At 35.5% G+C, this 72,089-nt stretch overlaps 4 protein-coding genes and 1 pseudogene across 10 annotated transcripts; all 5 read left to right on the top strand.

Moving 5' to 3' along the window:
* The first annotated feature begins 6,425 nt into the window (after positions 1–6,425).
* Positions 6,426–10,689, top strand: LOC115952823 (serine carboxypeptidase-like 45). 2 transcript variants are annotated; one of them, XM_031070119.1, is made up of 11 exons: positions 6,426–6,978; positions 7,115–7,213; positions 7,631–7,717; positions 7,844–7,939; positions 8,300–8,392; positions 8,710–8,780; positions 8,886–9,137; positions 9,578–9,702; positions 9,971–10,069; positions 10,190–10,307; positions 10,387–10,689. In XM_031070119.1, the coding sequence occupies exons 1-11, from the start codon at positions 6,729–6,731 to the stop codon at positions 10,534–10,536; spliced, it is 1,440 nt and encodes a 479-aa protein (XP_030925979.1). In that variant the 5' UTR covers positions 6,426–6,728; the 3' UTR covers positions 10,537–10,689. The 2 variants fall into 2 exon arrangements, with proteins under 2 accessions (XP_030925979.1, XP_030925980.1); XM_031070120.1 differs by lacking the exon at positions 7,631–7,717 and having other exon boundaries at positions 6,431–6,978; positions 10,387–10,688.
* A 14,298-nt stretch (positions 10,690–24,987) lies between these two features.
* LOC115951584 lies at positions 24,988–26,809 on the top strand. Its single transcript, XM_031068759.1, has 3 exons — positions 24,988–25,692; positions 25,805–26,023; positions 26,231–26,809. Exons 1-3 carry the CDS (start codon positions 24,988–24,990, stop codon positions 26,807–26,809), a joined length of 1,503 nt encoding a protein of 500 aa, XP_030924619.1.
* Positions 26,810–40,376: 13,567 nt separating this feature from the next.
* LOC115951582 lies at positions 40,377–40,904 on the top strand. The gene has a single exon (XM_031068758.1). The coding sequence runs from the start codon at positions 40,377–40,379 to the stop codon at positions 40,902–40,904; it is 528 nt and encodes a 175-aa protein (XP_030924618.1).
* Positions 40,905–42,668: 1,764 nt separating this feature from the next.
* Positions 42,669–51,057, top strand: LOC115952822 (serine carboxypeptidase-like 46). 6 transcript variants are annotated; one of them, XM_031070117.1, is made up of 11 exons: positions 42,669–42,773; positions 47,440–47,795; positions 47,932–48,033; positions 48,252–48,347; positions 48,688–48,780; positions 49,147–49,217; positions 49,328–49,678; positions 49,808–49,932; positions 50,335–50,427; positions 50,548–50,665; positions 50,743–51,057. In XM_031070117.1, exons 2-11 carry the CDS (start codon positions 47,543–47,545, stop codon positions 50,890–50,892), a joined length of 1,452 nt encoding a protein of 483 aa, XP_030925977.1. In that variant the 5' UTR covers positions 42,669–42,773; positions 47,440–47,542; the 3' UTR covers positions 50,893–51,057. The 6 variants fall into 6 exon arrangements, 5 of the variants coding, with proteins under 5 accessions (XP_030925977.1, XP_030925976.1, XP_030925974.1 ...); XM_031070116.1 differs by lacking the exon at positions 42,669–42,773 and adding an exon at positions 43,165–43,197; XR_004083579.1 differs by lacking the exon at positions 42,669–42,773 and adding an exon at positions 46,451–46,805 and having other exon boundaries at positions 50,335–50,432; positions 50,743–50,834.
* Positions 51,058–57,473: 6,416 nt separating this feature from the next.
* Positions 57,474–61,434, top strand: LOC115953113 (annotated as a pseudogene).
* The last annotated feature ends 10,655 nt before the right edge of the window (positions 61,435–72,089 follow it).

Raw genomic sequence — 72,089 nt, 5'->3', positions numbered from 1 at the left:
AGGTAGACAGGATCATATATTTTTCAGTTGAATGATTGGTGCTAAATGGTATTCTTTTTCCTGATTTATTTTTCACTGCAGGTTGGTGGATGGACGCAAGTATATGGTGAAACCCAGCTATCTTTTGCCATCATAAGAGGAGCTTCACACACAGCTCCATCAACGCAACCAGCGAGATCATTTTCTTTGTTTAAGGCATTTCTTGCAGAAGAACCACTGCCTAATGCATGAAGCCATGAACTTATCAAAATCTTGAATAAAATAAGACTGTACCGCACTATATTATCATTGTGGACAGTTGTATTTGACTAGCAAAGGCATGTCTTCAAGCAATTGCTTTAAATAAAAATGCACTAGTATTATTAATCTGAAAGAAAATTATTACCTTACTTTGTACTATTAAGATAAGATTTACATTGTAACTTAAACAAATACCTATAATATTTTACTCCTTTTGTAAATTTGTACAAACAAATATGTACAATATTGTACACAAAGTCGACCTTATAATGAGAAAAATTTATAAATAACTAATAATAATTTATAATAGAAAATTATAATTTGATTTGAATAAAAATTTAAGGTATAGAACAATAGAATTTGGTTTATGAAAGGTAATTTTGCAATTTTACTAAACTAGTAGCAAAACCATGTGATGCATGGGAATAAATAATTATTTTTTATTGTAATATAATGTATAATTTTTTCTCTAAAATTTTTGGAAGATAATTTATTCTCCCTAAAAATTAAAAAAATCAAAAAATTATTCAGTCCAATTAGGTCTACTTCGATCCAATTTGGTCCACTTAGTCAATTTCAGTTTCCCTTGAATCCATTTTTAGACTAATTGGGTTTTAAATTGATTCTATTGTGGGTTTTTCTTTTCAAGTTTAGCTCAAAAAAAAAATTTTCCCTTAAATTTTGGGTTGAAAAGTTCGAAATTTTATTATATTTGAGCTAAACTCTTTAGGTTTGAGTTAAAAAATACAAAAAAATAAATAAATAAAATAGACAATAAAAATTAGAAATATGAGCCCAATGCAATAAAAATGATAAATATTCAAAAGTCTTATTCAGTCCAATTCGGTCCATTCAGTTCACATTGGCCCTATTCGGTCCACATTGGTCCTATTCTGTCCACTTCGGTCTTATTCTTCCATTCAATCTACTTTGGTTCAATTTGGTCCTATTCAGTCCATACTGTACACTTTGATCCACTTTAGTCCTATTCAGGTCATTCGGTCTACTTTGGTCTATTTTGTCCACTTTGTTTCTATTCGGTCCATTCAGTCCACTTTGGTCCTATTTAGTTCAAGTTGGTCTTATTCTGACCACTTTGGTCCTATTCTGTCCAATTGGTTTCGTTCGGTCCATTCTGTCCACTTCAGTCCTATTTGGTCTATCCGTTCTTATTCGATCCACCATGTTCCTATTCGGTCCTATTCTGTCCAATTGGTTTCGTTCGGTCCATTCTGTCCACTTCAGTCCTATTCGGTCTATCCGTTCTTATTCGATCCACCATGTTCCTATTCGGTCCTATTCTGTCCATTTAGTCCAATTTACTCTATTTGGTCCAATTCAGTCCATTTGAATCACTTCGGTTCATTTTGGTCCATCTTGATCTATTTTTGTGTGCTTACATAATGGGAATCGACATTTAAAATAATATTTATTGTTGCTACACTTTTATTGAGCCACATTAATGTAGCATTTTAGTTCACTTCGGCACAACTAAAGTTAAGTGAAAGTTTTTCTAAACATAGAGGTTATGAATATACAAACTTTAGGGTAGTCATTTATTTGTTTTAATGTCATTACTTTTAAATGAATTGCATAAGGTTGATTATACGTTTAAGTAAAATAAATAAATATATATATATACGTATACATATGTATGTATGTATAATTTTTATTTAAATAAATTATCCAAATTATTCATTCTTTAAAAAAAGATTATCATGATAATCAAAACTCATATCAAACTTATACTGAGTATGTATAATTTATTCTCTAAATTTATTCTAGAGAGGGAGAGAGAGATAGACTACTTGTGATGGGGAACTAAAAAATATAACACCAAAACATATGAACCCAAAATAGAATTTTAAAGATCACATTGATTCATCAATATAAAGTAGAGTTGCAAGAAAGAATAAAAAATCAAGAGAAAGATAATAACCACTTTTTCAAGAGAGAATGAAAAGATATTTATATAAATATGAGAAGAAAAAAGTTTTTAAAAAAAGTAATAAATACCAAATTATCCAAGTCATGTTATGTAATAAAATAACATTATATTCTTATATACTATCTTTATAATGCAATATGATAATATCTATGAAATCAAAGAGAATAAAAAAGATAACAACTTAAGAACACAAAACTTAATCACGTCAACCCAAAGTAGAGCTCCAAATAATACAAAAATTCATCAACCTAAGTAATGTTGGTCATCAATCTATAATAGGTCACTATATGTCCCAACTTGCTTAGCTCATTATTCAATCCAATGTGGAGATCAATTTGAAGGAGATAGTTGTGAGTAGTACATGGATATTTTTATGTCATGTCAAATAATATTGACCTAGAAAATTAACTTTGATTAACTACAACTATTTTAGGAAGCATGGGTGCGACTCCAAGGGTGCCGCACCTGCACGCAACACGCATGGACGTGCTGAGTGACCGTCGACGCGGTTGCATGTGCATCCATGGTGTTGAGGTACAAATTTTCAGGCCCTAATCTCATTAGCTCACTCACTAAAATTCACATACAAGCCCATAAACTATTTTGGGCCCACACAAAATATTTCTTAAATACTTCCCACATATCACCCAAATATTTCCCCATATTATTACCCAACTTGGGCCACAAAATTATACCATCTCTATAAAAAACCCAAACTCATTTGCCTTGTGGGCAAAATCCAAAAAGCCCAACAAAACTCTCTTTACAAAGCTCGTTGCTACACGGCACCTCTAAAGCCCGTTGCTACACGGCACCTCTAAATCCCATTGCTACACAACACCCTAAACTCCGTTGCAACACGGCACTCTTACAAAGCCCGTTACTACACGACACTCTTACTAAGTCCGTTGCTACACAGCAATATTTTTACAAAATCTCAAACTATTTACAAAAGCCCAAATATTATTTTGGCACCTATTTACAAAAGTCCAAATACTATTTTGGCACACATTTATAAAAGCCTAATAATATTTTGGCATCTATTTACAAAAGCCCAAATATTATTTTGGCATCTATTTACAAAAGTTCAATAATATTTTGGCAACTACTTACTAAAAGCCCAAATACTATTTTGACAACTATTAACAAAAGTCCAATATTATTTTGACAACTACTTACAAAAGCCCAATATTATCTTGGCGACTATTTACAAAAGCCCAATATTATTTTGGCAACTATTTACAAAATCCCAATATTATTTTGGCATCTTATCAAAATACCCAAAACTATTAGGCAAACTATTATTCTACTAAAGCCCAAATATTATTTGACAAAAATAATTACATTATGCTCAAAGCCCAAAACTATTCTTTGGCAAAATAATATTTTCATATGATATTGTAAGAGACCATATTAATTGGGGTGCCCTCAAAAAAGAGATTTGGGTGCTTTTAAGGGCACCTCTCTTTTTGGGTAAATGGTATGGAGTCACCACTTATTTTTTCTAAAAAAAATAAGAAAAAATAAATACAAATTACATGATATAGTAGGCTTTATGAATCCTTTTTTTCCTTCACAAACAAAGCAATATAGCATGGATGAACAGGAAAACGAATAAGAAGAATCTTGAGAGGGGTAACTTAGGTTCTAACCCAAAGACAACAGTATGCAAGGAAAGATTAAAAAACAAATTAAAAATCTCTATTAGCTACAAGGAATGTGACTCATTAGAAAATCTCAAAGTTTAAACTACAATCATTTAAAAGCCCCAATAAAAAAGCGAGAACAAGAGTGAATTGACAGAAATTAGTATGAGAAAAACTTCATGAGAGAAAAGCATTTCCCTTTTCTTATCAAAAATAAAATAAAATAAAGGCATAGCTGTTTTTGACATTACAAACAGTGAATATATTCTCACTTTGTTGCCACTTGCCATAGAATATATAAAACAACAAATTCCTTGAAGATGGAAATTGATCACAGCCTATAGCTTCTAGTTAAACATATATCATATGTGTCCCTGCTAATTCTTTCCTAGTGAAACTAAGAAAGAGAAATCAAGTCTCAATCTGCCTTTTCCTAGTGAAACATATATCATATATCACATTCTATCATCGCTAGCTTCTCAATCTGCCTTTCCTTCTCATTCCTTCTAAGCAAAAAGCAAAGTTTATACATATATATATATATATATATATATATATATATATATATTTATTTATATATATATATATATATATATAAATGCTATAGGTTCAAGTTATACCTGGTATAACTCTAAAGAGTTGCACCTTTTTTGAACCACTAGATTTAAGTAGATCCAACAGTTAAAAAAAAAAGCTATAATTATTACAAATATTTTGATTAGAATCTAATTAATTACCCTCATTTATTACCTTCTAAACTTATATCTAAACCCCAAAAAAAGTTTGACTTCTAACTCTCTCTCACATTTACATTTCTCTTTCTCTTTCTCCTCCACCACCTCCACAGGTTGCCAGCAAAAAAAAAATAAATAAATAAATAAATAGAACTTGTTGCTGTCTGATAGGGTACTCATAATTTCCACAACCAACAGAAATCCACATGAGCTGTGCATTTGTATGAGGTTAAAGTTAATGGAATCAAATTTATTCTCAGTGAATGGCAGGTTCACAGTTAGAATCTGAAAGTTGGACATGCATAGAGGAGGTTCAAAAAAAAAGTAACCTACCATTTCCATTGTTTAGTCAAGTTTAGCCTATCCATATACTTAATGGATAGCTAGAAATAGAAACTAATCAATTAAAATTTTAAATTGCCTTTCAGTGATAAAGGCACTTGCAGAGGGATTTAAGAAAGATGATGAATAAAGAATGGTTATGAAGTCAAGAAAAGAGCTTTACTTCTTTTCAATAGCTAATCAGTTGCAAGTCACAAATTGGGATTGGCAGAATTAGAACTGATTATATTAGGTGTTATATGTAGTTATTTACTGTTTTTGACAAAATACTCTCACTGTGCTGCACCATTTTAAATGACTGCATTTTTGTGCTATTATCTTCCCGGGAATTCACTTACTAGATAATAAGGTCTCTCGTGATTTCATTTTCTTGTTTTGTTTGCTGAATTTTGCTCATACTGTCGTTCTGCAGGTACTAATAATTTAGATTGCTGAGAAAACTAGAGCAAATGAGAGATTTGCTGTATATATTGTTATCCCAATGTGGCCAGAAGGTGCTCCAACTGGTGGTGCTGCTACTCAGAGGATTCTATATTGGCAGGTAGGTTCCAATTAGTGACTGAGAATTGAAACCTCTGTTCAGTCAGGGAAGGCTTTTGCTATTATACTTCAGCAGTCTGAATGACATAGACCCCTACTGGTATCCCTTTTTCATCTTTTCCCTCAAAAGGCTGCCTGCAAAAGAAACAGAGCACTCACAAACCTGAAAAGAAAGGAAAACTAGAAACAAAGCACCTCACGTACCACAGCTTGGGTTTTTTTATTTTTTATTTTATTTTTTTTTAGAGGTGGTGGAGAAAAACGGAGAGAGAGAAACGTAAATGAGAGAAAGTCAGAAGTCAAACAAAGAACAACCACAAAAATTAAACTTAAATATTTAACATATGACCCATCAATGAAAAAATAATATCTAACTTAAATATCTAACATAGGATGTGCCTGTATACCAACGGCAACACAACAATCAATAAAAAAATAATAATATAATTAACAATTTTGTCATATACAACTACTTTGTCCTAAGTTAATAGTATAATAGGTCAATATATTAACTTTAACAAACAAAAACTTAAATTAAACACATGAATACCTCAATAAAAGCAACCGGTGTAGGTGGAAGTGTGGCGGCTAGAGTCTGACTTCTAAGGCTGAGAGAGTGATAAGATTTTTATTTTTTATTTTTATTTTTACTAACAAAAGAACAACAGTGAGATATGATATGACTAGGGTATTAAATTATGAATATATTAACCTTTTGTCCTTATTTTATATATATATATATATATATAATATAAAATAAATAAATATATTAATATATATATAGAGGGTATAATATAGTGCGGTTTATGCGTTTTTCATATTATAAAACCGCAATCTTGTGGTGTGGTATACTGTAACTTGTGGTGCAATGCGATTCTGGCATTTTAAGGGTGATTTTGGTGTAATTTTGGTGGTTTAGTGAATACAGGGGCCTAAATAGCCTATGGGTTCAGCCGGCACTGTTGACTCAGTTTTTATCAGAAATCTTAGTTGAATTGAGTTGTGAGTTTTTATATTTGAATAAAGCCAAGAAGATTTGAGTTGAGTTGATTATAGTTCAAACGTGTCTTTTTTTCGTTTTTTTCCTTTTGTTTTTGCTAAGCACCATTAAACCTGTCTTATCATTTTCGGAGACAAGTCTTTTTTTTTAATCATTTTCGAAAGGCCTCTTTTTGCTCACATGACTGTTCCAACTCTATAAGAAGAAGCACCAATCAAGCAAGCCTTCTATCACAAACCAAAGAGCGCTTGTTCTCAATCTCTTCCTCTCAGTCAATCATGCAGTCTCATCAGGAATGGATGGTCATAGGCATAATATGTGCATCCTTGGTGCAGATTTTTATTACTGTGGAGTCTTTTCGCATAGATGATAAAATCACAAGTCTGCCAGGGCAACCACAAGTCAGTTTCCAACAATTTTCCGGCTACATCTCCGTTGATGAAAAACAAAACAGAGCTCTTTTCTACTACTTTGTTGAAGCTGAATCACAGCCAGGTTCAAAGCCTCTTGTTCTCTGGCTAAATGGAGGTAAAATTACAGTATCAGCTTTAATTATATCACCTAGATCACTGAATGAACTCTTAACTCTATTTTTTTTTTCTATTTATGGTATACATTTTTCTTCTTTTTGGTGTCTGACCATGTGGTGCTTCTCTTTTCTTAGGGCCTGGTTGTTCATCTGTTGCATCGGCTTTCCTTGAGCATGGCCCCTTTAAAGTGAGAGGAGACAATCTGGTTAGGAATGAGTACAACTGGAATAAAGGTATTCCTTTTCTCCAAGTCCATGAGAAACTCTTGTTTATCTTGTTTAATTTCCTTTTTAACTGGCTATGATTAATGTTTTACTTTGTTTATAGGTGCGTCTGACTATTCTCAGACTAAACCTGCTTATTTATTTATTTATTTATCAAGGATTAATGAAAAACTAGATTTAAGTGAATTTATAAAAATTATTTAAACCTCAAAGGGTTGGCTTAATAGATTTTAAGATCTCATGATATTTATGAAATTTTGAATTCGAAACCTCTTTCTCCATCTTGGGTCACCTCTAAAGGATCCCTCTTTATAATAACTTGGTAGGTGGACAGGGAACTACACACCTCTGAGGAAATAGTCAAATAGGTCAAGACACTCTTGTTTGGCAAAAAAAAAAACTTCTTCATTTAATCTTTTGTTTCAGAAGCAAATATGTTGTACCTCGAGTCACCGGTAGGAGTTGGTTTCTCTTATGAATCATTTTACACCCATGTGAATGATGAGATTACAGGTATATTTATAATAACCTGGTACGTGGACGGGGAACTATATACACCCCTCTGAGGAAATAGTCAAATAGGTCAAGATACTCTTGTTTGGCAAAAAAACTTACTTCTTCATTTAATCTTTGTTTCAGAAGCAAATATGTTGTACCTCGAGTCACCGGCAGGAGTTGGTTTCTCTTACTCGGCTAATGAATCATTTTACGCCCATGTGAACGACGAGATCACAGGTATATATTATTTGGCCTTGTTTCCTATTATTCAAAAACATACCAATCAGTCAAACTTTTTCCTAATTAATTGATTTTAAGTACTTCTGTTATATTATTCACAGTGAATACTATATGCTATAGTTTGTGCACTTGCCTTCTTGCCAATGATTTTAAAGACAAAATACAGATGTGACAACCGCGATTCGAGAACAAAGATAAACAAAACGCAACTTACATAAATTACAACTTACATTCAAAAGTCAATATCCTTTACATGTGGAATTTTTTTTCCACGCAAATTACTATAGGGATGTTTATATAACCAATCATTTTATATATGGAGATTTTGAAACTGACGACGTGTCTACTTTTGCTAAGCACGAGACAATCTTATATTTCTGCAACGCTGGTTTGCCAAATATCCAGAATACCGAGACAGAGATTTTTTTATCGCAGGAGCGAGCTATGCAGGTAATTTTTCCATTTTAAACGAAGGCTATCAGTTTTGGTTCAAATTAACAACAGTAAGGTTTTGTGTTCATGCCCCCATACACATGTTGCTGAGAGGTCTGATAGAGAGCATGGACTAGAATCCGATATTATGGCGTATATTGAATAAATAAGATTCATTTCAACATGATGAAAAGAAATTCTTATAGTGTTAATTAGTCTAGTATTCAAAAATAAATAAATTAATTAAATAAAAAATAGATTCATCCTTCTACAAATTCGAGAGAGATTTCTTATAAAAATCATGGTCTTCTTTTTTTTTTTTTTTTTGGTAATAGGTCACTATGTGCCTCAACTCGCCCACCTCATTATTCAGTCCAATTTGAAGATCAATTTGAAGGGGATAGCTGTGAGTAGAACATAGAAATATGACCTCTGAAATAGCTTGAAAAAATTTCCCGTGTCAGATAATATTGATCAATCAAAATTTTTATTAATTCGTACTATTTTGCAGGTAGGGAATCCTCTTCTGGATTTCAGCATTGATTTAAACTGGCCATACGAGTATTACTGGTCTCACGGCTTGATATCAGATGACATTTATCAACTTGTCACTAAAGTTTGTAATGGTTCAGCTCAGATCATGAGAGGAATCATAAACCAAGAAGGAAGTCAATCAGCTTGTATTGCTGTAACTTCACAAATCAAAGAACTTACTGACACCATCGACCCTTTCGATGTCACCGGTGACATTTGTCCATCACCTGTTAAGTCACATATGTACATGCCATATAAGGCCTTCTTGTCTAAATTTCGAACTTTGCCACCTCTCAATTCAAAACTAGATGCTCTCAGTCAGCAGTTAATGTTTTTACACGCCCTATCAAAACTCTTACATAATGCGACTTGTTTTTGTTAGAGATTATCACATTTTTATATTTCAAAAAGGGTAAAAATTAGATACCATTTCTTAGGAGCTATATGTTGGGTTTCTTAATTATGTTCAGATGCATAGTTTCATTGAATCTAATGGTCCTTCAATAGGATAATTCAATTTGTAATTTATTGGTCAATATAACCATGTGTTTGTATTTAATTGAACAACACTTAAAAAACTGTATATAAATTTTATGCTTCAAATTGCAACATTTTCTCCATGTAGATTTCAATTGAGAATTGCTTTATTCATCTTCCCTCTGCTTACAGCATGCTGAAAAGAAGGAACTTGTCTGTGGAGAAGGTATCACAGAAAAGTATTTAAACAGGAAAGACGTGCAGAAGGCTCTCCATGCCAAACTCGTTGGATTCAAAGAATGGGGTTTCTGCCAAGAGTAATGATCGATCAATAATCACTGTTTTTTAAAATCTTAGTAATTATATGCATCTTTAATTAAATTTAAGTAATTTCTTTCAAGAACAATTTAATATCATCAGCATGTGAAGACAATTAGGAAACAAAACTAATCATTAAACCATGAGGCTTTTCATAACAAGTCCCAATAGTGGTGCAAAGAAATCGAGTATTTGTTTTGTTTTAATAAATTATAATCCTTCCTCTTGCTGACATTGTAATTTTGGGGTTCTTTTTTACAATTTTAGTATCAAAGTTCTGCAATATGATATGACAAATTTAGAGATACCTACAATTGGTGTCTTAGGCTCACTTGTGAAGTCTGGCATCCGGGCCTTTGTTTACAGGTATAGTGATACAATCTCTTTAAGCTCTTTGCTATTTAATTACTTAATATCCTTTATCACATTTGAAGAACATAAAAAGGTCCTGCTTATAATTGATTTGATTTTGATGTAATTTGATAGTGGAGATCAAGATTCAAGAATTCCATTTACTGGGTCTCGAACACTTGTAGACAAATTAGCAAAAGAGCTGGGTCTGAAAACAACTGTGCCATACAGAGTATGGTTCGAGGGAAAACAGGTAGACATGCTCATATAGTTTTCAGTTGAATGGTTGGTGCTAAATGGTATTCTTTTTCCTGATTTATTTTTCACTGCAGGTTGGTGGATGGACGCAAGTATATGGTGAAACCCAGCTATCTTTTGCCATCATAAGAGGAGCTTCACACACAGCTCCAACAACGCAACCAGCGAGATCATTTTCTTTGTTTAAGGCATTTCTTGCAGGAGAACCACTGCCAAATGCATGAAGCCATGAACTTATCAAAATCATGAATAAAATAAGACTGTACCGTACTATATTGGCGATGTGGACAGTTGTATTTGACTAGCAAAGGCATGTCTTCAAGCAATTGCTTTAAATAAAAATGCACTAGTATTATTAATCTGAAAGAAAATTATTACCTTACTTTGTACTATTAAGATAAGATTTACATTTTAGCTTAAACAAATACCTATAATATTTTACTCCTTTTGCAAATTTGTACAAACAAATATGTACAATATTGTACACATAGTCAACCTTATAATGAGAAAAAATTTATAAATAACTAATAATAATTTATAATAGAAAATTATAATTTGATTTAAATAAAAATTTAAGGTATAGAACAATAGAATTTGGTTTATGAAAGGCAATTTTGTAATTTTACTAAACTAGTAGCAAAACCATATGATGCATGGGAATAAATAATTATTTTGTATTGTAATATAATGTACAATTTTTTCTCTAAAATTTTTTGAAGATAATTTATTCTCCCTAAAAATTAAAAAAAAAAAATTATTCAGTCCAATTAGGTTTACTCTGATCCAATTTGATCCAATTAGGTCTACTTCAATCCAATTCGGTCCACTCAGTCAATTTCAGTTTCCCTTCAATCCATTTTAGACTAATTGGGTTTTAAATTGATTCTGTTGTGGGTTTTTCTTTTCAAGTTTAGCTCAAAAATTCTTTTTTTTTTCTTAAATTTTGGGTTGAAAAGTACGAAATTTTATTATATTTGAGCTAAACTCTTTGGGTTTGAGTTAAAAAAAAAAACTAAAAAAAAAAAAAAAAACTAAAATAGACATTAAAAATTAGAAATATGAGCCCATTGCAACAAAAATGATAAATATTCAAAAGTCTTATTCAATCCAATTCGGTCCATTCAGTTCACATTGGCCCTATTCGGTCCACATTAGTCCTATTTTGTCCACTTCGGTCTTATTGGTCCATTCTATCTATTTTGGTTCAATTTGGTCCTATTCAGTCCATTCTGTACACTTTGATCCACTTAGTCCTACTCAGGTCATTTGGTCCACTTTGGTCCATTTTGTCCACTTTGGTTCTATTTGGTCCATTCAGTCCACTTTGGTCCTATTCAGTCCAAATTAGTCCTATTAGGTCCACTTTGGTTCTATTCAGTCCACTTTGGTCCTATTCTGTCCAATTTGGTTTCGTTCGGTCCATTCTGTCCACTTCAGTCCTATTCGGTCTATTCGTTCTTATTCAATCCACCATGTTGCTATTCGGTCCTATTCCGTCCATTTGGTCCACTTTATTCTATTTGGTCCAATTCAGTCCATTTGAATCACTTCGGTTCATTTTGGTCCATCTTGATCTATTTTTGTGTACTTACATAATGGGAATGGACATTTAAAATAACACTTATTATTACTATGCTTTTGTTGAGTCACATTAATGTGGCATTTCATTCCACTTCGGCACAACTAAAGTTAAGTGAAAGTCTTTTTAAACATAGAGGTTATGAATATACAAACTTTGGGGTAGTCATTTATTTTTTTTAATGTCATTACTTTTAAATGAATTGCATAAGGTTGATTATACATTTAAATAAAATAAATAAATATATACATATACGTATACGTATGTATGTACATATAATTTTTATTTAAATAAATTATCCAAATTATTCATTCTTTTAAAAAAGATTATCATGATAATAAAAACTCATATCAAAATTATACTGAATATGTATAATTTATTCTCTAAATTTATTCTATAGAGAGAGAGAGATAGACTACTTGTGATGGGGAACTAAAAAATATAACACCAAAACATATGAACCCAAAATAGAATTTTAAAGATCACAATGATTCATCAATATAAAGTAGAGTTGCAAGAAAGAATAAAAAATCAAGAGAAAGATAATAACCACTTTTTCAAGAGAGAATGAAAAGATATTTATATAAATCTGAGAAGAAAAAAGTTTTTTTAAAAAAAGTAATAAACACCAAATTATTCAAGTCATGTTATGTAATAAAATAACATTATATTCTTATATACTATCTTTATAATGCAATATGATAATATCTATGAAATCAAAGAGAATAAAAAAGATAACAACTTAAGAACACGAAACTTAAACACATCAACCCAAAGTAGAGTTCCAAATAATACAAAAATTCATCAACCTAAGTAATGTTGGTCATCAATCTATAATAGGTCACAATATGTCCCAACTTGCTTAGCTCATTATTCAATCCAATGTGGAGATCAATTTGAAGGAGATAGTTGTGAGTAGTACATGAATATTTTTATGTCATGTCAAATAATATTGACCCAAAAAATTAACTTTGATTAACTACAACTATTTTAGGAAGCATGGGTGCGACTCCAAGGGTGCCGCACCTGCACGCAACACGCATGGACGTGCTGAGTGACCGTTGACGCAGTTGCACGCGCATCCATGGTGTTGAGGTACAAATTGTCAGGCCCTAATCTCATTAGCCCACTCACTAAAATTCACATACAAGCCCATAAACTATTTTGGGCCCACACAAATATTTCCTAAATACTTCCCACATATTACCCAAATATTTCCCCATATTATTACCCAACTTGGGCCAGAAAATTATACCATCTCTACAAAAAGCCCAAACTTATTTGCCTTGTGGGCAAAATCCAAAAAGCCCAACAAAACTCTCTTTACAAAGCTCGTTACTACACGACACCTCTAAAGCTCGTTGCTACACGGCACCTCTAAAGCCTATTGCTACACGACACCCTAAACTCCTTTGCTACACGGCACTCTTACAAAGCCCGTTACTACACGGCACTCTTACTAAGTCCGTCGCTACACAGCAATATTTTTACAAAATCTGAAACTATTTACAAAAACCCAAAAATTATTTTGTCACCTCTTTACAAAAGCCCAAATACTATTTTGGCACACATTTATAAAAGCCTAATAATATTTTGGCACCTATTTACAAAAGCCCAAATACTATTTTGGCACCTATTTACAAAAGCTCAATAATATTTTGGCAACTACTTACCAAAAGCCAAAATACTATTTTGACAACTATTAACAAAAGCCCAATATTATTTTGGCAACTACTTACAAAAGCCCAATATTATCTTGGCAATATTTACAAAAGCCCAATATTATTTTGGCAACTACTTACAAAAACCCAATATTATCTTAGCATCTATTTACAAAAGCCCAATATTATTTTGGCATCTTATCAAAAAACCCAAAACTATTGGGCAAACAATTATTCTACTAAAGCCCAAATATTATTTGACAAAAATAATTACATTATGCTCAAAGCCCAAAACTATTCTTTGGCAAAAAAAATATTTTCATATGATATTGTGAGAGACCGCATTAATTGGGGTGCTCTCAAAAAAGAGATTTGGGTGCTTTTAAGGGCACCTCTCTTTTTGGGTAAGCAGTATGGAGTCGCCACTTATTTTTTCTACAAAAAAAATAAGAAAAAATAAATACAAATTACATGATCAAAAGCCTAATAATATTTTGGCACCTATTTACAAAAGCCCAAATACTATTTTGGCACCTATTTACAAAAGCTCAATAATATTTTGGCAACTACTTACCAAAAGCCCAAATACTATTTTGACAACTATTAACAAAAGCCCAATATTTTTTTGGCAACTACTTACAAAAGCCCAATATTATCTTGGCAATATTTACAAAAGCCCAATATTATTTTGGCAACTACTTACAAAAACCCAATATTATCTTGGCAACTATTTACAAAAGCCCAATATTATTTTGGCATCTTATCAAAAAACCCAAAACTATTGGGCAAAAAATTATTCTACTAAAGCCCAAATATTATTTGACAAAAATAATTGCATTATGCTCAAAGCCCAAAACTATTCTTTGGCAAAAACATATTTTCATATGATATTGTGAGAGACCACATTAATTGGGGTGCTCTCAAAAAAGAGATTTGGGTGCTTTTAAGGGCACCTCTCTTTCTGGGTAAGCGGTATGGAGTCGCCACTTATTTTTTCTACAAAAAAATAAGAAAAAATAAATACAAATTACATGATCAAAATACTTCATTGACATTGATTGAATAAAGAAAAGTACAACTTAGGTAAATTAATCTTACAAGGCTTTGGGTCCTAGTTACAATCTATGCAAAAGAATAAAAAACTTTGGTCCTAGTTTCAATCTACCAAAATTAAAGATAAAGCACTAATCTATCCATCCAAAAATCCTAAGCTCGGGGGCTAGGTTACGAAATGAGAAGGTGTTAAGTACCCATTCTGCCTAGAGAGAGTCTGGTCTTCTAAACTAATGACCGATATACTCTTTTTGCATGATGTTGAATGATATGTTGAACACACATGATAGACTCTTACAAAAATTAATTTAAGTAAATTTTCCTTATGAATGATGTCCACTTCTTGAAGAAAATTCAAATCTATCTTGGAAATTAAAAATAAATAAATAAATAAGACTTGGTTTATAAAAAAATCAGATCTGTTTTTATGTAAAAGAAATAATGAGATTTTTTTTATAAAAAAAGTATCATATCCGTTTTGTGTAAAGTTAAAAAAAGGTGATTTTGTCAAGAAAAATCAGATCCTTTTTTTATGTAAAAAAAAAAAAAAAAAAAATTAAAAAGGACTTTTTGAAAGAGGATTCACATTCATGATACAAATTCATTATGCATGCATCACAACATATAAAAATTCAACCTAACTTTCAATCCTTTCTTTCAAATTTCAAAATCTGCAATTTTGTAACAAAGAAAACTTTAAAAAAAAAAAAAAGATTTGTATTTAATGAAAATATAGATCAGTTTTGTGTTTTTTTTTTTTTTTAAATTAGATCTGTATTTAATGAAAATATAGATCAGTTTTGAATTTAGAAAAATTAAATATAAAAAATACAAATCAGTTTTGAATTAGAAAAAATCATATCTGAAAATATAGATCAGTTTTTTGAATTAGAAAAAATCAGATCTAAAAATACAGATCAATTTTATGTTAAAAAATTAGATGTGAAAAATATAGATCAGTTTTAAGTTTTTAAAGAAATTTTTGATAGACATTAGCAAATTTTGAAATTTAAGAAAGAGAACCACAAGAAACAATCATCTAAGAACATGTTAAAGAAAAATTCAAGCAGAACATGGTAATTATATATTAAGAACAAGAAATAATAAAACATGTTGAACATATTCATGCATCGTCAACAAAAATTAATGGAGAAGAAAAGAAAAAAAAATAGAATACCTCTTGCATGAGTGTGCTCTTCTAGTGAAAGAATATTTTAGGATTCAAAGAAATTTATTGAACTCTTTGAAGCCTAAAATCCTTTACTTACAAAAAAGAAGTTCCTAAGGCAAGAGCTTCCAGAACATCTTTAACGTAAGGTGATTTGAAAAATCAGAAGAAAAGAGCCAGAAATAGGGAGGTCAAAAAGTATGCTGAATTTTGAGAGACATCCCCTATTTATAGAGATTGGAATGCTTCAAAAAATTAGCTGAATGATCAGATACGAATTGGGATGCGTCCTTATCTCTAAAAAATCAAAAATGGTAAGGTTTATCTCAATCCAAGAGTCCTTAGGCCAAGCCAACGATTTAGGCCAATTGGCACTTTTCATGTGCCAATTGGCACTCCAAGAGTGCTAAATGGCCCTCCAAGAGTGCTAAATGGCCCTCTTGGGTACCGAACCAATGTTTGAATTTTGGTCCAATTTGGACTCCTTTTTTGAGAATTTTTAAGCCAAGAATTGCACTTAGACGCATTTTTAATCTGTATTCTAAAAATTAATCCCCTTTTTTGGATATTCAAGTTTCTAAAGTGATAATTATCTTGTAGATAAACACTCCAAAAAAGTCTTGACCATCCACAATTTCTTTGTTATCTGATTATCCACTTTATTCCCATGCAAGCAAGTCTATTTTTAACACTAACTAACAACCAATTACAAAATTATTTAATTAATTTTAATTGTCTAATTAGTCAGAATTAATTTAAATTAATCATGCATGGTTGGTTTCACCCAAACAAAATGCATGCAGATCATGCAAACTTAGTCATGTGATATCTTTCAATCTAACAATCCGATTTGAAAGTCTGACATACAATCGCGACCGTTAGAATCTTAAGATCATTTTTATGATATGCAATGAATGAATTAATGCATATAATGCAACTCTAAATTTTGGGTATATGAAGGGTCATTCTAGCCATTTTCCTTGATTGAATTATGGGTGCAAAATCGAGTGTCTACATATATATTACTCATCTTTTAAAACTACTTCTTCTACAAAATTTATGAGAACTATACTCACATTTTCCATAAGAAACTCTAACTATGAAAGCCCATGTATATTACCCATGGCAAAACTATTCATTTTGTAAGGATGAACAAGCCCAAAAAAGCCCAACAGCAAGGCCCAGCTGAGACAGCCTGGCCCATGTGCTAATCCCAGCAACCAAGGTTCACTTGAGTAACTAAAGTGATTAGACTAGGCACTAATCAAGTTTCAGCACAACTAAGCTGACAACTAGGGCCCAATGCCATCATTTTCAACTTGTCAAATCAAATCAAAAAAGGACACATGTCTAGCTGAGCTTACATGTCACGCCCCAAACCCCAAAGGGTCCAAAGCATGAGAAAGACGTCTCAAAGTACCTGTAGACTTTTCCTTTTTGACAATCCAATCCACATAAATCATATCAAGTACCAATATCAAGAATTATCATAATAATTCCATTTAATATACTCTCAAAATAAGTCAGAGCCCTAAGCAATAATTACAAGGACCATTGGCCACAAAAGAATAGAGGTCTGAATAAATAATTACGTAACATTAGCTTGTCCTATCAGTGGGAGTAAAGTCACAACCACTATAATATACAAAAGAATGAGTCAAGCCTATTCTAAGATGTACATCATCTAATATCTCAATTACAAAAGTTCAACCTCCATCAGTAGTTAGTCTAACTATTGTTAGCCACCAAAAAGTCATTCAAAAGATTGTTACCTACTTTGAAAATTTTATAAAAAAATGGAATGAGATAGAGCCCAGTAAGTAGCATAATTAATGGGAGTGGGGAAAATGCAAGTTCCATTTTCAATAATAGTAATATGATATGAAAAGAATGATTGAATAATGAAACACAAAATTTCTCAAAGTAAATACCTTGAAACTATATATCATAATCTGTGAGCACTAACAATATAGTTTCTAAAGCCGTAAAATTTAACAGACAGTAATTTATCACAAAGATACCACACTACCACATAAATCGATTAGGGTATCCACCCATTCATAATTGGCATGATATTGTCCTCTCTAGTGTGCAAACTCTTGGCCCCATGGACAGTAGCCTCACTCATACCTTCAAGGTTTTTCTCTCCCCCCATGGGCAGCAGAGAGAGCGCGTCAAATAGGATCTCTTTTGCATGTGGTCTTTTGGCCCCATGGATAGCAGCCTCACCCACACACAATCAAGGAACCTCTTCCCCCCATAGGCAGCAAGAAAGAACGCGTCATCCAAAGTGAAAGGGCACTGGCCTAGATTTGATTCCATTGTCACAAAGACTACGGAAATCAAATCGAGTGATCACTAGGAAATCACACATGGCATGGTGTTAAAACCATATAAAGCTCACAGGTTACATTACTTTGAAACACATAGTTTATGTTCAGGTAATTTCAGAAAAACCTTAAATAATCTAACCTCTACAAAGTTTGTAAGGTTTTCAACTTCATTCTTGTCAAGAGATTTTCTATCAATTTCCCACATAACAAGACAAGCATCTTTAAATTTTCTAATATACCATAAAATCCAAGATTTCCCTATCAAAAATTAAATAAAAGGTGCTCATTTTTCCATATCAACCATTCATGCATTTCCCCAAATGCAATACCAAATATGATGCATTTTCATATATATGATCATATATATATTAAGGTTACAACACAATAGTTTTTAGGAAAATATAGTTTACATAGGTAGTTTCCAAAAGTGTCTAACCCAAAAACAACATTTATGCAACACGGTTATTTTTCAAAAATCCCATTAAAAAGCTACTTACCTCGCAACCGCAAAAGTCTAATTCTCTAAGCTCCAAGGAGATTAGCTAGAACCTAAACAATATCAAGTAAACCTATCACAGTAAGCATAGAGCTTAAAATTGTATCTAGCTACAATTTAGGAATTACCAAATGAGCATTTAATTAGGCAGGCCTAGTATTTAACCTCATCAATACTAATATATTCCACTTCCAAAGTTTCTCAACAAATTGCTTCACAAGGCATAAACACCAATTTATAAAGTTAACCCATTTAATATCATCTCCAACATCATGACTAGCTTCCATAAAATTTACACTACATCATTAAGAGACCCATGAAAGCAAAATCAAAATATCCTCCAAGACAAGAAATTTAGAACTTCAACTAACTCCAAATAAACCTAATTGCAATGGAAAAATTAGATTTACCAACCATCACATGTTATAACTTAAAACCTCTAAATTTACCACCATACATAAATCTTAAGTAGTCATCATTAGCACAAACCATAAACCCACTCATCAAATAATTCCACCCATGCAAAAGTCATATATAAAAACACATAAATATCACTTCCAATGCTCATAAATTACATGGGTATCATTATTAAAGCTTAGATAAAAATATAACCTCAAGCAAAATATTAAACCCACCAAAAAGAATAGAAAATTTTACCTCAAATAAAGGTATGATGATGCTTAGGGATTCTTAAGGATTTTTCCTGTGGTCTTGCCGAAAAAATGATGGTGAAAATGGTGGTGGTGGTGGTGTGGAAGTGCCGGTGAGAGAGGATATGAGAAGAGAGGAGTGTGTTCAAGTGAAAAGAAATGAGTGGTGGGTAGTGGGGTTAGGTGGAGCATGTGGGAACCCAAAAAAAATTTGATCTTTACTTTTCTTTTTCTTTTTTTGGGGGGTCTAACTAGGATGTTACATTACACCCTTCCTTGCCAAGCTGATTTCCATGATTACTGATGTGACATAAAGCGTGATGACAAGACACAAGGCTGCGAAGCTGCAACCAACCATTCTTTCCCTCTTCTCCGACATAATTGGTCAAGGAAGAAAGAGCAGCCATGAATAGACCATGGAAGCTTCTGGAATTACTTGTAAATAGCTCATTACCATGCCAAAAACGTATACTTTTTGGTTCATGAACCAAGCACATGAACCCAAATGAGAAAACTTAAGGAACTGTGGTTTGGAGAGCACCAACGAGATCTCTAGTAAAGTTTCCAGTGGAGGGCTCCAAGATTGACACCTGGCTTGGGGTGACACAATATACCCTGAGAAGCTCTAATACTAGCAGCAGACAACCAAGAACATTAGCCTAAAACATGCTCTAATCTCATTGGCTGAGGACAATCAGCATTTAATGCTAAGTCGAACTCTAGCTTCTATTACCCAAAACATCAAGAACATTCTAAAGCTGAACTTAACACTCTTAGCCAAATCCTAGGAACGATTTTCTAAGGATTTTCTGAAGATTGAGACTGATTTTGGCAGAGATTATTTGCTAAAAACCCCCTTAAAATCAACTATAAATAGAGCTCTCTTCAACACACTCCAATAAAGAAGAACTCTTTAATAAACTTCTCTAATTTTCTCTCCCTAATTTTCTTTAAGCTCTTAATAAGGTTCTGAGCTTCTGAGTTCTTAGTTTCAAACCTAGAAACTAACCTCTTTAACCCCCTAGATCACAAATAAGCCTCACAACTCTACTTATAAACTCTTGTCCATTCCTAGTAAAAAGTCCCAGTAGCTCTACTAAACTCTCTCTCTCTCTCTCTCTCACACACACACACACAACTCATTATACCAAAATGATCCTCGCTACTCACTACATATACTATATCTATGAGCATACTCTAACATAATAATGATCTTGCTGCGCTAGCTGGAATCTCTCTCTCCCTTCATCTCACACTAAACTTTCTCCATTTCTTGTTATAATATAACCCATAGTGTGTTTATTCATTTACTATTGAAGGTTATAATGTAATTATTACTATAGAGTTTTTCCTTCGTGTTCTTATATTAGAGGACTTCTTCTCACTAGAACCTATGGATGATGATTTTAGAGATGTTGACACTTTCCTTAATCTGTGAAATAGATAACGGCTAGAGGTTTATTCTGTTCTGTCTCATTTTACTACTGGAATATTTTACCGCTGGAATATTTTACTGTTAGGCTATTTCTTTATTGCAGTATGCTTTTTTGTTTTGCTGACATGTTTGCTATAGGTAATGTTTTCGGGCCATCCCATAATCCTTGTTAGTTCCAACCTAGGCCCAAGGCATAAAATAAGGCAAATTCTCCAAATCTTCCCCAATAGCCTTTGGGTCGTGCTTCTAGCCTATCATCAAGTTTCGGTTTAGGCTCATAACCCAACATAAATCTCATTTGTCGAAAGGAAGACTTTTCTGCCCCCCGACATTTTGGCAACTCCAATAGGGAGCCTATTGAAGTCAAGAATTCACCATGCCTCCTAGGTTGCGAAATAGCTGGCAAGAAGGGACTCAAAACAACAACCCTCCAACAGCACAAAGCTGTTGCAACCCAACTACACAAGATGAACAAGCTGACCAATATGAAATTAATCAAGAGAATTCTGACCATCGATTCTCTTTTCTCTTGGAGATGCTACAAGGAATGCAACAAACCCAGTTTAAACTTGCTGAATCTATGAGAGTCATGAGAGAGACTCAAGAACCAGTACCCCAGCCATTACTTTGAGGTCTAGATCCCAGAACACAATAAGAGAAAGGATTAGCCACTGGAAATCCTCAATCTGGTGAGCAAAATGCCTTTCCTCCTTAGTTTGTTACATTATCTAACCTCACTGCTTTGCTAGAAAGGGAAAGAATTAGCCAGCTAAGGGAACCAAGGCACTTTGTTTAAAGGCTACCATACCTATATGAGTTACTAAGCAAGCCATACCCGAAAAAGTATGATAATCCCACCTTCACTCTTTATGATGGTTGGAAAAGGAATGCACTTGAGCATGTTAACAAGTTTCTTGATTCTATGGGTCCTTTTGCTGGAAATGGAGATCTTTGTCTAAAGGAGTTCTTAAAATCCCTTACAAATATTTCCATGGGGAGGAAAAAGTTACTATCCTCACACTTCACAACATCAAGCAAAGGTCCTCCAAAGGACTCCTTAACTTCATCTGATGATTTAGAGATGATGCTCTTGATTGTTATAGGCAGTAAAAAGAATAAGAGCTTGTTGAAATTTGCATTGACAAAATGTCTCATAAGTACCAGGCACATTTGGAGAATCTTGACATTGTTCAGTTTGTCTAGCTACTCCAGAAAGCTCATAAGACAGCAGTATTAGTCAAACCCTCCACTGCTAAAAAACCCAAGTCAGAAAAGAAGAGTGTTCCTCAAGCTCTCACGGTCTCTAACAGTGAACCAATGGTTGGAGTGAAGCGAAAAATAGAAGAGGAAGAACCAGAGGAGTGCCTTCCCATACCATGCACCGATGAAGAAATGAATGTTGTCATTGACAAGTGGATGGCTGACGGAGTGCTTATGCCTTTCAAGCCTAATTAAGAGCCTACTCCGGAGGACATGCAAAAGCCTTTTTATTGTTGGTATCCTTGATATATGAGTCATGGAACTAGAGATTGTAGAGCAATCCAAAGAATGTTTCACTAGAAGATTTCAGATGGCACCTTAAACCTCACACGTAAGCAGAAGGTCCAGCGGAACCTACTACCTCAACATCACAGAGAGAAAGCCACAGCAGTTGTACTCTTTCATATGGGGGTGATGAGGATGAAATGGCTAGTAGTACAAGTATGCCTCTAGCAACTATCTTCGCTCTTCAAAGGAGCCCTCTTTAAAGGAGCCCTACCTTTCGGACTTTGTTCAACTAATTGGGGCTCAAAAAGGAGTCAAGGAGACCAGTGACCGAAGCTCTTGTATCCATTGCTACCAACTCCAGAATACACTACCTCACAGCTGAAGCTTATGCCAGTCGAGCTTTCCTAGAGACTACCAATGTCATTACCTTCATCGACAAGGATATGGAGGTACAACACCCTGATCATAGTAGATCATTATATGTTGCTACTCAAATCAATGATGTTCACATAAGAAGGGCACTAGTCGACACTAATGCATCACTTAATCTTGTTCCAACCAGCACACTCAAAGCAGCTGTAATCCCACTCAGCAAAATCGCTGGGGCTCCTATTGAAGTTTCTGGCTTCATTAGAATTCATGAGTACATTATTAGAAGCATGCAACTAGTCCTCAAAGTGGGGCCCATTGTTGCTCTCACCAAATTTCACGTGATCGACTCACGTGTCTCTTACCATGCTCTACTTGGGAGGCCATGGCTCCACAGACATAAGCTTGTGCCATCCACTTACCACCAATGTGTCAAAGGAAGACTTAATGGTAAGCCTATATGCATCCCTGCTAATCCTACTCCATTTGATTTATCTGAGGCACATTACTTTAAGGCTAATTTCTATGATAAGCTCACCCTAAGTGGGGAAGATTCTACTTCAAGGCCTATTGAGATCCCATTACCTAGCTAGTAAGATATTGAGAATGATCTAGAAATAGACATGAGATCTCTCTTTGATCAAAAGAGAAAGAAAAGAGAACACAGGGAAACCTCCAACAACGTCTCACAGCCACGATGTGTGTAAGTCCAGCTGCTAGATGGACGTTTAGGGTATCATGTATGAAAGTACACAGGGTCTAGTTGTCTCAAACAAAAATGTCTCAAATTGAATGAAGCAAGCACTACACCAACATGTTGCTATAATAAAGAAACAGAACCCCAGCGATAGAAGAGAATCTACCCAGCAGTCAGAATCATTTGAAGAGCCTCTAGCAGTGACCAATTTTTCACCTGATGTGGAGCTAGAAACCATTAATCTCAGTGATGATCCAGTGTCCAGCGACCAATTTCAGTTAATGTAACTTTGCCACCATTGGAAAAAGCTCAACTCATTTCATTATTAAAGGAGTACATTGATTTCTTCGCTTAGGAGTACCATGAGATGCCCGGTTTGGATCCCAACCTAGTAGCACATGCTCTTAATGTGGAACCAAGGGCAAAGCCAGTAGTACAGCCCATGCGGACCTTCCATCTTGATGTTGAACCTCAAATCATTCAAGAAGTCTAGAAACTCCTCACAACTGGGTTCATCAAGCCCATCATGCATCCTAAGTGGCTTTCCAACATCGTACCGGTCAAGAAAAGAAAGGACAAATACGATGTTGTGTCGACTTCTGGAATCTTAATAAAGCATGCCCCAAAGATGAATTTCCACTTCCAAACATGGATATGCTCATTGATTCAGCTGCTGGACAAGCAATGTTTTCATTCATGGATGGTTTCAACAGATACAACTAGATCAAAATGTCATCCAAAGATACAGCCAAAACAGCCTTCAGAACTCTTATTTGCAACTTTAACTACACCGTCATGCCCTTCAATCTCAAAAATGCTAGAGCCACCTATCTAAGGGCTATGACTGCAATCTTTCATGATATGATGCACAAGGAAATTGAAGACTATGTGGAAGACATTGTTGTAAAGTCAAAGACAAGAGAAGATCATCTTGCTATCTTAAGAAAAGACTTTGAAAGGTGTCGGCTCTACAAGCTTCACATGAATCCACTCAAATATGCCTTTGGAGTTACGGCTAGAAAATTTCTGGGATTTCTTGTTCACCAAAGAGGCATAGATGTTGGTCCTAGCAAAGTGCAAGCCATTGCTACTATGAAGCCACCTATTACACTCATGCAGCTCAAAAGTTTTCTTGGTAGACTCTCATACATCCAGCAGTTCATTCCAGGTCTCGCTACCCTCACAGCTATCTTTACACCACTACTGAAAAATGGAAAACCCTTTCGCTGGACTTCCAAATGCCAGCAAACATTCTTCCAGCTGCAGCAACTTATGACTAGACTGCCAACTGTATGTGCACCCATACTAGGAAAACCACTCAAGCTGCATTTGGTTACCAATGAAGAAGCAATTAGGGCACTCATAGCCCAAGATGATCAAGAAAGGATTGAGCGACCAGCTTACTATATTAGTAGAAAGCTAAAGGATGCTGAAACCTGCTACCCCAGGGCTGAAAGGGCTTGTGTTGCTCTAATATATGCTGCCCAGCAATTGTGTCACTATCTACAAGCTCACATACTATAGCTCTTAACAAAATCTCATTCGATCCACTCACTCTTGAGGCGCCCAATTCTTTTCAGAAGGCTAGCACAATGGCTTTTACAATTATCTGAATTTGAGATCATCGCAATCACCCCAACAGCTATAAGAGGTCAAGCCATTGCTGATTTGCTGTCAAACTTTCCTAAAGAAGACAGCTAGAACATTACTGATGATGTACTTGGTAAGCTGCCAGAAATTGCAGTAATGGAAATAGTTGGAGCTATTTGGACTTTACGTTTTGATGGATCCTTTACCACTTCTGAAGGAGGAGCTAGAATAGTCCTATTCAAGAATATCGGAGAATCAGTGGCTATGTCATTCAAGCTTGATTTTCCATGCACCAACAATATGGTTGAATATAAAGCGTACCTCATGGGCCTAGCGGTGGCTCGTGAAATGGGTATTAAACATCTTCAACTAATTGGAGAATCAACTCTGGTTGTTTGCCAAGCTAAAGGAGATTTTGCACTCAAGGAACCATCTTTAGCTCCATATAGAGCTATGGCTCAAAGGTTGGAGGACTCTTTTGAAGAGTTCAATATTGAACACTCTCTAAGGTTTGACAATCGCTTCATCGATGCTTTAGCTACCTTGGGATCAAAAGTCAGTTTTGAGGGTGCAACAACAGATGTCACTATTGTAAAAAGGCCCATTCCAGTCATACAAATGCTGAAAAAAGAGTTCTTTGATCAACTGTTGGAACAAACAGATTGGCAATCATCCCTTAAAGAAGCATTGTTATCACTTGATGAGAAAGATCATTTGAAGGTGCTTAAAGATTACACTCTAATGGCAGGAGAGCTATACAAAAATCATCCTGGAGGAGTTCTAGCTAGATGCTTAAGCCCTGATGAGTCCACTAAGCAATTAAAAGAAGTTCATGAAAAATATTGTGGCTCTAGCTGTTCTGTCAGTCTTTACAAACGCCTTCTAGCAGTCAGGATATTACTGGCCAAAAATGAGAAAATAAGCTGCCACTATCAAAGAATAATTTACTAGTTGCCAATACACTTTTGATCAGATAGAATCATATGCAGTCTTTGCCATAGGTGATTGGCGTATACCCTTTCTTGAGTATCTCATAGATGGCATCCTGCCTGACAACCATGAGAAGGCCTACTGCTTGAGAAAATTGGCTACTCATTACTTTGTGGAAGGTGGTATTCTTTTTCGAAAAGGATTTAATGGGGAACCCTTGAGATGCCTAGGGACCCCCGAAGCACAATCAATCATGCAAGAGGTACATGCGAAAGAGTGTGGTGACCATCAAGGCAAAAAGCAATTTCTCTAGGAATTGCTCAATCTTGGGTATTTCTGGCCCACCATGAAATAAGATGCAACTGAATGTGTGACGACATGCCATACTTGCCAAGTACATGAGAATCTCATACACACTCACCCCACCAACCCCCAAAACATGATGACTCCTTGGCCATTCCATACTTAGGGGCTTGATCTAGTAGGCCCAATCAATCCCGCATCCAAAGGCCATATTTGGATACTAGTGGCTACCAAGTACTTTACAAAATGGGTTGAAGCCACTCCCCTAAAGAAGGCTATAGGCCTAGTTGTTGCAAATTTCATCCGAGAGCACATAATCTGCAAATTTGACATCCCTCATAAGATTGTTACTGATAATGGCACTCCTTTTGCCAACAAGGATGTTCGAAAGTTACTCGACCATCGTCACATCAAGCACCGCAAGTCCACTACCTATTATCCACAAGGCAATGGTCAAGCGGAAGCTACCAACCGAGTGCTATTAAGAATTCTTAGAAAAATGGTGCATGAATATGAGGGTGGCTGGATTGAACACCTGCTGGAAACCCTGTGGGCATACCAAAGCTCAAGAAAAATAGCCACCAGATTATTACCATTTTCTCTTGTATATGGTACCGAGGCTATATCTCTAGTTAAGCTATTGGTTCCCACCCCAAGGGTTGTTCATGGACAAGAAACAGACATGGATGCTGCCACTTGTGCAGAAATTAGAACTACAAACCTTGAAACCTTGAAGGAGACATGAAATCTTGCCTATAACAGTGCCCAGTGGTACTAGCAACAGATGACCAATGCTTACAACAAGGCCATGAAATCCAGGATTTTTGTCAAATGACAAATGGTTCTAAGGCAATGGATCATGTAAACAGGAATCTCTCAAAACCATCTAAGTTCACCCCAAGTTGGGAGGAGCCCTATCTCATAAGGGAAGCCAGTGACAACTGTTATTATCGTCTAGCTATAGCGGAAGGTGAAAGTCTCACAGAACCTATTAATGGCAAATGGCTTAAGTTGTACTATGCTTAACTCAACTTTCAAGTATGTACCAAGTAATTCTCCTTGTACAATCCTAAATTACTACTACGTGAATAAGAAATAAGCATTGCCTTTTGCCTCAAATATGAATTTCTTATGTTTACAAGCACTTTAATATTACTTTCCATAGATAATCATGCACATTCTGAACTATGAATAAAGTTACAGCTTTAACAGGTGGGTGTTTTGAACCTAAAATAGTCATGAGTACAATAAATATTTTTAAAACTATGTATATGATTTCCATAACTATATTTTAGCTTGAACATACTATTCTTTGATAAATAAAATATTTTTCACAAAACAAATCCATATACCTGTAAATAAACAAAACACAGCTTGTACTGCTAGAGAAATATCAAACTACCACATAAAGTTCACATGGCTGATGCACCTTTGCACAAAACGTAGCCTACATAGCTGAATAAATCCAAAGTACATAACATGTTTCATTACATTATAACTTAAAGACAGATTGTTCAAAATACTAAGCTACTAATAAAAGCTAGTCTAATAGGCCATCGCCAAAGGTTTCCACGTAGGAAGAAGCACTTCCAGCAGACGATGACTGTATCATTTCATCCCTTTGGCTCACTAGAAGAGAAAGCTCAACTATCTTTGTTGCAATTTCCTTCTCAAGATCAGCAATCTTTACTGCAAGCTCATTCAATACCTTCTCATTATCTCGAGCAATACAAGATTCAGCAGTAGTCCGAATCTTATCAAGGATAAATTAGACTCCAAAGTTCATGAACAACAAATCCTTAAGAGCATTCTTCCACTCAAGTGCCTTCTTCAAATTTGTATTTTCAAGCTTTGTACTCTGCATATCCAGGAATACTTCAAAGAAGCACCTAGCTTGCATCTAGTCATGAAGTGAGGGTATTCTTATTCAATAGTGGCTGACCTTCTACAGGAACCTTAGACCACTGGAACATGATAGTATTACTTGAAAGAGGATAGAAATTAGCTGCCACTTTCTCATTCTCCTCATCATCTGCAAATTGCTCCAAGAATTCTTCAAGGCTCATTCTCTTAAAAGCAACACCAGAAGATTCACTCTATGACTCTGCAAAAATGAACATGATTATATCTCCAACAGTAACAAAAAGCATTCATATAGCCAAGCATTATTGAACAAAAAGCCTACTCTACTCAATGTAAATGACTTAGAATTATCATACCTGGAGGTTCCTTGCTCTGGTGTACATCATGAACAATTGAAGAAACAACATGCGTTTGGCTGGGCATACCAGCAGTAGCTCCTCCAACAGTTACAATAGCACCAGGATCCTTGCCAGCTTGTTTTTGGCTGGGCATACCAAAAGTAGTTTCTCCAACAGTTATAGTAACAACAGGATCCTTACCAACATGTTCTTGGCTAGGCATACCAACAGCAGTTTCTCCAGTAGTGACAGTAACATCAGGACCCTATCAACAATCTCTATGTCTTCATCAATTGGACCTAGAGAATAAAGGACATCAGGAGAGGAAACACGAGAAGAAATCGAAGCGAGGAATAGTAGTTTACCAAAGTTAGCAGCTGTATCCTCAAAATCATACTCCTCTGACTGTGTCTCTTCACTATCACCAGACTGTTGAAGCCATAACAACATATGGTTAGCACCACTAATGAAGGCAAAGAAGAAAAGAAAAAAGATAGAAAGGATGTAAGAAGATAAGGGCTCTACAAGAATACCTCTTTTCAAGATTTAGGAACCTTTATTCTGCCAGCATTAGCATTCCTTCTATATTGCTTCAATGGTGAAAGTGTAGTAGCATATGCAGCAGCTGGAACACTAGACTTAATAGCTGGAGCTACACCAGAACCAAATTGGATAGCAGTTGGGGGCTTAGGACTACTAGTCTTAGGCTTTTCAACACTTGCTTTCTTGCATCTCACCTTTTTGGGCTTGTCTTTTGAAGGAGGTGATTTGCTACGAGATCTCTTTGTTGAACTAGTGGCTGGATTTGATTTGGGGACTCCCACTATGGCATTTTTCTCACACCATTCTATAAGAGCATCGCCACCAAGAACCACCCAGCCATTAAGGTCAGCACGCCGCTCAACAAATCTCAAACTCTGCCTCGTAGCCCATGCCGAAGTTGCTTTTGTGTTTGGAATAAGCGAGCATTGGAAAAATACTTATTCAAGGGAGGACCTATCATTACTTGGTAACCTCTCGACTATTTACATAATCAACAAAGGTGTCTATCACCTTCCTCCAATATAGCTGCATATTTGAAGTGGCATACACCTCACGATACCTACTTGGATCTAAGACCCTCTCCACCTTGCTGGCCTAATACTCCATTGTTGTACCATAAACCAACGGCTTCATTGCATCACTCAAGGGACATCCTGTGGCATTGATGTCTAGGACATCTTGATCAAACTCGAATTGCCTCAAAACTCTATAAGGATTGTATTGTATCAAATCAAACCCGGCACCAACTGGATACGGGATGTACGAAGGGGATGTAATAAGCAAGAAGTTGGGAATCTTCTCATGATCAACCAGTCCGAACTCTTAAGACCCAGGCCTAGCATTTGGAAAAGGGTTCAAACAACAAAACCCAACAGCAACATAAGAATAGGGCTTCCAAGCAAAGTAAGCCCCATCATCCAGTAATGTGATTGAAGGAAGATTCCAAACCTTCAACCCCATCCACTTCATAAGCAAAGGAATATCATCTTTAAAACCAAGAAATTGAAGCTTACCATTGGGTCTAGTAGCTCAAACCACCCAATTGGCCATTTTGGCATCACCAATATCTTTGCCAATATCCACATAATCTTTCAATTGCTCCCGCATGAAAGTTCAAAACAATACTACATTAACACTAGATTCAATAATGTGGTATGGAGACCCTTCAAGCTCATCACTACGCAATCTATCAAGCTAAGAATAAAGAGTACTTAAAGGCAAAGATGCACCTCTACTCAATATTACGGATAGAGGGAATGTGAAAGGTTTCATGAACTGTACTGGATCAGAGTTAAACACACATTTACTTATCCACAAAGCTAAGAATGTAGCTCTCCTTAAATCAACATCCTCAGATTCTCTAAACTCGAAAATCCAAAAGGAAAACCTAGCTCTATTACCTGTCCAAGACGCAAAAGTGCCTCCAAAGTTCTCCAACAACTTTCTAGCAATCACAAACTCTTCATCAAACAACCCTAGCTCCAGCAGATTCACATCTCCCATGCTAGGTGGCAAGCAAATCCTTTCTACATCTTCAAGGGTGATTGTAGTCTCACCCCAGGGAAAAAAGAAAGTGTTGGTATCAAGATTCCAACAGCGTACCAAGAATCAAAGTGCTCTCATATCTCTATACATGTTCCACCCATAGGACACAACTATAGCTTCGAAAATCTTGGCATTCCTCATAATTTGACAGAATCCTTCATCAGCAACCTCTTGCTCTACCCAATCAGACTAGCCAACGATTGTGCCACAAGGACACAAAATTGAATAGGCATTGGCAAGAGCTCTTTATGCTAGAATCGTAGGTCCATTACACCCAAAGTAGCTAGAACCCATGTTGTTTCATAGCTGGGGGCTTCACCTTTCAAAATCCACTTTTTTGGCACACCAGGTGGGCTAACCTCAGAAGCCCCAACTACTGGAAACAAAGAAGTTGAGCAATGCCATGGGTCTTGCAGTGGCAACAAGAGCTCTCCTCGCCTAGCCTCTGCACTAGCAACCATGACAAGAACCTCAGCCTTACCTCTAGCCACAGCCTCACCTCCCGACGCAACCACTCTAGTAGTACCAGCAGCACCAGAACCCAACAGTTCTTCTCTTTCAACCATAACTCACAGAAGCAGAAATATTTCTCCAAGAACAAAAAAATGGCAAAGAAAACACTCACTGCTACCACGGGAAACAAAAGAAAACATGGGTTTCTTTTTCACATGGCCGAAAGCAAAAAGGGAAAGAAAATCTCAGTTTCCTTCTCAACCTTGGCCGAAGCTCTCTGTTTCTCTCACTCTTGGTTGAAGACAAGAAAAGGAAGGAGTTTTGCTTTGTTTCTCTCTTTGATTTGTCGAAAATCTCAGTCACTCTCTCTGCCTTGGTTAAAATCGGTGTTGCTCTCTCACCCTAGGCTGAAAATAGGAAGAAGAGAAAAGGCTCTCTCTTTGCCTTAATCCTCTATTCCTCGATCCAAGCAACAACAAAAAAGAATGAAGAAGCAACCAAGGCTAGCCTTTACTGGAAAACATGAAAGCTGCAAGTGACAAGACATAGAGAAGAGACCAGCATTTAATGCAAGAAACCTAGGGAATAATTGAAAACCCACAAAGGTGTTGAACGTGGGAAGTTACAGAAGCCCACTATGCACAACTGCTACCAAATTTCAAACTCGTATGTGTGATCAAACAAAAACTGCTCACATGTGACTCGGGGAGCTAAATGTTGAGGTACAAATTTTCAGGCCCTAATCTCATTAGCCCACTAACTAAAATACCCATACAAGCCCATAAACTATTTTGGGCCCACACAAATATTTCCTAAATACTTCCCACATATTACCCAAATATTTCCCGATATTATTACCCAACTTGAGTTCTCACACAAATACTCATCATACCACTACCAAAATTAGCCAGAAAGTTATACCATCTCCACAAAAAGCCCAAACTCATTTATCTTGTGGGAAAAATCCAAAAAGTCCAACAAAACTCTCTTTATAAAGCCCGTTATTACACGGCACTCCTAAAAGCCTGTTGCTACATGGCACCTCTAAAGCCCATTGCTACATAGCACCTCTAAAGCCTGTTGCTACACAGCACCTCTAAAAACTCATTGCTACACAATACTTTTACAAAGCCCTTTGCTACACGACACTCTTACTAAGTCCGTTGCTACATGGCAATATTTTTACAAAATCTCAAACTATTTACAAAAGCCCAAATACTATTTTGGCATCTATTTACAAAAGCCCAAATACTATTTTGACACCTATTTACAAATGCCCAATAATATTTTGACACCTATTTACAAAAGCCCAAATACTATAATGGCAACTATTTACAAAAACCCAATAATATTTTGGCAACTATTTACAAAAAGCCCAAATACTATTTTGGCAACTATTTACAAAAGCCTAATATTATTTTGGCAACTATTTACAAAAGCCTAATATTATTTTGGCAACTACTTACAAAAGCCCAATATTATTTGGGCATCTACTTACAAAAACCCAATATTATCTTGGCAACTATTTACAAAAACCCAATATTATCTTGGCATCTTTTATCAAAAAACCCAAAACTATTAGGCAAACAATTATTCTACTAAACCCCAAATATTATTTGGCAAAAATAATTACAATATGAGTCTGTTTGGATTGAGCTTATTTTTGCTGAAACTGAAAATACTGTAGCGAAATAATTTTTAAATGTGTGAATAGTGTCATGGGATCCATTTTTAATGAAAAATTGCTGAAAAGTGAAGTTTGTGGGACCTACTGATGTGCTGAAAATGGCTGAAAAGTCAAAATTTTCGGCTACTGTTCATGCACAGTACATGAACAGTAGCCTTTGTCTCCCATTATGCGTGCCAAAAAAAAAAAAAAAAAAAAAAAAACGCAGACGTCGAATCTGCCGAATCCAAACTCTCACTATGCTCAAAGCCCAAAACTATTCCTTGGCAAAAATATTTTTTCATATAGTAAAATCCATAACTCATGGGAAACTAAACTACTTATGATATATTACTCAACTCATCTTTTAAAACTACGTCTTCTACAAAATTTATTGGAACTATACTCATTTTTTCCATAAGAAACTCTAACTATGAAAGCCCATGTATATTATCTATGGCAAAATTATTCATTTTATAGGGATAAACAAGCCCAAAAAAGCCCAACAGCAAGGCCTAGCTGAGACAGCCCAGCCGATGTGCTAATCCCAACAATCAAGGTTCACTTGAGTAACTACAGTGGTTAGACTAGCCACTAGTTAAGTTTCAGCACAACTGAGCTGACAGCTGAGGCCCATTACCATCATTTTCAACTTGTCAAATTAGATCAGAAGGGGACACATGTCCAGTTAAGCTTACACCCTTCCTTAGCAAGCTGATTTTCATGATTACTGATGTAACATAAAGCTGTGATGACAAGACACAATGCTGAGAGGCTGCAACCAACCATTCTCTCCCTCTTCTCCAACACAATCGGTCAAGGAACAAAGAGTAGCCATGAACAGACCATAGAAGCTTCTGGAATTACTTGTAAACAGCTCATTACCATGCCAAAAACATATACTTTCTAATTCATGAACCAAGCACAAGAACCTAAATGGGGAAACTTAGGGAACTGTGGTTTAGAGGGCACCAAGGAGATCTCTAGGAGAGTTTCCAGCAGAGAGCTCCAAGATTGACACCTTGATACTAGCAGCAGACAACCAAGATCATTAGCCTAAAACATGCTCTAATCTCATTGGCTGAGGACAATCAACATTTAATGCTACGTTAGAACTCTAGTTGCTATTACCCAAAACAACAAGAACATTCTAAAGCTAAACTTAACACTCTTAGCCAAATCCTAGGAACGATTTTCTAAGAATTTTCTAAAGATTGAGACTAATTTTGGTAGAGATTATTTGCTAAAAATCCCCCCTTAAACTCAACTATAAATAGAGCTCTCTTCAACACACACCAATAAAGAAGAACTCTCTCATAAACTTTTTTATTTTTCTCTCTCTAATTTTCTTTAAGCTCTTAGTGAGGTTCTGAGCTTCTGAGTTCTTATTTTCAAACTTAGAAACTAAGCTCTTCGGCCCCCTAGCTCACAAATACCCCTCACACCTCTTTTTATAAGCTCTTATCTGTACCCAGCAGAAAGTTCCAACAACTCTACTAAACTCTCTCTCTCTCTACCAAAATGACCCTCACTACTCACTACTCACTGCATATACTATATCCATGAGCATATCCTGGCATAATAATGATCTTGCTGCACTAGCTAGAATCTCTCTTTCTCCCTTCATCTCACACTAAGCTTTCTCCATTTCTTGTTATAATGTAATTATTACTATAGAGTTTTTCCCTCGTGTTCTTGTATTAAAGGACTTCTTCTCACTAGAACCTATGGATGATGATTTTGGAGATGTAGATACTCTCTTTAATCTGTGAAATAGTTAACAACTGGAGGTTTACTTTGTTCAGTCTCATTTTACTGCTGGAATATTTTACCGCTGGAATATTTACTATTGGAATATTTTACTGCTGGTCTATTTCTTTATTGCAGTATGCTTTTCTGTTGTGCTAACTTATCTACTATAGAAAATGTTTTTAGGCTATCCCATAATCCTTATTAGTCCCAACCTAGGCCCAAGGTATAAACTAAGGCGAATTCTCCAAATCTTCATCGATGGCTTTTGGGCTATGCTTCAAGCACATTATCGTTTCAATTTAGGTTCTCAATTTAGGTCCCCAACCCAACACAAGTCTCATTTGTTAGAAGGAAGACTTTTCCGCCCCCAACACATGGCAAGTCCTTTTTTTTTTTTCGTTTTCTGATTCACACCAAATCGGCTTGTATTGGGCTGAAACCGTCACCAAAATAGGCCAAAATTCATGTTAAAAAAAAAAAAGAGTAAATAAATTAGGTAAAAAAGTTTCACATCAAATGAAACAAGAAGAAGATGAAGACAAAAATTAAAATAAGGGGGACAAAGCTCAAGTTTGGCTGCCATTGAAACTCACTCTCTAGTCCCTTCTTCAATGCTTGTGACTCTAAACTTCCAGAGAGATAAATTGATAAAGTGAGAGTGTGAGAGACTTGGAGAAAAAAGATTTGGAATGTTATATTTTGAGTCAATGCACGTGTAGTTGGTGGGGTCTGTGGAGAGTGGAGTTTCCTAGAAGCTTCATGCTTATAATTTATAAGTATCCCAACATATTGTTTATTTACAAAGTAACCCATATTTGAATTTCTTTTAGATAACTAATCTAATTCCCTTTATCATGATTTTCTCTTTAAATCACTTGTGGGGCCCAATAATTTATGGGCCAGGCCCACTTGGCTCATGGGGAGTCCAAAGGCCCAAGCCGAAAAAGGTTATGGCCCGGAGATGCAGCCGAGGACAGTTTAGTCCTCGGCAGACCCAAAGCCCCATTGAGAAGAGGGGTAAAAAAGAGATATAGGAACAAATTTGTAAGGATATCTAAAATATCTTGGGAAAGTTATCCTTACTACCCTTCCCAGATAAGACTCTGCACCTAACAGAGCCGTATTCTTCAGCTTTATCAACCATCCCCAACAATTCTGGGATTGGACTGATGGGACAAATATCAGTCATGTAAAGGTTGACCCTACACGTGGACGAAGGACAAGCGAACGCAGGCTAGTATAAAAGAAAAAGTAAGTGAATCTGGAAAGGGGCTCTAATCCTACCTCCAGAAAGAAAGACTCCATGGGTGAAAACACCTTAACAACATATGCACATCATAGAAAAAACCCACCGTTGGGTAACCAAGGGTAAGACCTTAATGATCCTCGGATCAAGTCCGAGGAGCCCAACCCCATAGGATGCGACGCTGTAGGGCTTAAATGTTCAAACCCAACTCCTTTTTCTACATGAATTCCTCTAAAATTCAAGACCGGAACATCGCCCGGTGACCAAAGGCAAGCTTTTCAAGCCCACTCTCTACAAATCATATTGTGAGGGATCTTTCATGTGCGAGCCCAACATCATTATTGGGCCGCAAAAGAACCGTGTCCCTACATCACTATATTAAACTTACTAATTTATATCACTTGACTATATAATAGCAATTAGTAAAAATATTATTTTATTAATTACTATTAAATTTGTATATGTTTACCATTATATGAAAAAATATGTGTAGCAATATATAGAAAATATATTTGTGGAGAAGGAATCACATAAAAGTATTTAAACTAGAAAGAAGTGAAAAAGGCTCTCCATGCTCAGTTCCTAAAATCCAACCAATGGTAATTAACAACTTCCATGGGGCTTTTTCTCTCTCCCAAGTAGGAGCTTTTCTCTCTCACACCTCCTGTGTGGGTTCTCCCTCCACCATCGTGTGGCCTGCTCCACCATCTCTAAGTGGGTTTTCTCTACCTCCGTGTGGTTATTCTCCACCACCAGCGTGTGGGTCTTCTCTACCCACTCCTATTGTGGGCATTTTACTAATTATCTGGAAATCCCTAAATCTAATCCCAAAACTTAGCTTCATACCAACCATCTACCTATCCCGTTTCTTCTCAATTAACCTTTTAATTTAGTCTTGTGGTTTTGGTTCGGGCATCACCGGTGAATGAACTCATCCATCGGTTTCAGCTCGGAAGTGGGTCGCCATTTGATCAACCCAATTTCCAGTTTTCAACTTTCCAGTGATATATTGAGAAACAAGAATCCTCCACTATTATCAACTGGGGGCTCTGTCTCCCCTTTCTCTCTGGACTGTAGGGTCCTAATTCTCCATCTCAGCACACGTTTTGGCCATTCTGCTTACATATGCTCGAGTTTATTGGCTGCCTTGTGAGCTCCGGTTCCATTATCAGCCCATCAACACCCCTTCGTGGGTCTTTCACCTAAGGAAGCTAGTAGTGAGTAGTTTATTTGATTTAGTATTTTTCCAATTTTGATTATCGGGTTTAGAATTTGGGTCTTTCCCTTTTATTTGGTTTGCTTGCTTCTCTGCTTGTGCCCCTGAAACCTTTTATTCCCTGTTGGATATGAGCTGTTTAAGTTGGAACTGTCGTGCTATCGGCAATCAATGGACAATTCAAGAGCTAATTGATATGGTAAGAATGGAGAGGCCAGACATGGTGTTTCTCATGGAGACACTAGTGGAAGAATCCAAGTTGGAACAAATTCGAGTTAAATTACACTATTATAACAAACTTGTATGCCCAAGGGATGGCCACGGTGGAGGACTTGCTCTATTCTGGAAAAACACCTTTCCTCTTGTCATCAATAACTACTCAAAGAAACGTATTGACACTACCATCCAGTGCTCGAAGAAAGGTCGATGGAGGCTTACGGGTTTCTACAAACACTCAGAAACTTGTAAGCGTCAAGAATCATGGGAATTTTTAAGGCACCTGCGTAGAGATATGGATGAGGCATGGGTATGCCTTGGAGATTTTAATGAAATACTAAGCATTGAGAGAAGTGGGGGGGGGGGGGGGGGGGGGCGCCAGAGGCCTGAAAGACAAATTCAATAGTTCAAAGATGCCTTGGATGATTGTGGATTAATGAACTTGGGATATAGAGGTCCAAAATTTACTTGGTTCAGAAGGAATGGCGAAGAAGCGGGAATATTTGAAAGACTTGATCGTGGGGTTGCAAACCCAGCGTGGATAAATACCTTTCATGAAGGGTATATACAGCATTTAACAGCGGCTTCCTCAGATCATAGGCCAATTATTTTGAGATCAAAAAGAAGAGACAAAAGGAGGAATCGTCCATTTTGGTTTGAATCGATGTGGGTGGGCTCAGAAGGGTGTGAAGCTGCTATTAGAAATCCATGGGATGAGGAGGAAAGAGATGGAGATATGGAAAATCTTTTTGAGCATATTCAGTTATGTGCTTAGAATTTAGGAGAATGGAGCAAAAGGGACTTTGGAGAGATTACCAATCTTCTGTAGGAAAAGAAAAAAAAGTTACATAAGCTTGGAGAGGAACCCAGAACCGAGGCCATTGTCCAACAAGAGGCTGACTTGAGGAGAGAAGTAAATGTGCTCTTGGTAAAAGAAGAAAAGATGTGGCATCAGAGATCTAGAATTAATTGGCTACAAACTGGGGATCAAAACACTAAATTCTTCCACACTCATGCTTCAAGGAGAAAGAGAGGCAACTGGATTCAAGGAATTGAAGATAATGATGGAGTATGGCATGAAGATGTAGATAAAGTTGAGGATGTGGCTGTACAATATTTCACAAACCTTTTCACATCAACGAGACCACAACTTGATGAACAATCTCTCAGAGGAGTACACAAAATTATTACTGACGACATGAACAGGGAACTTTCTCGGGAATTCACGACAGAGGAGGTTTTCGTTGCTTTGAGACACATGGCTCCCCTAAAGGCCCCTGGGCCAGATGGTATGCCTGTACTCTTTTATCATTCATTTTGGCATATTATTGGGTCTAATGTTACTAATGTTGTTCTTTCTTGAGTAAACTCATGTAAAGTACCAAAAAGCATAAACCATACTTTCATAACCTTAATTCCAAAAGTCTCAAGCCCCAAAAGAATGTTTGATTTTCACCCCATTAGTTTATGTAATGTTATATATAAAATCATGTCTAAAGTGATAGCTAATAGACTAAAACCCATTCTATCCAAAATCATATCTGAAACTCAAAGTGCATTTGTTCCTGGTAGATTGATTACTGATAATGTTTTGGTGGCATTTGAAACACTTCATTACATGAAAACTAGATGTGAAGGTAGAAAGGGCTTTATGGCTATAAAACTCGACATGAGTAAGGCATACGATAGAGTTAAATGGGGATATCTTAGCCAAGTAATGAGAAAAATGGGTTTTGAGGAAAAATGGATCTCTTTGATAATGCAATGTATATCTTCAGTTTCATATTCTGTTCTTATTAATGGTGAACCTCGTGGTTCTATTCACCCGGAGAGAGGTTTGCGTCAAGGCGACCCTCTCTCCCCATATCTATTTCTTATTTATGCAGAAGGTCTATTAGCTAAATTGAAAGAAGCAGAGTTGGAAGGAAAAATCACAGGTGTGGCCATAAGTCGGGGAGGTCCCAAGATCATAAACCTTTGTTTTGCAGATGACAGTCTTCTCCTCTGTCGGGCAAACATTGAGGAGTGCATAAATATTCAACAAATCCTGCAGAAATATGAAGTAGAGTCGGGGCAAAAATTGAACCAAGACAAGACTACTATTTGTTTTAGCAAAAATGTGGAGGAAGATATGTCATACAGGCGAATCTTAACATTCCAGAGATAAAAAGAGTTCGAAAAATATCTTGGCATGCCTTCTTTTATGGGGAGGAATAAAAAAGCTTCCTTTAGCAACATAAAGGAGAGGGTGTGGCGAGTGATACAAGGGTGGGGTGAAAAAATGCTATCACAGGCTGGCAAGGAAATTCTAATCAAGGCAATCGCACAAGCAATTCCCACATATGTGATGAGCTGTTTCTGGCTACCCTTCTCTCTTTGCAAGGAACTAGATATCATGATAAGGAAGTTTTGGTGGGGGGGTGATGATAGGAGGCACAAGATCCACTGGGTTAATTGGGAGAGACTTTGTAAACCCAAATTTAGAGGCGATATGGGCTTTAGAAACATCAAGAAGTTCAATGAAGCTCTCCTAGCAAAGCAATATTGGAGACTATTAAACAACAGCAGCACTTTGGCTTACAAAGTATTTCAACATCGCTTCTTTAAGGATGGGAATATTCTCAATCTAAATGACCGGGCTAAGGGGTCATATGCCTGGAATAATATAAAGGGCATTAAACACATAATAGAGTTGGGCAGCAAGTGGCGGATTGGGAGAGGTAATAATGTGAAAATTTGGGGAGACCCATGGCTGCCAAACTCACACACACAAGGTCCATTCCCCACTTAGTCAGTTACCTCATGATGCTAAAGTTGAAGAGCTCATTGATTGGGAAAACATGAGATGGACAAATGATCTAATTGACCAAATTTTCTAGCATGAGGAAGCTACCCTTATTAAAAAAATCCCATTGAGTGATCGAAAACCACCTAACCGCTTGATTTGGGCTAAAACGAAGGATGGCAAATACACAGTTCGTAGTGCCTATCGAATGGTACTTGCAAGGGAGGAAGCTAATCAACCAAGTAGCTCACGCATCAAAGAGAATACTATTTGGCGTAAGATATGGAAGCTGAACATCCCTTCAAAGATCAAGCACTTCCTATGGAGAGCAAGAATTAACTCACTGCCCCTAAGATGAATTGAAAGAAATGGGGAGTACAAGTTTGGGAAGTTTGTGAGAGATGTGGTGCAGACAAAGAGGACACAATATCCTATGGCTTTGTCCTTCAGCAAGGGTTGTGTGGGAAAGCAGCCCAATTTGGAGCTTGTTTTGCAATTCTTAGCACCAGAATTTTGAGGAGGTGACAAATTTTATTTTCCAATTAGACCAACCTGAGTTACAGGAGCTATTCGCAATCCTAGCTTGGTCTTTATGGTTTTGCCAAAACAAAACAAGAGTGCATGAGCTTGATAAAGTCCCTTATGATGTGGTTTCCTAGGCCAACAACTTCAGACTTGAATTTCAATCCATGAAGGAAGGAATGAAAGCTGCTAGACCAAAGGAAAAGTTGAAATGGGTACCACCCCCTCAAGGCTGGTTGAAAGCTAATGTTGATGGAGCTATCTTCAAAGAGACTAATAAAGCAGGTATAGGTGTGGTGGTGCGTGACAGTCAAGGATGGGTGCTGGCTACTTTGACAGAGAAAGTGGAAGGTGTGCAAGATGCAGAGGTCATTGGGGCATTGGCTATCCAACGGGCTATCAGGTTTGCAATTGAAACTAGCTTTAATTGTGTTATAATTGAGAGTGACTCACTCTCGGTGGTTAAAGCTATCCAATATACTGCCGAATCTACTTGTCATATTGGAAACATCATAGATGACGTGAAGCATTTGTCAAAGGCCATGAAAAGCTGTGAATTCCATCACACAAAGAGGGAGGCAATCCAGGTTGCTCACACCATGGCTCGCAATGCTATTCATGTTGACACAGAGTTGGCCTGGCTTGAAGAGATTCCTCCTTGTGTGGCTGATGTAATCAGAATGGATGCTGTGTAATTGCTGTTTTTTCTTGCTTCTTTCCTCTTGCTTGTAGTTCCTTATGTTGTTCGGTTTTGGAGGGGAGAGCAATACAAAAATTTTATTTTTCAAAAAAAAAAAAACCAATGGACTTTGTGCCGCAAGCAATGATATGCATTTTTTTTAAACATCAAAGTAATTATTTCACTTTAAGTAAAGGTTGTTCGTTGATTTGATGTTATGTGCCTTTCACCCAAAGCAATATTTTGCAAGTTTGAGATTGAGAATCATAATCTTCAAAAAAAAAAATAATAATAATAAAGAAGAAGAGGATGGAGTAAGGGGTTAAGGCTACCTACCAATCACCTTACCCCAAATATGGCAAAAATGGAAGTTTTGACCAATTTTAATATATATAATTATTTTAATGTATTTAAAATTTAGCCTACAAAAATAAGAGTTAGCCCCTCGAAATATTAGAATTAGTTTAATGATGCTCTTAAAAAAAAAAAAAAAAATTGGTCTAATAGTTATAGAGACATAACTTTATTTTTCACAATTCTATTTTTATTATAAAATGTGCTCTTATATCTATTAAATATTTGATAAAATTTAGCATCAAACATGTTTGAATATATCTTTTTCAACCTGTTACGTGATTAACAAGTCATTGACTAATTAAAAAAAATCTTATCACTAAAACTACACATGAAATGTCTTTTTAGTTGCCGCATAATGGGTCAGAGCAAGATAGCTTATTCAGGTATATGCTAGGTAATTACTTCATATCCTTTACCACATTTTGAATAGACAGAAAAGGATCCTGCTTAGTAGTTATAATTTTAGTTGATTTTGATGTAATTTGACGGTGGAGATCAAGATGCAAAAGTCCCATTTACCGATTACCGGGTCTCGGACACTGGTAAATGGATTAGCAAAGGAATTGGGTCTGAAAACAACAGTGCCATACAGAGCACGGTTTGAGGGAAAACAGGTCGATATGCTCTGCTCATATAAGTTTTGTGATGAATTGTTATTGCCAAATGGTATTCTTTTTCTTGATTTATTTTTCACTGCAGGTTGGTCGATGGACACAAGTATATGGTGACAATCAGCTATCTTTTTGCCAGCATAAGAGGAGCTTCACACACAGCTCCGGCAACGCAACCAGCAAGATCATTTTCACTGTTTAAGGCATTTTCTCACAGGAAAGCCACTGCCAAACGCATGAACATATCAAAATCATGAATAAAATAAGAATTTGCTATTATTATTGATCTGCACAAAGTTGTATTTGACCAGAAAATATATTTCTTCATGCAATTGCATTAAACAAGAATGCACGCACTTGTATTATAAATCTTACATAAAGTATTTCCAGAACTGTGCCGTTTGCATTTATGTCGTGTACGTCTTGCTTGGATTGAATTTCACATAGCATACATTGTGGCAGGCCAGCCCTTCCCCTAGGCCAATTAGGCAATTGCCCACAAGTGGAAGGGGCCCCCAAATTAAAAAAAAAAAAAAAAAAAAAAGGGTTTAAGATGAATTAAAAAGATTCAGCACATCCTTTTAACCAATAAACAAAATTTTTGGTGGATCCGGTCAAACAGTGGTTCTAAACAGAATTATTGTCCAAAAATAGCATTATTATCATCTAGACAAACCAAAAATAAACAAGATAAACTACAAATCCGGTCTAAGAGATTAACCACACAACAATCACAAATAAAAACAAATAAAACAACTCAAATCCCTAAAATTTTTAGTTTCACCGTTCCTCTGCTCTCCGCCTCTCTCATTCCTTCTTTGATTCTCTGCTCTCCGCCTCTCTCAACTGCTCTGCTCAGTGCTCTGCCACCTTTGCACCTCTGCTCTAGGTTTTGAGACTGAGTTTTCTACGTTAAGGTATAATTTATTTCATTGATTGGGCGCTTGGCTTTCAGCCTTTCTATTCATTGTATTTGTTAAGATAAAAAGATTGGACCTATCTCCTGCCTGTAACTTGTTTCACGTTTGTATGGGCCTTCAACTTCAAGTGTTCTTTCTTTTTTTCATTTTCTTTTTTTTTTTCTTTTTTTTTGTGGGTTATAGATATTAGATACGATTTGTTTTGTGTTTTTTTGAGGGTGGATCTTATTAATAAGCCTTGTATTATGGCTGTGCTTAAATTTTTGTTTTGTTTTTTTTTTTTAAATTTTAATCTTGTGTTATATATATATTTTTTAGTTAGTGGTAATATATTGAATAAGTCTTTATTTATGCAGGTTGAGATTGCTAAAAACTTGTTATTGTTCGGTGAAACTATAACAATACTTTTTATATAAATCAGGTTCTATTTGTCAGTTACTCTAAACTTGAAAGTTATTTTTTATTTTAGTCTTTATGAATATATTGTTTGATTAGAAATGTCTACTAGAAAATATATACCTGGATATGAAAAACTTAAAAAAAAAAAAAAAATTTAATTAAGTCTCAAAAATGATCACAAGGATAAATTTGTTATTATTAATAAACAAAATATAACACAAAATTTAGATGAAAATATAAAAAATGAGCAAGAAATTCACCAAAAAGAGTTAGAATATAATGAAATGATACAATTGCAAGATAACAATGACGTTCAATTTTGCAAAACAACAAATCTTGATAATGAACTTCAAAATAATTTAGAAGAAAATGAAAATAATGATGAAAATGTTACAAATGAACAAGTTCACCATTAAAATTAATAAAATCATATCTAAGATCAACAATGTCTCAAAAAAGATTAAGTGGATTAGCTATAATATCGATTGAAAAAGAGATGTTAGAAGAACTTGAAGACAAAAATTTAATTAGTCAATTTGCATCTCAAAAGGAAAGAAAAATAAATTTTAAATGAAATATATTATAATATAAAAATATTAAATAAAAATTAATTTAATTAATATATAAGTATAAAAAAGGTCTCATTTTTAATTCTCGCCTAAGGCTCTAAAATGTCTAGGGCTGGTCCTGCATTGAAGGACAGAAGCCATATCTTCAGAAGAAAAATATTTATTCTTCAATTTAATCTTCAAAACACTTGCTTTCTGGGAAATCACAAAGAAAGAGAGAAAAAAAAAATGTCATTAAAATTTAAAGTTCGCAAAGTGGCAAAGAGCAAAGCTAATGGAACAAGAAAGTTTGACTTCATTCAAATATCTGAACTATCCCTACCAAGGCTAGCCCAATACAATTTGAGGCCTTAATATTTAAAGAGTAAGACTTAAGTACAGTATGTAGGTGTCATTCCTTAGAATGGAAGTGTATTTTTTAGTTAAGTAGCCACATGGCTGAATTTTAAAAGGAGAACTTAAGGAACAGCACCTAAGGTACCATACCTAAGTTTTGTTCATATTTAAATATCATTTAAGTATCAACCATTAATTTAGTTAATGTTTTATATTAATTTTTTGGATTCAAATCCTCTAAATTTCCTAAGGTACTCTACCAAATAGTTTTCCTTAAATTCTAACCATTCTTTAATGACTTAATGCTATAGATTTTGCCATGTTAGTATTCTACTAACAATATTCTTAATTGTTTTATTTACAACATTATTTTGTTATTTTAAGAATATTGTTAGTGAAATGTTGACATGACAAAATCTAAACCATTAAATCATTAAAGAGTGGTTAGGATTTAAGGAAATCTATTGGTAGAGTACCCTAGGAAATTTAGAAGATCTGAATCCTAATATTTTATATTTAAAATCCATTACTTTTAGGGTTTAATATGACTAATTCACTTGAGCAATGTTAGAAATATGACAATGATGATAGAAAATAAGAGAGAGAGAAGTTATTTTATAGATGTATTGTTGGAGAGAAAGAAATGATGGAAAATTAGTGGAGCCCAGATTTTTTCCCTCTTAGCCCAATAAAATTCTATCTCCCCAATTTGGGGAAAAAATAGATGGAAGAGAAATAGTTGCCTCAATGACTGCACTAGCTCCTCATTTCCATTTTTTTTTTCTTTCTTGGGCATGGAACTGCTTGTTCCTTTTCTTTTTCTTTTTTTGGTTTAACTATACACGATTTTTTTTAATTACTTTTTTTGGATTTTTTTTTTTTGGTTGTTTGCCACTTTTTTTTTTTTTTTTTTGGGTTTTAATTGGGTATATTTTTTCAACATGACATATGAGTAAATTTATATAAACTTATTTTTTCTATCCCTCTACTTTCTATCCCTAACTAGACACAAATAAGGAAAACTAAAATCTCTTCTATCTCTACACTTTTCTACCTCTTCTAATTAAACATACCCTGACCATATTAATGATGTTAGAAATGGGTTCAAGTTTCGCTTGGTATAACTATAAGTGATGTTATGTCATTTAATAATTTTTTATTGAATTAATATAATCCTACATTTGAATTTTATATTTTTTGTATTACTAACACACATGTCAAATTTCACACCAATCATATGTTGTTTATTATCTAATCAATAGATCCATCTTTTATGCATAGTAGTAAAAATATAAAGAATATATAATTTAATATTTTCATAATATTAATCCAATAAATGATTATTAAGTGATGTAATATTTTTTTTTTTTGAAACTTGATGTAATATATTTTTTATATATAGATAATAGTAGTGTAATATTAGTTATAGTTACATCTTGTACACCTAATCAAATGTAACTTTGCAAATGTTTAAAAACATATAATCCACTTTCCAACCATAAAATTTTCAAAATATTCTTTCAATACAAAATAGTTTTTTTTTTTTTTTATAAGACGTGTAAATAGTAATTATTAGGTCATATAACTCGCAAAATGTTATAAGGGATTTCCTATTTTATCTATCATACCAACTCACTTTACAATATACTCTTCATCTCATTTTTTTATTTTTACATACAATCGAATAAAATAATATTAAATAAAAAATATATTTCTCTCTTGTCTCTTTCCTCTGCTACCGGTCTAAACCACCCGCAAACCACCGCTATTCACGAAGTAAACCACCACAAAAAACCATATTCAACTAGCAAATTCAAAAACAACCACCACAGAGTAAACTTTCTTACACTAGACCCACCAAACCACCGCCATAGCACCACCAGAAGACCCACCACCAAACACACACACACACAAACCATTTACCCACCCATCACCACCAAACACATTTTGAAGCCACCCAAAGCCGCCACCCATCTAAAGCCACCAAAGTAGTCACCCACGTTTACAACCAGCCACCTAAGGCTGATCCAAACAATCGATTTATAGCCACCCACAACTCAAAATCCAACAACCCAAGCAGCCACCCACAACCCGAAATCCAACCACCCAAACCCACCAAACAACAATCACAACTATGTATTTCTATTACAATGAGCAAACTATTATTCACAAGGGAGACGAGCTGAGAGAGGAGATAGATGCGGAGAGTGAAAGGGGCTGAGGGAGGAGAGAAGGGAGAAGGGAGAGAGAACGCAGTAGCTCCTACTTTTTTTTTTTTTTTTTTTTTTTGGAGAAACTTTAAAAAAGTTGAGTGGATACTGATAGTCTTGCTTTACCTTTCCCCTGTCAAAAGACTCAAAACGTCATAATGTCACATATGATACAACCTCCCATCAACAAACAAAAAAAAAAGTGTCGCACAACATGATGAATGTGACACAAGTAAAAACTACTTTTAGACAATCAAAGCTTAGCCAAAAAAAAAAATAACTTTACTAAATCGAATTCAAACAAACGTGAACGTCGGTCAAACCGACTCATACCGCACGTTCACAACGGAGATATAGATCGACGCCGCGACAACGACGGCGGAGGCAAGTTGAGGCTGATTCGTTGTTGCGACTGCGGCGGCTATGGCTCACCACTCAAACTCCTCTGCTCAGGTCTTCGACGGCGTCGAAGGGATCACTGATCGGAGTTCCACTTGCACGGCTGCAACGGCGGCGTAAGCCCAACTTTTTCCTGATTTAGAATTTAAACGATAATTTTACTTATTTTTTTGTGATATTGCAAATTTTTTAAAAATTATTTTATTGTGTATTACTATTTGGATTTTGGAGTGGTTATGAGCAAAATAATTAGGCTAATCTTTTTTTTTTTAACTAACTTTAATCTAGCCTCGCTCTCAACATCATAACTCTTTATCTTATTTAATATTTGGATAAAGCTTAGGTTAAGTGACCAGTTGCATAAGACAAATCTGGGTCCAACGTTCTGTTGTAATGAACTCATTGCGATGGTGACACTTTTAACCACGTATGGGTGATGCACTGGACTCAAAGCCAAGTTTTATTCAAATTTCGGCGCCGTTGAGCAAGTGGTTCTTAATTTTTCAGATTATTTTTGAATTACTATTATTAAGGAATTTTTGAAAAGCCAAGGGACAACCCTGGCCAGTGGCCACCTAGCTTGGTCTGTAATTGAGAGTTAAGATAAGTATATGGCGACACTACCCACTTGATTCAGACACTTAAACCTATATATAGGTTTGGTCCAATTTTGTTATATAAACAAAGCACTTTTGTCATTATTACACGATATATTAAAGACTTCATGACTATGCTTGAATTGTCCAACAGGAGCAAAAGTCTACTAATCTATTAAAGAAATAAGAGCAATAGTCTTCTATCTGAAACTGAGGAGCAAGAACTCTTGTTTTCACTGTCTTCATCTCGCTTAATCATGCACTACTCTCAGCAATGGATTGTCATGGGCATAATAATATGTGCATCTTTTGTACACACCTTTGTGCCTGTGGAACCTCATCCCATAGCTGATAAAATCACAAGTCTGCCGGGGCAACCTCAAGTCAGTTTCCAACAATTTTCCGGATACATCACCATAGATGAAAAGCAACAGAGAGCTCTTTTCTACTACTTTGTTGAAGCTGAAGGGCAGCCAGCTTCAAAGCCACTTGTTCTCTGGCTAAATGGGGGTAAAATTACGTTGATTTTTGATTTGTCACTTAGCTCACAGAATGAACTCTTTAACTCTAATTTGTTTTCCATTTCCTGAATGTAAAATTTCCCGAGTTTGATATATGTGAACATGTGCTTCTTCTCTTTCCGTAGGGCCCGGTTGTTCATCTTTTGGAGCAGGAGCTTTCCTTGAGCATGGCCCCTTTACAGTGAAGGGAGACAATCTGGTCAGGAATGAGTACAGCTGGAATAAAGGTATTCTAATTTTTTCTAAGTCCGTGAGTACTCTTGTTTATCTTGTATCGTTTCCTATTTAACTGGCTATGATTAATGATTTACTTTGTTTGTTGGTGCGTTTGACTATTTCTAGACCAAATCTGATTATTTATTTTTATTTATCCTGGATTAATGAAAAACCAGATTTAAGTGAATGTATAGCTGTTATTTACTTCTTAAGTTAATCTTTGTTACAGAAGCAAATATGTTGTACCTGGAATCACCAGCAGGAGTTGGTTTCTCTTACTCTGCTAATAAATCATTCTACACCTATGTGAACGATGAGATAACAGGTTTATATTCTTTGGCCATATTTCTTATCATCAAAGGCATGTAACAATCAAATTTTTTCCTACTGCATTCATTTGAAATTACTTTTGTTGAGTTTTATGCAAATAGATTGTGCAGATATCTTTTTGCCAGTGATTTTAAAGATAAAATACAGATGTGACAACCGTGATTTCGGAACAAAGATAAACAAAAGAAATTGACATAAATCACAACTTACATTCAAATATTAGTGCCTTTTATATGTGTCATTTTTTCCAAGCAAATTACTATAAGGATGTTTAAATAACCAATCATTTTACATATGGACATTTTGAAACTGATGACATGTCTGCTTTTGTTAAGCACGAGACAATCTTATATTTCTGCAACGCTGGTTTGCCAAATATCCAGAATACCGAGACAAAGATTTTTTTATCGCAGGAGAGAGCTATGCAGGTAAATTTTCCTTTTTAAATGAAGACCATCAGTTCTGGTGCAAACAGTTGTAAGATTTTGTGTTGATGCCCATGTACATGTTGCCTAGAGAAAGTCTAATAGAGAGCATGGACTAGAATACAACATTATGGTCTGCATTACATAGATAAGGTATTAAAAATAAAAATATGCAAGATTTAATTCAGTATGAGGAGTAGGAATTCTTATAGTAGTCTAGTTTTCAAAAATGAAAAAAGAAAAAAAGATTCATCCTCCTACAAATCCAGGTGTATTATAATTGTTCATTTTATTGATACAACACACACACACACACACACTAAGAAAGAATTCTTATAAATTAAAGCCGTGTACCTGTTTCCGTAATAGGTCACTATGTGCCCCAACTTGCCCAGCTCATTATTCAGTCCAATGTGAAGATCAATTTGAAGGGAATAGCTGTGAGTAGAACATGAAATTTTTACTTTTGGAAAAACATATAAGGAAAGAAAAAATTGTCATGTCAAATAATCTTGACTAAGCAGAATTTTATTAATTTGTACTATTGCAGGTAGGGAATGCTCTTCTTGATTATTACAGTTTTATCACCTCACCTGGCGAGTACTATTGGTCTCATGGTTTGATATCTGATGCTGATTATCAACTTTTCACTGAAGTATGCAATGGTTCTGAGATCATGAGCGGCAGTATAAACAGAGAAGTTAGTACTGCTTGTTATAATGCATCTGAAGAACTCTACGCACAACTTGCCCGTACAACCGGGATTGATCTATATGGTGTCATTAGTGATGTGTGTCTATCACCTGTTAAGTCACAAATTGACAAGCTACATGAACACCTCTTGTCCAGAATTCAAAATTTGTCATCTCTCCATTCAAAACAAGAGGCTCTTAGTCAACAGGTGAAGTTTACACACCATTGTGAACACTCATATTGTGATATGTCTTTATCATTTTTTTGTAGTTAAAACTCAGCTTTTTCTTCCTGTAGATTTCAATTGATTATTACCTTTTCTTCCTTATGCTTACAGCAACTTAAAGCAAAGGAACTGATCTGTGGAGAAGGTATCACACACAACTATTTTAACAGGAAAGATGTGCAGAAGGCTCTCCATGCCCAGCTCCTCGGAGTCCAGCAATGGACTTTATGCAGCGAGTAATGATATGCACTGATAATCATAGTAATTATTTCACTTTAGTCCAAGTAGAGGTTGGGCCTTAATGCGTTGATAAGTGTCTTCCTTCCAAAGCCACATGTAGCGATGTTGAGTATGAGAATCAACCTCTCCAAAAATAAAAATAAAAGACTAAGACTACTTACCAATCTCCTAGTCCAAATCCAGCAAAACTCTAAGTTTTGACAACTGGGTATGACCAATGTAAGCATCTCAAAGATAATGAAATGAAAATAATCACAACTTCATGGTTCTTTTCAAAACTAGTCCTGATAGTGGTACAAAGAAATGGAGTATACATTTTGTTTCTATAAATAAGTAATTCCTTCCTCTTGTTGACATTGGAATTGTTTGGGTTCCTTATTTTACTTTTTCAATTTCAGTGTTCTACAGTATGATTTTGCAAACCGAGAGATACTAACAATTCGTGTTGTGGGCTCACTTGTCAAGATTGGCATCCGAGCCTTGGTTTACAGGTATGGTAATAAACTCTTTACAAAGCTCTTTACCTTTTTACTTCCTATCCTTTTATCACATTTGTAGAAGAAAGAAAGGGCCTTGCTTACAATTTAGTTTATTTTGATGTAATACGACAGTGGAGATCAAGATGCAACAATCCCATTTACAGGGTCTCGGACACTGGCAAATGAATTAGCAAAGGAGTTGGGTCTGAAAACAACTGAGCCATACAGACCATGGTTTGAGGGAGAACAGGTCAATATGCTCATATGGTTGTGTTGAATGGTTGGTGCCAAATGGTATTGTCTTTTCTGATTTATTTTTCACTGCAGGTAGGTGGATGGACACAAGTTTATGGTAACAATCAGCTATCTTTTGCCAGCATAAGAGGAGCTTCACACACAGCTCCATCGACGCAACCAGCGAGATCATTTTCACTGTTTAAGGCATTTCTCTCAGGAAAGCCACTGCCAAACGCATGAACTTATCAAGATCATGAATAAAATAAGAATGTGCTAGTATTATTAATCTGCGCGTCATTTATTTGAATAGCAAAGGCATGTATTCAAGAAATTGCATTAAATAAATATGTATGCACTTGTATTATTTATCTGAAAACATTCTCTCAACTGTGCCATTTGTATTTATGTCTGGTGGACTTTGCTTGGATTGCATTTCATATAGCATACATTGAAGGACCAAAGCCATATCTTCAGAACAACAAATATTTTAATCTTCAAAACAGATGCTTTCCGAAAAATCTGAGAGCACCGAGCAAGAAGGAAAAAAATGTCATTAAAATTTAAAATTCATAAATTGCAAAGCTAATGAAACAAACGAGGTTAACTTCAGTCAATTACTAATTTAGCCTTCGAACTATTACAAAAAAAAATAGCGTGAATTCGGAATTTCATAATACTTTGACATCTTAGGTGGAGTATAAAATAATACTTTCATAATACTTTAACATCTTAGGTGGAATCCCATTAAGACCTTACTATAAAATAATGGGAAAACATTTAATCTAAAAATTTAAACTTATGAGTGTGAGCTTAAGAATATTACGGGTGCATTGTTTGGGGGACAAATATAGATATAACCTTAGTTTCTTTTATCCCAGAGATTATCACATATTTCACCTCGACATTGTGATAAACTTATGCCTCTTTATTGAAAATGATGTGATTGTTTCTTCTTTTTCTTTTTCTTTTTTTCTTTGTTGATGCATGTAATGTGGCTAGAATGATCCCCCTAACCTCAACAAGTGATCTTCAGAAGTAGCCTAAAAGGTATCTTCCGAGGGCTGGCCTAACATATTTTAATGTTAGAAGGGTTCGAAATGTGAAAGTCCACTTTAGGTTGGACAATTCAAAGTAGAGGTAATATCATTGTGCCTTACAAATGAGGGCTCGGTGAATGCATTTTTCCTGGTAGAAGTGTTCGAAGTGGAATTTTTTTATTTTTATTTTTTTATATAGAAGAACTGAAGTCCACTTAAGTTCAGGCAATTCAAAGTTACACATGTAATAAGTTTAAGTAATGTTATACTACCAAAACATTATTCATTAGATTAATATTTTAAAATTTTCACCATTAAATTACATGTTCTTTATGTTCTTAATATATGTTGAGAGTCATTTGTGAGAATCCAGGTAGAAAGAAGAAAAGCCCAATAACAAGGGCAGTAAAGAATTGGCAAGCAAATAGCAAAATCATTAGGTCCAAATAGTAGGAATAATGGATCAAGGCCTATGAAATAAACAAATGGGCTTCAAAGAAGCAAGTCGGCTTAAAGAAGCCCAGAAAGAGAGAAATAACATACTCATGGGTAGTATATGATGTAAAAAAGTGAGAAAGGGTTGTCGCTAACCCAAAGTAATGCAAACTAAGAAAGTAAGGGGTTCATATGGAAAACTCACGAATCCCAAGGATGAGAATAAGGTAATTGGGCCAAGGAAGACCAATGAAGTTAGTAAAAACCCAAGGAAATGCAGAGTTAGTAGAAAGGCCAAGGAAGCCCAAAGAAAGCAAGTGGGCCAAGGATGTCCAAGAGAAAGACAAAAGGAACATAGGAGCCCATAAGTAAGAAAAACTAGTGGTCATACCAAGCCATTGGAGGAAAGAGTAAACAGCTAGTCTAAAGAGGCCCAGCAGGATTGAGTCATTACAATAGGAATAACAGAACAACATTGCAGGAAATGAGAGAAATCAAGAAGTGGGCCAAAGAAATATAAGGTCCATCATCAAATAAAGCCCAGCTCCTAAGAGGAGCGGGAAATCAAAAAGCAGCTCACATAAAAGGTCAAAGAAAACGAATGGCAAGCTATGCAGGCAAGACTCTAGACCACGGCAGACGAATGAGCAGCAGGTAAATTTTGGACACATATGGAAGGAAGGCACGTGCAAGGTCTAGGCACCACTAGCCTGTACCCAGCCAATATAGAGCATTTTGAGGTCGGGGGTTAGAGATTCAGAAGGCATGGTTTGGTGATGGGGAGAGGGGAAAAAATCTATTCTTGAGGTTCCGGCTCAGGCTCTTTCGGGGAGGTGTCCTACTGGGATGACTTACTATCCAAAAGAAGTAAGCTAAGTTGGAACCACTAGGTGCATGCCATAATGGATAGGAAGAGAGAAAGAACCCAGACCGTAACAGGAAAGAGTGCCACGGCAGGCAAGCAAACAAAATATCCTTCTTTGTCTGGTGATTGGGGGGTGGCACACAGACAGAACAGTGATGGTCGACCAGTACACCCAAATCAGACAAAGGAGGTTAAAGGCTAAAACAATAAAATCTAGTCACAGCAGGCACTATAAAAAGAGGATCTTGCCATGAATAGAAAAATAGAGCAACAACGGAAACCTTAACTAAGAAATAGGAATTTGAAGAGAAAAACCAAGAAATAGCAAAAGAAACGAGTGGGAAGCAAAGAAAGAAAACAACCAAAAAGAAAATAAAGTGAAAATTAGAACGGCAGGTATGCACCGGTAGATTGATTCCTTCTCTCCTTCAAGAAGTCCTACTCTCTGTGAAAATCACAAGGAGTCTCTGTGCATAAACCATTCAGGTCCGTTTCTTTCAGGGTAGTTAATCTCCACGGCAAGACTTTTTTCTAAGAGATTAATTGTGTTGAGAAGGAACGTTCTTTCCTCTCTAGCTTTGCTCTTGCAGACCAAATTTTAGTTGATTTCCTAACATTTTGATTAACCCATACATATTCATACTTGTTCATTTTCGTTCTGTTCTTTTCCTTCTGTAAAAGTGATTATTATTGTTGTAGTTGTGTTTGAGGGTTTTTTGATCATTTCCCACTGAGTGGCCAGATATTTTATTTATTTTACTATTATTATGTCTCTCTGTCACAACTTGTCTGAAACAGCTTTGTTTGCTGCAAGCACGTTCCTAGCAAACTTGACCTAGTTTGCGCACAAGCCGGACCAACTTGAGTTGCAGCTAGACCAGTCCCAATTCCCTTATCTAGAAAACTTGGGCCTAGTGCCGCAGGAAGCAGCCCAACACCGCTAGCACAGTCCACCACTTTACAACATACATGCCAAATTTTGTACCAATCAAATGTCAATCGTGTCATCTATCAAATATTTAAATTTTAATTTTTATATATTAAAACTATGTATAAAAGATGAGTCATGGATCAATTAGTAAATAACATCTATTTAATGTGAAATTTGGCATGTGCGTTAAAAAGATAGAGAATATAAAATCCAACAGTGAATTTTTCAAAATATTAATCCAATAAAATTTTATTAAATTGTGTGACATTGCTCTCTCTCTCTCTCTCTCTCTCTCTCTCTCTCTCATATATACACATATACATATATATATATATATATATATATATATAATTTTTCCGCATATCTGGTCCTACCTATATACATTGCTACAACAAAGTTCTTTCTAACCAAATCATTTGGGCTTCATTTCTTAAAGAAAAATATAAATAATAATTAAGGATTCATTTGATTAGGGATTGAAAAGTAGGCAATAGAAAATGGTTTGATTAGGGGCCATGTCTTACAAAACAAATTTTTTTTTTTTTTTTTTTAATTGGGGACCCATTTCATTGCGACCCAGTCCATTGCAACCCAACACCATGACACAATTAATTTACCGAGTCCCAATGCCATGACCATGCCACCGTAGATTTGAGAGAGACAGAGAGAGAGAGGGGGGGATAAATGTGCTATAGTGGATGTTGTATATTTAGATCTTACTCTAGTAAGTTTGTAAAAAATTTTACACTTTGGCTCTTCAAGTATGGGGACTTTTTTTTTTTTTTTGGTTCCAAGAATGCTCTAACTTATGTGTTGGTACTTTTAGGGGATGGATAAACGTTATATATACATATATATAATCCAATCAAATTGTGAGGGACACACAAACAAATCCCAAGTAGGGGCTCAATTTACTGATTGGGGGACATATATCTTACAAAAGAAAGTTTTATTATTTAGAGTAAATTATAAAGTACACTCCTAAAGTTTAGAGTTGTTTGGATTTTACACCCCAACATTTCAGAAATTTGATTTTACTCCCTAAAGCTTTTTTTCTTTAACAATTCCCACCCCCGGTTAATTTTTGTAATTGTTAAGTGGTGCATAGAATTGCTGATGTGTGTGTGTGTGTGTGTTTTTTTTTTTCTTTTTTTGCCAAATCAGCCCTTAAACCACTTCTAAAAAATTCAAGAGCTGGCTTCTCCAAACGACCTCGTTTCACCCAAAATAAAAACACAAAACCCACGTCAAAAGTCAAAACCCATGAACCTGGGATCCCTATAACATGTACAAATCAATCATGAACCCAAACCAGCTCCACCATCGACGGCTTCAAATCAAGTCCAAGGCAACGACCACGCCAACAGTGAGCTGCTATTCCAGCTCAGTTTTTCTCCCTTTTTGGAATTGGTTTACTTGAACCTTTATTACAGTTTTTGTCACTGAAAAAATTTGGATTTTGGGGGTTTTTGTTGCTGGATGAACGGAATGATTGGGTTTTTGTTGTGTATTATAGGGCTACGATGACATCCCAAAGGAAATTCCTGATACTGATGCCAAGAAGATAGTCATGAATTTCCAGTTATTTAAATATTGATGATGAAATAGTTACTGATTACATTTTACTTACTATCAAGGTGGTTTGTTTCAGCCTCAAGACTGGGATGATAATGTAATATCAATAATTTTAAGTTTTATGATGTGCCGTGACACCCCATTAGTTTGTTGCTGTTAATGGTATTCTGTAATACTTCGTTTTTTTTGTTTTTTTGATGAAATACTTAGTAGTTTTGTTATTAAGCAGATTTCAAGGATGATCCAGACCTATACCTCTTCCCCAAATTGAAGTAGTTTGGTTGAAGAAATGGTGTCCTTTGAAGAAGCCAGCTCTTGGATTTTTTGAAAGTGGTTTAAGTGCTGATTTGGCCAAAAAAGAAGAAGAAGAAGACAAGTCAGCAATTCTATGTGTCATTTAACAGTAAAAACTAACTAGGGGTGGAAATTGCTAATGGAACCAAATTTGAAGGTATAAAATCAAATTTCTAAAACGTTAAGGTGTAAAATCCGAACAACTCCAAACTTTAGGGGTATATTTTGCAGTTTACCCTATTATTTATTATGATAAATTGTAAATTACACCTATAAAGTTTGGGGTTGCTTAAACTTTACACCCCAAATTGCAAATTACACCTTTGGGTTTGCTTAGATTTTACATCCCAAATTACAAATTACACCCTAAAGTTTGGATCCATTAGCAATTGACCCCCATGGTTAGTTTCTGTTGTTAAGTGACACATGCGCATACTGACATGTTTTATTTTTATCAAATCAGTCCCAAAACTACGTTATTTCAATGAAAAATAAATGCTAACCTGGCACTATCCAAATGGTACTGTTTTGCCTAAAGAGAAACTTAAAAAAATAATAATAAAAAATTCAGTCAAATTGTGAGGTACACACAAACGAATCAGAAGTGGGGGGCTCAATTCACTAATTAGGGGCCATATGTCTTACAAAAGAAAGTTTATTATTTATTAGGGAATTACAAATTACACCTCTAAATTTGGGATTGTTTAGATTTTACATCCCAAATTGTAAATTACACCCTGAAGTTTGGTTCCTTTAGCAATTTACTCTCCACAGTTAGTTTCTGCTATTAAGTGACATGTGTGCATATTGATGTGTTTTATTTTTGCCAAATCATCCCAAAACTATGTTATTTCAATGAAAAATAAATGCTTACTCGGCACTATACAAACAGTACCGCCTTGCCTAAAGAAATATCGTCATGAATTTTCTTTTTGTGTTTTAGCTTTGGGCAAAACGGTACCATTTGGATAATGCCAAGTAAGCTTTTATTTTTCATTGCAACAACGTAGTTTTGGGGTTGATTTGGCAAAAATAAAACACGTCAAAATGCACGTGTCACTTAATAGCAGAAACTAACCATGGGGGATAAATTGCTAACGAAACCAAACTACAGGTTGTAAAATCAAAGTTCTGAAACTTTAGAGTGTAAAATCCAAACAACTCCAAACTTCAGGAATGTATTTTTGCAATTTACCCTATTTATTATTATTCAGTCTTTCAAAACAAAGTTGGTGTCTCACTTTTACCAATTAAAAATATGATTTTTTTTTTTTTTTGGGGGGGGGGGGGGGGGGGTTGTGGGAGGTTGGGGATCATGGCCCTCCTTGTGTTGTACTTATTTCTACCCCTAAATATATGATAACACTACTTAATCCAAAAACTTAAACTTATAGGTTTGGTCCAATTCTATGTTATATAAACTAATCACTCTTATAATTATTACACAATGTGGGTACTCACTACTTTTTTTTTCCCCCTTTTTTGGATAATAAGAAATCTTTGTTGATCTCAAGAAAACTAAGAAGTGGCTTCAATTGAAGCAGAACTATGTCCTACCATAAAGCATTAACAAAAAAGGAACAAAAACATCACATGTTACATTGCCATAAAAAAATAAAAATAAAAAATAAAAAATAAAATAATTCGTATGTTACATAATGACACTGCATCACTACCACGCGAATAGTTCAAAAATAGCAACACCTCCAACTCTAGATCTATTTGAGAATAAGCACCTTCAAGGTCTTCTATCTGAAACTAAAGAGCTCTTATTCTCACTGTCTTCATCTCGCTCAATCATGCAGTCCCAGAGATGGATTGTCATGGGCATAATATGTGCCACTTTCATTCACTTTCTTATGCCAGTGGAACCTTTTCCCATAGCTGATAAAATCACGAGTCTGCCAGGGCAACCACAAGTCAGTTTCCAACAATTTGCAGGATACATCACAGTTGATGAAAAGCAAAACAGAGCTCTTTTTTATTACTTTTTTGAAGCTGAATCACAGCCAGCTTCAAAGCCTCTTGTTCTCTGGCTAGATGGAGGTAAAATTACAGTATCAACTTGAATTATATCACTAACGTCACTGAATGAACTCTTAATTAACTCAAATTTGTTTTCCTGAATTTTCTATTTCTGAGTTTGATATACAAAAACAAAACTATGTTTGACATTTTACTTCGTTTCGATGTGTGTACGTGTGCTTCTTCTTTTTTGGTAGGGCCTGGTTGTTCATCTGTTGGAGCAGGAGCTTTGCTTGAGCATGGTCCCTTTAAAGTGAGGGGAGACAATCTGGTCAGGAATGAGTACAACTGGAATAAAGGTTTTCCAATTGAGGCTAAGTCCATGACTAGTACTCTTGTTTATCTTGTATCATTTCCTTTTTAATTGGCAATGATTAATGTTTTACTTTGTTTATAGGTGCGTTTGACTATTTACATGCAGACCAAATATGCTTATTTATTTTTACTTATCTGGGATAAATGACAAACCAGATTTAAGTGAATATATAGCCATTGTTTACCTCTTAAGTTAACCTTTGTTACAGAAGCAAATATGTTGTATTTGGAGTCACCGGCAGGAGTTGGTTTCTCTTTCTCGGCTAATAAATCATTCTACACCAATGTGAATGAGGAGATAACAGGTATATGTTTTCCGTGTTTTCCAGTAATTGATAGTATAAAATAAGATGAGTTAAAAAAAAAAATTACTTTTGATAAATATAAAAGTATGACTTATTTTTAGAGATTCCACTAAATTATTTTAGAAAACAACTCTATCTCATAACAAATTAAATAAGAGAAGTTAGGAGATTATTTTTCAACTCATTTAAAGTTGCTAGCAAATATTAGAAAATGAGATAGTTTTATTGAAAATACTTCTTAGAAAATGACTCATTGTCTAGAAAACATCGTTACTGAAGCAAACATCATTATTTCCTATTATTCAAAAACATACCAATTAGTAAAACTTTTTTCATATTGAATTGATTTTAAGTACTTTTGTTGTAATATTCATAGTGAATAGTAAATACTATACTACATGTTAATAGTTTTTGCACATTCCTTCTCTTTGCTAATGCTTTTAAAGATAAAACATAATACAAATGTTACGACCGTGATTTGAGAACAAAGAAAACAAAATGCAATTTACATAAATTACAACTTACATTCAAAAATCAGTACCCTTTATATGTGGATTAATTTTTCCACAAAAAATTACTCTTGAGGATGTTCGTATATCCAATCATCTTATATATGGACATTTTGAAACTGACAAAGTGTTTACTTTTGTTAAGCACGAGACAATCTTATATTTCTGCAACGCTGGTTTGCCAAATATCCAAAGTATCGAGCAAAAGAATTTTTTATCACAGGAGAGAGCTATGCAGGTAATTTCTCCATTTAGACAAAGACCATTTGTTTTAGTGCAAACAGCCATAAGGTTTTGTACAACCGTAGCCGAGAGGTCTGATAGAAAGCATGGACTAGAATACAATATTATGGTCTACATTACATAGGTATTATATATATGTGTGTGTGTAGGGGGTGGAAGATTCAAGGCAATATGATGAACAGAAATTCTTATAGTAGTATAGTTTTCAAAAACTAGAATCAACCCCCTAACAAATTTAGGTGGTACTATAGTTGTTCATTTAATTAATAGATCACACACACTCAGAGATTTCTTATAAAACTCATGATCCTGTTTTCGTAATAGGTCACTATGTACCCCAACTTGCCCAGCTAATTGTTCAGTCCAATTTAAAGATCAATTTGAAGGGGATAGCTGTGAGTAGAACATGGAATATAATTTATGAAATAAATTTAAGAAAAAAAAAATTCCATATCAAATAATATTGACGAATCAAAATTGTATTAATTTGTACTATTTTCGCAGGTGGGGAATGCTCTTCTGGATTTCACCATTGATTTCGACTTGCGAGACGAGTATTACTGGTTTCATGGTTGATATCAGATGACAATTATCAATTTCTCACTAAATCTTGTAATGGTTCAGCCGAGATCATAAGAAAAGCCATGAACCAAGAAGCTGATACTAAATGTCTTGTTGTATATGCCCAAGTCAAACAACTTACTATCACCTGTTAAGTCACAAATGGACATGCTGTATGAACCCCTCTTATCTAAATTTCAAACTTTGTTACCTCTCCATTCAAAACCAAATGCTCTCAACCAGCAGGTAAACTTTTTGCACGCCCCTGTCAAAACTCTTATATATTGTGACTTGTTTTTATCACATTTTTATATTTTAAAATGGGTCAAACTCAGATTCCATTCCTTTAAGTGATATACATTAGATAATTGTCCTTAGGACAATTCAATATGTGTTTTATTGGTCAATGTAACTATATGTCTGTCTTTAATTTGACAGCATACAGCATTTAAGGAATTGTACGTAAATTTTTACCTTTAAAATGCAACAGTTTCTTTTTTTTTTTTTTTTTGAGAGACAAACACACACACATGGGAGAGAGAAAAATGTTCTAAACACAAAGGCATATCACAACTCCACTCAGAAGTCATAATAACTTTTACAACATTTTCTTCTTATAAATTTCAGTTGATTGCTTTATTCATCTTCCCTCTACCTACAGGAAGCTGATAAGAAGGAACTGGTCTGTGGAGAAGGTATCACAGAAAAGTATTTAAACAGGAAAGACGTGCAGAAGGCTCTCCATGCCCAACTCGTTGGAATTAAGGAATGGGCTCTCTGCCGAGAGTAATGATATTCACTTTTTTTTTCCTTTTTCTAAAAAAAAAAAAAATTTAAGTCTTAGTAATTATTTGCATCTCTAATCACAATGCCATGGGGCTTTCCAAACAAAAGTCCAGGTAGTGGTGCAAAGAAATAGAGAATTTGTTTTGTTTTAATACATTATAATCCTTCCTCTTGCTAACATTGGAATTGTTGGGGTTCTTTGTTTTACTATTTTAGCTCCGATTTTCTACATTATGATGAAAAAAATAGAGAGATATCTATAATTGGTGTCATAGTCTCACTTGTGAAGTCTGGCATTCGAGTCTTCATTTACAGGTATGGTAATAATGTAAGATAAACTCTCTAAGCTCTTGTGCTATTTAATTACTTCGTATGTATCACAATTTCGAAGAAGACAGAAAAGGGGTCCTGCTTATTATTTAGTTGATTTTGAAGTAATTTGACAGTGGAGATCAAGATGCAGCAATCCCATTTATCGGGTCTCGGACACTAGTAAATCAATTAGCAAAGGAGATGCGTCTGAAAACAACTGTGCCATACAGAGCATGGTTCGAGGGAAAACAGGTAGATATGCTCATATAGTTTTCTGTTGAATGGTTGGTGCTAAATGGTATTCATTTTCCCTTATTTATTTTTTCACTGCAGGTTGGTGGATGGACACAAGTATATGGTAAAACCCAGCTATCTTTTGCCAGCATAAGAGGAGCTTCACACACAGCTCCGTCAACGCAACCAGCGAGATCATTTTCACTGTTTAAAGCATTTCTCGCTGGAAAACCACTGCCAAATGCTTGAACTTATCCAAATCATGAATAAAATAAGAATGTACTGATATTATTGATCTGCTAAAAGTTGTATTTGACTAGCAAGGCATGTATTGGTGCAATTGCTTTAAATAAGAATTTACTAGTATTATTAATCTGAAATTATTCTCAGGACTGTGCCGTTTGCATTTAAGATTTTAAGTCGTGTGGACTTCTTCCTTGAAGTGAAATTAACATACAATGCAGTGAAGGCCAAGAGCAATGTCTTTAGAACAATAATATTCGTTCTACAATGTAATCTTCAGAAAATTAATATGCTTTCTGGAAAATCTTACAGCACCTAGCGAAAAAAGAAAGCTCTAACATTTGCAGGGTATGCAAGAGGTGATAGTAGGCACCTAGCGAGAGGTTGATTCCCTGATTCTATCTCTATTTGAAACTCTAAATATTGGTTTATGTTCATGTTTTGCTCGTTTCAAGAAACAAAAATGAAAAAGATCCCCTTTATTTGAAATGAATCCATTCCATGATTCACATTAGAAGTTACAAATCTAAATGGTGAATCCATTTCATGGTTCATGTCATTACAATTTTAAATGATGTGACACTTTTTATATTGTATCTATGATATTATTAAAATCTAAAGAATAAAAGACAGTGATATTGAATTTAGATTGAGAATGAGTGGAAGCAAGAGAAAAAGAAAACACGTGAGCTAATGTGGTTCAGCCTTTCAACTTATGTCTATAGCAGAAAGCCTAAACGATTACATATTTACTATTATTAGTCATAGACTCGCACGATGCGTAAAAAAATTTGATGATTTGTTTTTTTTGTTAAGTGAAAAAGAAAATAGTAAATGAGACATATAAGTGTTAGCCCCAAATCCTTCTTAAAATTATGTGATTATTTTCTAACAAAGTATAAGTGATACAATTCCCAAACTCCAAGCTTATCTAGAAAAATCAATCACCTAGACAGCTGAACAAAACAAAGGATTCAAACTTTTGAGAGAGAGAAACTAGGAATTAGATAGCAATGTCACCACAAAAAATTGGTTACCTTAAAGTATGACATAATATATGCCAAAAATTAGTTTTATATCTTATACTTTCTATTGTAAATGGAATTCACAAAAATAAACAAAAGCCAAGTCTTCAACTTATGGTGAAAAAATTAAATACAAAATAAAAGGAAAAAAAAAAAAAAGTAAATTACCTTATAGCATCCTTTTGTTAAGGATTGTAAGAGCATGGAATCTTAGCTTTATAAATTTGATCTTATAGCTAGAACTTTACAATTTATAAAGGCATTCTCTTCTGCTCAGAGAGAGAGAGAGAGCGAGAGAAATGGACCAAATTGACCAAAGTTAACTGAAATACTATACTGATGTAGCTCAACAAAAGTGTGGCAATAATAAGTACTACACTTCAGCTTTTAGATATTATATAGATATAGATATAAATAGGTTGCTAGTTAAAATAAACCCTAAGCATATGTATTGGAGTTAGGTTTGCCCCAATATGGTGACAACGTTATGTTGTCGTACAATGATAATACCATGACAATATAATAAGGGAAATGCTAATGGATGCCCATAGGGTAATGGTTAATAATTTATTTAAAGAAAATTTTTATGGGAAAAGAAAAAAAAAATAATGTTTTGACAATTTTTTTCATCTATATCTATATATATATATATATATATATATCTAAAAGCCGAAGCGTAGTATTTATTATTGCTACGCTTTAATTGAGCCACATCAGCATCCATGTCATTATCTTTTTTCTTTTCAATTCCCTATAATTGTTTTTAAAAGTTATTTTTTTAATATTTACACTTCTCCAACCTTTCTCCGTCCCATATCTTTTCATTTCTCCACTACTTCTCCAACCTTTCTCTCTTCCTTATCTTTTCATCTCCCCATTACCCTCTACATTAATATCATTCTTCTTCTTTCTCTTCATCTTCCTTTATTTTTATCTCTTCTTATTCACGCCATCTTACTATAAATTTGTCACTATCTCTTCCATTCTATGCATAGTTTTCTTTCACAAAAAAAAAGGCTCTCTCTCTCTCTCTCTCTCTCTCTCTCTCTCAAATTTTTGGTGGATTTTTTATTTTTCTTGTATCTCTGCTTTAGATTGATAATTTTTTATATTCTTTAAAACTCTACTTTAGGTTAATGCGATTTAGTTTTGTTTTTTAAATTGTTGTTTTTTTTTCCTCTTTGGTTGTTAAATTTTATCCTATTGCATTATAAAGAATTAAATATAGCATATAAAAATATAATATTATTTTATTACATAGCATGATTTGGATACATTGGTATTTATTGTAATTTGATATTTATTCTATTACACAGCATTATTTTTTATAGTGCTCAATTTAGATGTTAAACTATAAGACTTTACTAATTTTTGTTTATTTTCTAATCCTTTGTGGTAGACAAAGTACTATTAATAGTTGGGTTTTTTTTTTTTTTTTTTTTTTTTTTTTTTTTTTTTTTTTTTTTTTTATACAAGATAGAATTTCTATTCTAGCATAATCTAAGCATATAAGTGTGTAAAGTTCCCTCCTAGAGACTTAAACTCCACAAACATTTATACTTATGGAATGACTACTACACCAAGGATGCGCGGTGGTCTTAATAGTTGTATTAGAAGTACTCTATAATGTCATTTATTTAGAGAAAGGCAAAGGTTAGCCAAACAAAAATAATTAGATGGGTGACAAATTTTAGCTTTTGCAATTTTACTTTAATTATTATTATTATTTTATAACAATGCATATATAGAAATTTAATTCTTAGATTTTGCGATTAATTATTTATTTGATAATATGTTTTGGTGGATGAAATCACAATTTCTGCAAAGAAAATAACCTTAATAGATTATCAACAACAAATTGTTTTTTTTCTATTTGGTCCATTTAATCATTGTTAAGTTTATTAATTTTCTATGTTACGTTTTTTGGTGTTTTAGATTGTAGGCAGAAAAATAAGGTTTGAGAAAGTTTATTTAAAACTAAAAGAATAATTTTCAAATTTTATATTCTTTTTAATGATTCACAAAATGTTATAAAAAAACTTCTATTAAAAAATGAATATTTTTGTTAACTTGCCTTTTGAATTTCTGAGAAAAATTGTATTGTTTTCATTTTGGTACGACAAAATCTATATTTATGATTTATGATTGTCCTTATATTACATTTATGATTGTTCCTATAATAAATAAAAATATAATTATGAAATACATTATTCCTTATTAAATTAGTTTAAATTGAAAAAAAATTAATAAAACCACCATAAAAATTATTATCACACGCAACGCGCAGGTTTACAGTTAGTTTCCCATAAAAGTGGTGTCAAAACTTTCCTATATACACATATATAAGTTAAAGTGTAGCATTTATTGTTGCTACACTCCTATTGAACTACATCGGCAATCAACCTTTCCTCTCCTTCCTTGTCTATCTATCTCCCCACTACTCTCTATTTTATCGTTACACTTCCTTCGTGTGTTCTAGTTAATTCAATTAGTAAAATCTTTTATGTTGAATAAGAGATTTGAGGTTCAATTTTCGCCTACACTAAACACCAATTGATGTCTTAGTTTGAAGATAAAGAGTTATCATCAAAAGCGAATGTCATAAGTTAAAATTTTCTCTAAAAATAAATTTTTTAAAAAAAGGTTACACTTCCTTCATATTATTTTCTCTTTTTTTTTTTAAATGTATATTTTAACTCTTCTTCTCTTTATTTTATTTTATATAAATTCGATATTATTTCTTTTATTCAATTCATATTTCCCCCCCCCCCAAAAAAAAGTAAGTACTCTCTCTCTCTCTCAAATCTGAACCGTAGCTTTTATTATTGGTACATTCTTATTGAGCCATATCAACAGCCACATCATCTACTTCTTTTTTACCTCTTCTTTTCTCTTTTTAAACTTTTATTATCCATATTCTTAATAAATAAAAAATAAATAAATAATTTCTTCTCCCTATTAGTCCACATTTACTATTAAACTTTCTCTAACCTTTCCCCTCATTCTTCTCCCCGCTAGTTTCTACTTTACCATTACAGTTCCTTCATATTTTTTTCTCTTTTTTATATTTTGACTCATCTTCTACCTATTTTATTTTATATAAATTTGATATCATTTCTCTCATTCAATCCATATTTTCCCCACAAAAAACTAGAGCTCTCTCTCTCTCTCTCTCTCTCTCTCTCATTTTTGTTCTCTCTTAAAACTATGATTAAGGTTTATGGTTTTTTTTTTTTTTTAAGTGTTTATGGTTTTTTTTTTTTTTTTTTTTAATTTCCCATTGCTAAGTCTTCAATCTCCCTTTATAGCTTTGGTTGAATTTTGGTTTGGGTTAATAATTAGTTTTTAAAAAAATAAGAATTTAGTTTATATATGAATTTGAATATGCCTACCAATTTTTTGAGTAATAAGTTATTATAAAGTTTATCTTTTATTCCTTTGGTTTTATTTTAATTTTGGTTAAAATAACATTATAATTTCGTGATGAGTTTTTTATTATTATGATAATCTCTTTATTTATTAAGAGATGAGAAATTTGAATAAAAATTTGAAACTTATAAAGTTTAGTTGTATATTAGGCAAATATAGTACACTACAACAAAAGTTAGATGAATATAGTTCCCCTTTAAAAAAAAATTAATCAAAAAAACATAACAGTATGATATTTTTGTAGAGATAAACAAATTAAAAAAATACTTGAAATCTTTTTTATAAAAATAGATAATAGTGGAATTAATTGTTATTTTTCATATATTACACCACATTACATAATATTTATATATTCCCACGTATCACGTGGGTCTATGTCTAGTTACACTTAACTCAAATAAATAGATATGGGTAATTTTTTTTAATTATCTACATTGTTTGGATTAATATTGGATTGGATATAAATGTAGGTTGTATGGGCACTTGATGAGTTCCACATCAAGTGTGTACTAGGTCAATTTGGGTTATATAAGTAATAACAAGGAGATTTAGTTATAAATAGATTTGGGTTTTTAGGCTAGAGCATAGATATAAATAGTGTAAGGGAGTGGGCTGTGCTAGTGGTATTGGGCTGCCTCCTACTGCACTAAGCCCAAGTTTTCTGGATAAGAGAGTCGGGACCGGTCCGACTTCAACTTAAGGTGGTCCGGCTTGTGCGCAAATTAAGCCAAGTCTGCCAGGAACGTGTTTACGGTAGGCAGAACTGTTTCAGACAAATTGTGGCAGGCAGACATAATAATAATAGAATAAGCAAAAAATATCTACCCACTTAAATGGGGAAATGACCAAATAGCCCTTAACATCAATTACAATAACAACACTATTTGTTTTCCTTTTACAGAAGAGAGGGAAAAAAGAAATAACAGAGAAAACATCAAATGTTCACGGGTCAATCGGAATACTGGAAGAATTCGCCCGGAAATTCAATCCGCAGGAGCAGAACCACAAAGGGGAGAACGTCCCTCCTCAAAGCGGTCAATCTCTCAAGAATGAATCCTGCTGTAGAGGTTAACGTCTCTGAGGGAAACGAGCCTGAGTGGTTTTCTGCGTAGGTGTTTTTGAGTTTTTTCCTACAGAGGACCGGATTTCATGAGAGAGAGAAAGGATTAATCTACCGGTGCATGCCCACCTTTCTAACTCTCACTATTTCTTTCTTTCTTCTCACTATGTTTTCCTTTTCTATTTCTTTTAAGTTTTCTATTTCCTTCCCTAAGTTCTGTTCCGTGTTGTCCCCTGTTCACGGCAAGACCCACCTTTTATAGTGCCTGCCGTGACCCGATTTTACTGTTTTAACCCTTAATTCCCTTTGTCTGGTTTGGGTGTACTGGCCGGCCATCACTGTGCTGTCTGTGTGTCGCCCTCCCATCACCAGACAAGGAAGAGTATTTTGTTTGCTAGTCTGCTGTGGCACCCTTTCCTGCCATGATCTGGGTTATTTCATTCTCCCTATCCCTCATGGCATACACCTAATGGTTCCAACTCAGCTTGCCTCTTTTGGGTAGTAAACCATCCCAGCAAGACACCACCCCGAAAGAGCCTGAGCTGGAACCATAAAAATATATTTTTCCCCTCTCCCCACCACCAAACCATGCCCTCTGATCCTCTGACCCCTCGACCTCACCATACTCTGTATTGGCTAGGTACAGGCTGGTGGTGCCTGGGCCTTGCGCGTGCCTTCATTCCATATGTGTCCAAAACTTGCCTGCTGCCCATTCGTCTGCCGTGGTCTAGAGGCTCGTCATCCGTGCTTTTTGACCTCTTATGTGGGCTGTTCTTCGTTTTCCCACTTCATTCAAGAGCTGGGCTTTGTTTGATGATGGGCCTTACATTTCTTTGGCCTATTCCTTGGTTTCCTTTATTTCTTGCAATGTTGTACTGTTATTCCTGCTGTAATAACTTAATCCAGTTGGACCTCTTTTAGGCCTGCCATTTATTCCTTCTCTCAGTGGCTTGGCAAGGCCACTGTTTTGCTTTTACTTATGGACTCCTATGTCCCTTTTGGCATCCTTGGCCCGTTTGGTTTCTTTGGGCTTCCTTGGCCCTTTTGCTAATTCCACACTCTCATGGGTTTTTTACTAATTTCATTGGACTTCCCTGACCCAATAATCTTATTCTCATCCTTGGGGTTTATAGGCCTGCCATAAACCCCTTACTTTCTTAGTTTGCATTACCTTGAGCCTGCGGCGGCCCTTTCTTGCTTTTCTATCTCATACACTGCCCATGGAATGCTATTTCTTTCTTTCCGGGCTTCTTTGAGCCCATTGCCTCTTCAAGACTCATTTGTTTATTTCTTGGGCCTGTGATCCATTATTTCTGCCACTTAGGCCTAATGGTTTTACTATCTGCTTTGTTAATTCTTTGTTGCCCTTGTTATTGGGCTTTCTTTCTCACAAATGGCCCTCAACATTTAGCCCCCTGAACATATGAAACGTTCATGTGGTTCATATGTGAATGGAAAGACGTCTCTGCCCTTCTCTCTTCTCATCTTTTTCTTCTTCTCTTTTTTTCGCAGGTCTTTTTTAAGCTGTGGACCTCTTCTTATATATATACATATATATATATATTATACATATTTTCCTTCCTGCTGCGAACAGGGTTGTCTCTTCAAATTTCCTAGTTTGGTAGTTATTCTCTAAGCATAGCCGCTACTTCATTAATTTCATCCCATTCTGGTGGTTGACCCGTCACCTTCCTTCGTGCCGTTATTAATGACATGGGTATTTAAGGAAGAATCCTTCTGCACTTTAAACACAAACTCCTTCTTTTCCAAAAACATATGCTCTCCATCTCTTACTCTTCAGCATCTTTTCCCCTTCAAACATCCGTACCCATTTTCTCCAACTAAAACCTCTCACCATGTCGCTGGTGAAAAGCCAAGGTTATTCCCGCCATAAAGGGAAGGCAATCACTTCCGACCCTCCCGCCTTTCCTGATGTAGGCGAGGAGATGGAACACTCCGATTCGGAACAGTCCGCTGGGGAAGAGACACGGCGCGACCCCAACAGTGAATGCGCTCCTTTGATCGACCCGTGGTATGAAGTCCACCCTCACTTTCCAAAAGTTCCTGGTGACTATGCACCGCTGCCACCGGGTCGTGTATGGCTTGCCCTTGTCTGGCAAAACCCCAACGTTTCTTGGGCTCTGTTAGCATCTTCAATCCCCGATCTGGCCATTCGCCAAGGCACCTCGCTTCCTGTACCCATTCATTTCGAATTTGGGTCCGACACTGCCTTGGGTTGGAGAGAATGGGTTGACAATGAGCTTTCCGATACGGGCTTTATGGGGTTGTTGCAACGAGTCGGCGTCTTGAAGGCTATTGTCTCATCTCGCTGCCTGTCGAACTTCCGGGACCTCTACAACCTCCGACATTTGGTCCGACGGTGGTGTACCACCACCCACACCTTCTTTTTCTCATGTGGCGAACTCACCGTTACCCTTGAGGATGTGGCCAATCAGTTACTCCTACCCATTCTTGGTGATGCCGATCCTGCCACTCTAGTGTTTTCTCCAAAGGAAGAGGCCATTGAGGCCGAATTGAGGAAAAAGATGGCCGGAAACGCCAAGTTGTCATACTGGGTTAGTTCTTCTTCTAAGTTTTCTGTTGCTGCTTGCCGCGCGGCTTTTATTGCATTTTGGCTTTGCAAATTTGTTTTTGGGTCCCACCCCCACTATGCCATAAAGCCTTTGTACTTTCGTTTGGCTATTAAAATGTCTGCTAGGGTGAGCCTTTCGCTGGCCCCCGCCTTCCGCTGGCCCCCATGTTCCTGGGGCATCTGTATGTCCAATTAGACATTCTTCGTAGTGATGAGAGTCAGGCTGGGTCCTGCCACATTGTTACCTCTTCCGTTCACTGTACCATACTTCAGCAGTTGTTGTTTGAGCGTTGTGCTCAGTACTTGACAAAGTGAAGATCTGCTCGGTTTGCTAAAGATAAGTACTAGATATGTCCGAGAGTAATTACTGACTTTTGCGGTAGGTTTGAGTCCGATTTTTAGCTTGCTTTTCACTGGTCTGGTTTGAAGCTCATTGGCTATTCTGTGGTTAAATCTTTTGATGAAGGCGTCGGTTTTTCTTGGAGAGCCTATAAAAACTTGGGTGCAAATTATACTTGCATGGATTCTGCCATAGGTTCGTTTGTTGACACCATTGGGACTACCACCCCTTTGGTTAGCTTTGATGAAACAGGGATTACTTATCTGGCGGCCACTAATGCCGGATGACTGCCTTACCTAGCCGATGAAGGCATTAGGTTTGTTCATTATCCTGTCAACCGAGTGAGAATGCAGTTTGGGTTGGATCAAGATATCCCCGATGAAATTTCCTTCCTCATGAAATCTCCTACTTCAGTGCGCCCTTTCCTGCGGCATACTGCCTTTAAGTTTTGGAGGCAGCGCTTCAATGCCGTTACAGTTCCCGGTTCGCTAAGGGAGGGTCTCTGTACTCTTCCCATGCACGGTTATTGGGATGTGGTGATGACTATATTTGTGAATGAGCTAGTGGGTAGCTGTGGCTTCTCCCTTATTCCCCCTAATGGGCTAGGTATGGTTGTCTCGGTTAGGAAGCAAAATCGGTCGGCCATTTTTGAATGGGATGCAGAGAAAAAAGGATGGTACTGGCATGCTGGTGATTACCCTCCCGGTTGGGAGAAAAATGTCAAGGTAATAAACATCTCTGTACCGAGTAAGAAAGTTCCTGCCAAGCTCAAATCTGCTGACAAGACCAAGCCTGCCACCCCACTACCACCTACAGGTGCTTCTATGGCTAGTAGAACTCGTAGTAGCAAAAGGAAGACAACCCCTCACCTCGTATCTGCTGCTGAGCAGAGGGTAAGTCATCTCTCCCTTTTTTTTTTTTACAAAGAAATACTTCTTAACTTTCTTGCGGCTAATCTTGCTAATTTCCTCTGCCTCTTTTCTTTAGTCTAAGTATAAGGAAGACTCGTCAGTTACTCGCCCTATTTTGCTTGATGAGCCTGAATCTGAGGTAAGTCTCTTTTCTTCACTTCTTTTTTTTTCTTTTCGCATGTGCTCCCTTTGCCATGTGTCTTTTATTTTTGCTTAATAATTCCTTTGGTCTTCATGTTGGTATTTGTAATCACTTCTTCCCCTTTTCTTTTTTCTTTTATTGGAGGAGCCTGAACCTCTATACATATATCGCCCTACTACCGAGGAGATTTCCGCCTCCATGGGTGTACCAGTGGAAGGCTTTTTTGATGGGGCCGATGTAGTATTCGCAACACCCACTCCCTCTACTGCTGCACATAAGGCTCCTGCCAAAACTCCCACCCCTTCCGCCGAGCCGGTACCCAGAGAGGGTACTCATATCGAAGGGGTTGGTGAGACTATACATTTGTCCGTTGAGACACCCACTCCTCCAGAGGGAGTCATTCCTCCTACCGCCGTTCAAACCAAGACCGTTCCTTCCGTTCTGCCGCTTGTTATTTCGACCAGTGACCCTTTTGCAGCTATCTCCCAGGCTGCAAAGGACGGTGCTTCCCTTGTTGTTACCCCTTCCTCCATTCCTAGTTCCACTACTCGTGGTCCTGATACAGACTTATCCTCTGAGGGGTCCGATGACATTCTTGAGGATCCCGATGATACGCTCATCTTGAAGAAGAGGATTTCTGATTCCGATGAAGAGGAGAGTGCTTCGCCCGAGCCTGACTTCATGGGTATGTATCTTTCCTCCCTTGCTCTTTCCCCTTCTTTTTTTTTTTGTACTTGCATTTTGATGTGCATGAAATATATACAATAAAGTACTCACATATCTACATATTTAACCTTACTTTTATGTTATTTTGTGACTGATTATATAATATCTTTGTGTTGTAGGTAACAAGGGCTTTACATGCAAAGTGAGGCTAGGCCAATTGAATCAAACCAACTTACATTCAGTCAAGCATGAATTCAAGAAAAGACCAACCCAATTAAATTTAAGTCCAATTGGAGTAAGGAATCAAAGGAAATTTGCACCAAATCCAAGTCTAATTCGGATTAGGATTCCAAACTGCACATCAGTTAGTATTTTTAGCATAACTTTCGGCTCAGATATCCAATTGAGATGATTCAAGTTGGGCTGGAACGATAACTTAAAGGGCTAAAACTTTATAGTTTACTAAAAGTCCAAATTATGTCGTTAAATGGGCCAAAATAGTCGGTTAAGTGAAGCCTAAAAATCTGGGATTTTCTCCAAACGAGAATTCAACTTGTAATAGGATTCCTTGACCTATTTAAGGGCTCTTTACATTCAGTCA

The sequence above is a fragment of the Quercus lobata genome, chromosome 7 (assembly GCF_001633185.2).
Source record: "Quercus lobata isolate SW786 chromosome 7, ValleyOak3.0 Primary Assembly, whole genome shotgun sequence".
NCBI lineage: Eukaryota > Viridiplantae > Streptophyta > Magnoliopsida > Fagales > Fagaceae > Quercus > Quercus lobata.
The sequence above is the reverse complement of the archived record's forward strand: the minus strand, read 5'-3'. Positions and strand labels throughout refer to the sequence as shown.

What these genes read in the sequence shown, in the direction of transcription:
- LOC115952823 (XM_031070119.1), top strand. Translation starts at nt 6,729, where the DNA reads ATGCAGTCTCATCAGGAATGGATGGTCATAGGCATAATATGTGCATCC. An exon ending in CGCAGGAGCGAGCTATGCAG is followed by an intron (nt 8,393 to 8,709) that starts GTAATTTTTCCA and finishes TTTTGGTAATAG; the next exon opens with GTCACTATGTGCCTCAACTC. An exon ending in GTGACATTTGTCCATCACCT is followed by an intron (nt 9,138 to 9,577) that starts GTTAAGTCACAT and finishes CTCTGCTTACAG; the next exon opens with CATGCTGAAAAGAAGGAACT.
- LOC115951584 (XM_031068759.1), top strand. Translation starts at nt 24,988, where the DNA reads ATGGAAATAGTTGGAGCTATTTGGACTTTACGTTTTGATGGATCCTTT. An exon ending in ATTGTGGCTCTAGCTGTTCT is followed by an intron (nt 25,693 to 25,804) that starts GTCAGTCTTTAC and finishes ACTTTTGATCAG; the next exon opens with ATAGAATCATATGCAGTCTT. An exon ending in CACAATCAATCATGCAAGAG is followed by an intron (nt 26,024 to 26,230) that starts GTACATGCGAAA and finishes TTCCATACTTAG; the next exon opens with GGGCTTGATCTAGTAGGCCC.
- LOC115951582 (XM_031068758.1), top strand. Translation starts at nt 40,377, where the DNA reads ATGAAGGAAGGAATGAAAGCTGCTAGACCAAAGGAAAAGTTGAAATGG.
- LOC115952822 (XM_031070117.1), top strand. Translation starts at nt 47,543, where the DNA reads ATGCACTACTCTCAGCAATGGATTGTCATGGGCATAATAATATGTGCA. An exon ending in CAATGGACTTTATGCAGCGA is followed by an intron (nt 49,933 to 50,334) that starts GTAATGATATGC and finishes TTTCAATTTCAG; the next exon opens with TGTTCTACAGTATGATTTTG. An exon ending in CATGGTTTGAGGGAGAACAG is followed by an intron (nt 50,666 to 50,742) that starts GTCAATATGCTC and finishes TTTTCACTGCAG; the next exon opens with GTAGGTGGATGGACACAAGT.